Source organism: Hipposideros armiger, unplaced genomic scaffold, assembly GCF_001890085.2.
Source record: "Hipposideros armiger isolate ML-2016 unplaced genomic scaffold, ASM189008v1 scaffold_584, whole genome shotgun sequence".
Classification (NCBI taxonomy): Eukaryota; Metazoa; Chordata; class Mammalia; order Chiroptera; family Hipposideridae; genus Hipposideros; species Hipposideros armiger.
Genome location: NW_017731934.1, coordinates 714,324 through 782,785, shown reverse-complemented (window position 1 = coordinate 782,785; position 68,462 = coordinate 714,324). Strand labels below are relative to the sequence as shown.

At 40.2% G+C, this 68,462-nt stretch overlaps 1 protein-coding gene across 1 annotated transcript; it reads left to right on the top strand.

The window, feature by feature from the left end:
• Positions 1 to 30,436: 30,436 nt before the first annotated feature.
• On the top strand, positions 30,437 to 51,449 carry TMEM212 (transmembrane protein 212). Its single transcript, XM_019624323.1, has 5 exons — positions 30,437 to 30,613; positions 38,415 to 38,471; positions 39,701 to 39,760; positions 41,230 to 41,553; positions 51,347 to 51,449. Exons 1-5 carry the CDS (start codon positions 30,455 to 30,457, stop codon positions 51,362 to 51,364), a joined length of 618 nt encoding a protein of 205 aa, XP_019479868.1. The 5' UTR covers positions 30,437 to 30,454; the 3' UTR covers positions 51,365 to 51,449.
• The last annotated feature ends 17,013 nt before the right edge of the window (positions 51,450 to 68,462 follow it).

The window sequence follows — 68,462 nt, the reverse complement described above, 5'->3', positions numbered from 1 at the left end:
TAACAGTAGCAAAATTACAGTTATAGAGTAGCAATGAAAATAATTTTATGGTTGGGGGTCACCACAACATGAGGAACTATATTAAGGGGTCGAGGCATTAGGAAGGTTGAGAACCGCTGAGATGCATAGAAACAATGGGCAGGGCCTGCTTAAGGCGAAGATAAACCTTTCACTTAAGAAGTTATTTGCCTAGGGTGTGACTACTTGCCATGACCTTCCCAGTTAGGAATTTATAATCAGAATCCCCCGGTGAGGAGGTTACTTTCCATCACAGGACTTGTCAGTTTTATTACAGAACCCCCTTTTTTGTCCACGATGTCAAGAAATAATGACTAAGAAAGCCTGTTATATAACCATCTGGATACACATTCAACATTTGTATCAGACAAGTGGTATTCTAAATTCTCTTTAATTTTTATCTTTTCTTCTCAGAATAAAAGTAATATATGCTCATTTTTATGATTTTTACATTTGTATTTTACAAAAATACAAAGTTTTAGAGACCACAGAAAACAAATTTTTCTAAATTAAAATTAATCCCCCTCCACACACACACACACAACCCATTCTTAAGGTTTTGGTATATCTTCTTTTTGTTTGTTTTCTGTATGTCAATAAAGGTTTGTTACAAAATTACCATGCTGTACGTCTGACAATCTAGAATCCTATTTAACACACTGAATATTTATAAACTGAGTATTTTTTGCTGTCACTACATTTTTTTTAAATATAAGGGGTGAAGAATATTCCATTCATTTATTTATCTATTCATCTACTGATGGCTTTTAGGATGTTTCCAGACCTGTGCGTAGTTTATAAATCATCCTGGAATGAACACCATGGATCTCAACCTTTGCTGAGATCCTAAATTCTTAGGATAGAGTCCTAAAACTGGAACTACTGGATCAACATTTATAAATATTTTTGAAATGCTGCAAAATGCCTTCCAATGTAAAGTGTTATCTTGCTTATAATTTGAAAATGTGATGGATCAAAATCATATCTTGTTTTAATCAGCATTTCTTCAATAATCAATAATGATGAACACCATTTTTTAATATTTATTATTTGTATCATTTACTGGAATGATCTATTCATGTACATTGCATTTTTTTCAATGTGATATTATTGCTCTTGTTAATTTGTATTAATGCTTTTAATGGAACCATATTATTTATATGTACATATACATATTAGTCATGGAATAATTATAAAATATAATAAAAGTAATATACATTTTTTTTTTAGAATACTCTGTAAAATTTGCATACCAATGTGCGCTCCCCCAAATTTTCCCTCATGATATTTTTTGTATGCACACTGCTGTCCAAATCAGCTAGGTCATTTGGGGGATACCCAGGATCCATCTTTTTCTTTTTTTTTTTTTTTTGATAGTTTCATTCTTTTATAGAGAATTACCTCTCCCCAAATATGCAGCCTTGGTAAGAGAGCAATTTTGGGTAGCAATCTCCAAGGCAAAGGGCGGCTCCTTCTGCATTCCCACTACCGCTCCGTTTACCCCATAGGCTAGGTGCGCTGGTTCTCAGGGAATGAGGGATTTGGTGATGTTTGGGGTTGGGCTCCCTGAGCAGAGGCACTAGCAGCCCCAGCAGCAGCTCTGCCTTGACCAGTGTGACCCAGTCAGACAGTTTCCCACTTCCTGCTTTGTTTGGTTTTGAACTTCTGGTTCTTGTTAGGTATCTACTGTACCCAGCCTGGTCTCCCAGCCTTGCCTTGAATCTGTGGCCCCCTGAGGCCATCTGGATACCAGAGTCTGCATCCATGGCTTGTCCCCAATATCCCTCACTGACATAACCTGTGGGACTTCTGTGTCATTCAGTCCACCTGACAGCCCCTGATTAGCAACCATTTACATCATTTATTTGTTCAGAAACATTTCATTATTCATGTTAATTAACGAACCATGGCACTCATGCTACTCTGGAAACAGAATACAGGGCAAGACATTTTATCCTTGGTCACCTGCTGACATAAATCACTTCAGCCATCATAACAGTGACTGAATGAAAGATGAGAACAGTGTGGTTAACAAGGTTTAAGATAAAAAAATACATGACAGTAGCTAGGACTAAAAATCTCAAACGGGAATGTCCTGTGGACCATTCATATATTTCATAATTTCTCCTAATAATGGTCAGCTTGTGGGCTGTTTACCACGTGACTCTGTAAAAAGGGGCTGCCCTGACACCTAGAGCCCCAAATGAACACCAGAGATGAATCTTCTCAGTAACCCTCAGCCAGTTTCTTTGAAGCCTTTTCGTATCTAACAGGCCCAAAGGGGTCCAACTCCACCAACATTCATTAAACAAGTCTAAACACTTAGAATATCTCTAGAACATCTTAGTTAGAATATCTCTTTAGAACACATCTTGTTAGAACATTCCTTTTAAAATTGTATTCATTTTCATGGATTTGTACATATATACAAAGCAGCATGATTATTAAATAAGAAAGCATGCAAAAACACTTAAAAGAGTGAATATTTGTTTAGAATTGTATGTCAATTATGGTAAGACCGGAGATTGTAACGGTGGCAATGAATCTTCTATTTTGAGATTTGGACCTCTGGTATTATACAACTTAACAAGCGAATTTTGCTTGGGACTTTTTGAAAACTTCTCCTTCTTTCCACCAAACCTTAATGACTATTTACTATACACATTTACTATGTACACCAGTTTCAATGTTTCTATTTACTTCAGCCTTGCATGCCTCGCCAGGTGACTTGAGAGAGGTTTTTGTATCTGTATGGGATTCACTCCTGGCTCCAACTTAAATTTACATAACACATGCAAAGGTTGTGATAACCAGTTGAACCGCACCTTCCCCTACCCCACCAGACAAACCCAAACATAACAGAAGATTCCACTACAGGCAAGGCAATTCACATCCTGGTTAGAAAATAAAAAACTTCAGATGAAACAAAGACATGGGGCAGCCATCCCCAGCAGACTCTGCCCAGCCGACCCTCCTCTTATTTCAATAAATCTTCCTTCTGTATTTCGACCTGCGTCGTGAATGCTTTCACAACCTACGAGCGAGCAGCCACAACAAATTGCTTGCTATAATTATATTAAAGTAATTATAAAAGCAACTGTACTCGGTTTCCCAAAAAAATCCATAAATGACACAGCAAAAAATGATCTCAAAAATGTAATGGCTCTAGGATCACATAATAAAGAAAAACGAATGCTGTTTTCAAAGTTAAAGTATTTATTCAACCGCATTTATATATTATCGACTTTTAGACTTAACATCAAGCATAAGTATTCACTCACTCATTCATACATCATGGAAGCCCACTATATTGCAAGTGCTTTTCTAGTGGGTGCGGATACTGCACGAACAAAACAGATGAAGCCTCTGCTTTTCTGTAGGATGACAGACCTGAAATATTATGTCAGGAGATGATGGGTACTGTGAAGAAATACAAACCAGGATAAAGGAAAACACAAGGGCTCCTGGGGTAGAGTCAGGTGAGACTGGCAGAGAGGCTTCTATGAAAAGGTGACATTGGAGCAGAAGAAGAAGAGCAAGCCCTGATGATAGATGCCTGGGGAGAGAGCGTCAGGCAGAGGGACTAGAAAGTGCAGAGGCCGAGGTAGAAATGTGTTTGGTGTTTTCAAGGGAGAGTAAGGAGGCAATGGTGACTACAGTGCAGTGAGAAAGAAACAAAGTGATAGAAAAGGTGTCAGAGGGGTGGCAGGCAGCAAATTCCTAAGAAGAAGGAGTTTGAATTTAATGTGAATTAATATGGAAAGCTTTGGGCCAAAGAGTGACATAATCTGACTTTTGTTTTAGAAGGACCATGCTAACAGCTATATGGAGAATAATCTGTATGGGAGTGAGGGTAGATACATGAAGACAAAGCAACAAGGATGGACTGGAGTGACAGCCATACAAGTGTTGGAAGTGGTTGGGTTCTGTATCTTGGTATATAGATACAAAGAAACCAATATTCAGGAAACCCAAGAAAGGGGAACCAAATATTTGGGATGAGCCTCATTTGGCAAGGGCAACATAAAGTTCAGGGGGAGATGAATTAGTGAAGACATCAGTGAGGCCCAATTAGTTGCATCACTGTTGCATTATTTTTTTAATCTTCAGCTAGGCAAATATTCTATTTGTTGATGAAATGTAAGTTTGAGCTCTTGCGATTTTGCTCTGTAGAACTCTGTTCTACCACCTTTAGACCTATACCACATATATTCTCATTTCAAAATTAAAGACGAATTTCTTTCCCATCAAGTTTTTGACTCAATCTTCCCCTAAGTAAACAAAAAACCAATTTAGCATTTTAGTTCATAACTGTAGTGATGGGTGAAATCAGATATTGCACGTTAGTCTCAAAATCATCCAGCTTCGAACTCCATTCACACGTTAGCATTTTCTTTGTATTTTCCAAGTAAAATGTCTCTACAAATAGTTGTTTGGTTTTACACTTTCCTATTTCAGTTTAGATTTAGAAAGTTACATGTGTTACACCAGCAAATGTTTATACTTAGAATAAAAATAGAAGGACTTGTTATAAAAGGTTTCTTTAATGATAGTGAGAATGGCAAAACTTCCCAGGGTGAGAACCACTTGGATTTCTGCCCATATGTCTTCTAATCTTTTAGAACCTCCAGAGAATTATGGAAGTGTTTTCTTGGCAAACATTTGCTAACAGCTAAGGGGTTTAGAAAACATTTTCATCTCCCTGCATCATTATTCATTTTCCAGTAGAAATGTAACCCTATGGACACTGTTACTAAATCGTTGCTGGCATAGGTTTTCACACTTGTACAATCTGGCACATTAAAGGTGCACTTTCAAACTCATGCCTTAGCCTATTTGTAAGGCCAGTCGCGACATTACTACCCTCACACCTTAGACATAGGAAAAGCATCTCTCAGAAATCTCTCAGCTTTCAGCTTCAGTTGAGCTCAGTGTTCCCAAGAGTCAAAATCCCCTTAAAGACAAAGTAGAAAAAAGAAAAAAAATATATATGTATATATGTGTGTGTGTGTTTTATGTTATAAAATATAAATATTTTGTACAATATTTATATTATATATTATATTCAAATACTATCTGTGTTATATATTACTTATATATGTTTTATGAATGCATATATATATATATATATATATATATAATTTCTTTGGAACAATCTATTTGATGTCCATGCCAACTTTGAATTACAACTCCTTTGCCCAAAGATGTAATTTCACTATCCTTATAACAACAAAGGTTCAGGGAACAAATTTCAGAATTATAGAGCCTTAACATTAAAATACAATGAAAAAGACCTCTGCATATCAGCAAGAATTCTTTGCAATTCTTTACTTATCTCATACTCACTGCTTAGAAGCTGCGTGCGTCCATAAACTCCAAAATCCTTAGCACCAGATGAATTTAGGATATTCAGAATTCTATGAATTTTGGAAAATTCATATAGCTTATATTATAACACCCCCACGGAGGCCTGGGACAGCACCCCTTAATTAAACACCCTCATGTTTGTATAACAAAAGACGTGACTAGGCACAACGCATTGAAAAATAAAGACTATAAATAGCCTCAATTTAATTCAGGTCAGGTTTTGCTGCCAAGTGAGTTACTAACAAAACTTTTTGGTTTTCAGAGCTTTGGGGATTTTAGAATTGCGAATAGGGCATCATGAACCTGAATTAAAACAGAATTGAGTAGACCCTGCAGACAGAGAACACTTTAAAAGCCTTTTCCTACCCCTACTATTAATAATTCATTTAATATCTCAGAGAATAATATTTCTTGCCAACTAATCAAAAGTGCCGCATTTTTATATTCTTAACAATTATATTGAGGGCCGGCCGAGTGGCGCGTTGGTTAAGAGCTGAATTGGGATGCCAGCTCTGTGCAGCAGGGCCACGGTTGGGATTCCACATGAGGGCCAGTGACACTGCCCTCTACAGCTAAGATGGTGAACAACAGTTCAACCCGGAGCTGGGCTGCTGTGGGTCACCTGTGAGGGCGAAGGCTGCAGTGAGACTACAGTAGGCTGCCATAAGCCACCGTGAGTTGCTGGCAGCCAGCGTGAGTGGCCGGCAGCCAGTGTGAGCTGCCAAGAGCCGCTGTGAGCAACTGTCCAGAGGCCAGCGACCAATCTGCCTCATCCAGGAAGAGCACAATGATAATACCAACTTGGGCCAGTGAAGCGGTGTCCTCCACAACTAGACTGAAGAACAAAACGACAGCAACTTGTCTGTTCCCCTCCCCCAATTCCCAATTTAAAAAAAAAATCTTTAAAAAACAAAAATAAAAACAAAAAACAATTATATTGAACAAATAAATTCAAAACCCATTTGACAGTCACTTGGGGAAAGATTTTTTAAATGAATTAGAAATGTCTATTTCCAAGTCTTTTAAAGTGGGCAGATATGAGAATATTTATAGGTGACACGTGTTCTGAAGTCAATCAGCTAAGAAGGAAGCACTTCCAAAGGTCTACTTCACTATGTTTTTGTCATAACCCAAGTTTCCTTCATATGCAGAAATTCTCCCACTTGTTATTGTATTAAAGTGACACTTTTATATTAAAGAGACAGTATTATTTTAAAATTCTGATTTACTATCTCAGAATCAATAGGCACTTATTATGATAGAAAAGACAGAATGTGGACCAGTAGTGCTTTTAGAAAATAAGTATGCACAGTTCCTCTAAATTTGACAACTCTGAAAGGTACTCAGCCATGATGAAACCAGTGACCTTGTCCTTGATACCAAATGTTTTCATCATTACTCATCATCTCTACCAGAACAGTGAATATAGTTCACTGTAGTTTAAAGGTCTGGCTTTTATACTCTTGTCTTTATCAATGGCATCTTATAGGAATTGGTACACTTCTAGCTTCACCTTCTTTGCTGTAAAATCTTCTTGCCTCTGGATGATGCAGTGAATACATTTATTTTTTAATCTATCTCTGTATCTTAATCCCAGAATTCAAATTTTATTCCAGCCAAAGCAGCTCTTCCATCAGTGGTTACATTGGCACGATTTTTCCATAAACATTGTTTTTGTCATGAAATTCACATATGCTGGGAATATTTTTTTTTTCTTCAATACGTCTTTCCTTTATTCAGTAGCTCTTGGCCCTATCAGAGCAACACACACTTTTTATTGTAAACATAAAATAAACATCCCCTTTATTGTCTTGAATTGGAATTAATTCATAATTTCAAAAATTACATATAACATATTGACAATAAAAGAGAAATAAGAGAAAGTAAATTATAACAAAATATTGGGTTGTCGGAAAAGTCATGATGCATTTTTGCAACAGAAAAGATAGAAAAAATATACATTATGACTTTTCCAACAACCCAGTAGAATATCTCTCCATATGTAAAATTCTCAAACAAACCACACTAGAAGATATAAAGGAGTCAGATGTTGGTACTGCTTGTAATGAATACAGTTTTTTTAAGACAAATTTCCATCTAATTATTGTCTACACCATTGCTTCTCAAATTTGAAGTGCATACAAGTCACCTGCAGCTCTTGTTGAAATGTGAATTCTGATTTCACAGGTCTGGAGTGGGGCATTTCTAGCAAGCTTGTGATTCTGATGCTTATCTGTATGTATCTGACGTTAATTCTATTCTTTTGGTCGACGACTACGAAATAATTTCCATAGACATGAACTTTATGAAAATAAGTTGATTATAATATATACAAACCAAGGAATCTTTTCTCATAACTTCGTTTATAAATCCACAACTTGAAAGAATCTGTTCAGGCTAGCACTGCAGAGAGATTGACTTTTGTAGTATATATAGCCACAGGATATGGAGCACAGCATGGAATATAGCCAAGGGTGGTGAATAGCTCTGTGCGGTATCAGACGGGCAATAGGCTGTTTGGGGTTATCACGTTGTGAGGGGTGTAAATGTCTAATCATCATGTTGTTTTCAACACCCGAAACTAATAATAATAATAATAATAATAATAATAATAATAATAAAGAGAGAGAGAGTTTGACTTTTCTAATGAGTGTTGGTTGAAACACAATTTGGGTTCATTGGTTATAAATGAGGAATACACCAATTTATTTTCTTTTTTCCCTTTAAGTTTTGTTTTCAAGCAATTCAGCTAGCTGTACACCAGTTGAAGCATATGGAGAGTAAGCAATGTAAATTTGCAGTTTTATATAAATTACACACTCATATGTATCACCAAAATTTTGCATATAAATATGGAAGACAATGATGAAAGAGTTGAAGTCTGTCCAAAAAAATAAAGAGACTAGGAAGAGTAAATCTTGAACTCTCTAAATTAAGAAGCCCTATACTTGTATGGAGTACATGAGCCAAAGGGAGGGAGTGAGGGTAAAAGAAGAAAAAGATTTTTTAAAATGACCACCATTTTAGGAGTAAATTATAAAGTACTTGGCTAGCTAGAGACTCTGGATAATGTTTTCGTGTCACAGATGACCAAATTTTGGCCCACAAGACTGAATGACAACATTCCTGGCAATTCTCATTCTAGTAACAGTATTGTCACCATTCTATCTTGCGAGCTGTGGGCCACAGTTTGGTCATTTGTGACAGGAAAGAAATTGTTGATTTGCCTTCCTCATAATTTCTTTGCAATTAAAAATCTGTCATTCGGGGTTTACTTCTGACACATGAGAAGAACTGGTTGGTAAAACAGCAATGTGAAAAATCTTAGCAGAAAGTGTTTATTTTCTTTCTTTTTTTATTATAGTAAAATACACATAATACAAAATTTACCATTTAACTATCTTCATGTGCTATTAAATAGATTCACACTGTTGTGCAGCCATCACCACCATCCATCCCTATAACTCTTTTTATCTTGTGAAACTCTATACCTATTAAAAAATAATTCCCTTTTTTCTTCCCCCCCTACCCCCATCCCTTGGCAACCACCATTACACTTTCTGACTTTATGATTTTGACTATTCTAAGTAACTCATATAAGTAGAATCAAATAGTATTTGTCTTTTTGTGTCTGACTTACTTCACTTAACATAATGTCCTAAAGTTTCATTCATATTACAGCATATTGCAGAATTCCCTTCCTTTTTAACACTGAATAATATTCCATTGTATGTATATACCAGATTTTGCTTATTCATTCATCAGTGGGTGGACAGTGGTGTTGCTTCCACATTTTAACTATTATGAATAATGTTGCTGTGATCATGGTTGTACAAATACCTCTTTGAGACTATGCTTTTATTTTTTCTGGGTATATACTCAAAAGTGGAATTGCTGGAGCATATGGTAGTTTTATTTTTAATATTTTCAGGAACCACAATACTGTTTTTGACAGCAGCCATACAATTTTACATTCCCACCAACAGAGCACAAGGGTTCTAGTTTCTCCACACCTTAGCCAACACTTGTTATTTTCTGTTTGTTGGTTGGTTTGTAGCCATCCTAATGGGTGTGAGGTGGTAGCTCATTGTAGTTTTGATTGGCATTTCCCTAATGATTAGTGATGTTGTGCATCTTTTCATATGCTTATTCGCCATTGTATATCTTGGTCTGGCTTGGAACCCCACTTGGTCATAATCCTTTTAATACACTGCTGAATCCTGTTTGCTAATATTTCGTTGAAGATTTTTTTAACAATGCTCATAAGGGATATTGGTCCATAGCTTTCTTGTAGTGTCTTGTCTGGCATTGGTATCAGGGTTATGCTGGCCTCAAAGAATGAGTTAAACAGAATCCCCACCTCTTCAATTTTCTGGAAAAGTTCGAGAAAAATTGGTATTAATTCTTCTTTAAATGTTTGGTTGAATTCACCGGTGAAGCCAGCAGGTCCAGGACTTTTCTTTGGGAAAATTTTTTATTACTGATTCAATCTCCTTAGTAGTTATAGGTCTATTCAGATTTTCCATTTCTTTGTGATTTAGTCTTGATAGGTTTTGTGTTTCTAGCAATTTGTCCATTTCATCTAGGTTATCTAATATTTTTGGCATACAATTTTTTGTAATACTCTCTTAAAATTCTTTTTTTTCTTTAGAATCAATAACGTGCCCACTTTCATCTCCTATTTTAGTAATTTAGTCTTCTCTCTTTTTTAATTAGTCCATCTAGCTAAAAGTTTGTCAATTTTGTTGATGTTTTCAAAGAACAAACAGTTTCATTGAGTTTTCTCTGTTGGTTTCCTATTCTCTATTTCAGTTATCTATGCTCTAGTCTTTATTATTTTATTCCCTCTGCTAAATATGGGTTTAGTTTGTTCTTCTTTTTCTAGTTCCTTAAGTTGTAAAGTTAGGTTGTTGATTAGAGATCAAAAAGTGTCTATTTTTTCTTAAAATTTAAAACAGCCAAAAATGGGAACCCTGAGCTTACTCACACACAAACTCTAAACATTAGAAAAGCAGATGTCAAAAAACACTTAGGGAAGGGTCGGCCGAGTGGCTCAGTTGGTTAAGAGTTTGCTTAAGAGCACGAGCTCTGAGCAACAGGGTCACTGGTTCATTTCCCACATGGACCAGTGAGCTTTGCCCAAGCTGAGCTGCTGCTGAACTGCCAATGGGTGGCAGGATGGCTCAGCTGGTGAGAGCACATGCTCTAATGACAAGATTGCCTGTTCCATGGTGGGCTATGCCCACCCACAGCGGGGACTGAACTCTGCACCTCAAGCTGAGCTGCTGCCTGGATGGCTCAGTGGATAGAGTGTGCATTCTTAACAGCAAGGTTGCCGGTTCAACTCCTGCATAAAAAACAAAATAAAACAACAGCAATAAAAAATAGGGAAATTTACTTTGATTGCATAGCAAGAGACTTCAAGGAATGTTCTGGGGGTTTCCTGGTCCTCTGAAGTACAGATAGAAAAGACGGATAGAAGGACCCAAAATTCAAAAGAGTAAGAATTGGGCCGGTCAAGTGGCGCGTTGGTTAAGAGCTGGCTTGGGACGCTAGAGGACCCCGGTTTGGATCCCTCATATGAGGGCCAGTGAAACCGCCCTCTACAGTTAACATGCTGAACAACAACTCAACCTGGAGCTGGGCTGCCATGAGTCGCCAGCGACGGCGGAGGCTGCAGCCCCTGCTGCAGTGGGTTGCCATGGGCTACTGTATGTAGCCAGCAGCCAGCGTGAACGGCCAGCAGCCGCAGTGAGCAGACTTCCAAAAGCCGGCGACTGATCTGCCTCCCTCGCGAGAGAAGAGCGCAATGATGGTGACAAGTTGGGCCAGTGAAGCAACGTCCTCCACAACTAGACTGAAGAACAAAAGGACAGCAACTTGTCTGTTCCCCTTCCCCCAATTCCCCAATAAAAATCTTAAAACAAACAAACAAACAAACAAAAGAGTAAGAATTTTATTAGAAAGTCTCAGGCTCTTAATAAAGGGAGACTCATGACAAATACTAAATTCAAATTTAAAGCACTGTTTCATAAAGCAATAGTTGGAGCTAGAAATAGGAGAAAGAAGAGATGGAACCATTCCTGGGTCAGACAGAGCAAAGAGAAAGCAAAATTATTTAATTTCTGTTTTAGCCTTGTCTTTACAAAAGGGAATAAACTTTAAGCTAAAAAATGGAATGCTGGGCTGGCCGAGTGGCTCAGTTGGTTAAGAACTCGCTCAAGAGTGTGAGCTCTGAGCAACAGCGGTTCGAGTCCCAGCCCGAGCTGAGCTGCCACTGAGCTGCCAACAGGTGGCAGGATGGTTCAGCTAAAAAAAAAAATGGAATGTTACTCTGATATAAGAAAAGATGAAATAACTGCCATTTATGACAACATGGATGGATCTTGAGATTATTATACTAAGTGAAGTCAGACAGAAAAAGGCGACAACCATATGACTTCACTCATATGTTGAATATAAAATTGAAGGCAACAAAGGAATAAGACAAAGAAACAAAAAAATCATAGACATAGACAACAGTTTAGTGGTTACCAGAGAGTAAGAGGGGTGGGGGTATGGCAGGAGAGGGTAAAGGGGTCAAATATATGGTGATGGAAGGAGACTTGACTCTGGGGGGTGAACACATAATACGGTATATAAATGATGTATTATAGAATTATACACTTGAAACCTATGTAGTTTTCTTGACCATTGTAACCCCAATAAATTTTAATTAAAAAAAAAAATTTTTTTAACTGAAAACAGCCATAAGGGTTAAGGCTAAGATAACTAAAGAATCAGATAGAAAGAGAACTCTTAGCTCCTCAAAGTTCCAGTTTCTAAACCTACATGTTTGACATTCCAGGACACTAAAAACTTTTATGCACTTGCAAAATCTGTGCTTGGTAATATTTGAGGAGTCGTGGAGAAGGTGAAAATCACCAGAAGACTGGAAAACAAAAACTGATGTCCAACTGTTCAGCAAGGAAGAAAATGTGACTTTAGATAATATGTACTAATAAAAATTTTTAGCCATAATTTATTGAACACCTAACTTATGCCAAACACTGAGCATGGTTTTGGGATACAATGATAAGAAAATAGAATCCCTAACCTACAAGTAGCTTATATTGTAGTGGGGGACCCATATGAGAATATGAATAGATACCATACTGCATAGAGATTGGTTCTACAATAGTTATAGTGCAAGTGCAGAGAGGAACAACCTAACCCTAGTGGAAAAGGGCTTGGGTGAAGACAAAGAGATTGACCTTAACCAGTGGATGGAAGAATGCTAGAGAAGAAGAATGAGCAAAAAGCAGAGAGAAAAAGATTGGGAAGTAGCATGGTACATTCAGGGAACTTCAAATGAATCAAAATAACACTTGTAAAGGATGCGGGCAAAAGGAAGAAAGGCTAAGCAGAGCCATAACCTTGTATATAGGCTACTAATTGAACTTTACCCTTCAAGGCAGTATTTAATCTGAGGTCCATAAACTCCCTGAAGTTTCATTCACAATCTTGTGTGTGTAAATGCATTTACACCGATGTCCTGGAGTTCATCCTGAATCTATAAAATATGATCATACCTCATTTCTTAGTTAAGCTTCTATCTGTGTCCTTGCCTTTATCCTTAGGCCCCTAGATTTAAGGTTTTGCTTGTTTCTCAAGCTATGGCTTCTACCTTCTTTCACCAACTGTGACTGTCACTCTTTTCTTTAATGCCCCTTCACACTGCTTCAGATTTACAACTGGCTCAGTCCAGCTGTCCACAGATAAACCTGGGCTGTGAGAGTGGGTGGCTAGAGCCAACTAGGACTTGAGGCTGGTTAGAGCTGAACAGATCAAAGAACCATGAAGCTAGCGTGTTTGATGGGTCATCCACATGGATACTGCAAGCACTAAAGATAATGGTGTGAGCTGGCAACCTGAAATTTTCAGTCATGTTCTGAGGCCCATACTCAAAGTGAAATATTAATCTGGCAGTCAAAAATTGAAAATAAAAAGGGGCTAGATTGTGATATGGCCAGGTAGCAGGAGCAAGAACCTTAAAGGAGCAGGAGATTTTAAATAAGGTTAGAAGGGTAGCTAGTCATTGGGAAACAAAAGTATGAATCTAGGAGCATCCCCACACTACCTCCAGACCACTTAGTCTTTTCCAGAACCCTCTTGATTAAGCAGAGGCTCACAGTGGGGTCCAGGGAACTGGACTGGCCAAGGGCTGGGGTGGGACTGTTCCGACTACTGCTGAGCTTGGAAGCCCAATTTGATCTTTGAGATAGCATGGGGGAAGAAGTACAAGCACAAGGCTGACAGATAATCACACCAGAAAGCTCATTTAAAGGGACTAAGAGGAGGGACAAAATTCAGGAATTAGGATAGCAAGGGATATCAAGCTTGAAACAAAGGATAGCAGGCCAGAAGAGACATAAAGTGAGAAACGGGAGGATGAATGGTTGTGATGGGCCTAAATTTTGAAATCCTACTGAACTTTATTTATTGCTTCCTCTTTATTTTTTTATTTCTTTTTAAAGAGATTTTTATTAAAAATATAGTGAACATACAATATTATATGAGTTTCAGGGGTACACCATAGTTATTCAACATTTATATACCTAAAGAAGTGATCACTATGGTAAGTCCTGCAATCATCTGATATCATACTATGTGATCACAATACTATTGACTACATCCCCCATGCTATGCATTACATCCCCATGACTTGTTTTGTACCTGGAGATTTGAATCTCTTATTCCCCTTAACCTTACCCCCCTGTTTAAATTTACAATTATAGTGACATTCAGTATTACTTTATATAACTTTAGGTGTATAGCATAGTGGTTACACATTTATATATTTTAAGAAGTGATCCCCTTGCCTAGTCTAGTACCCACCTGGCACTGTACATAGTTATTACCATATCATTGACTATATTCCCTATGATTCACTTTACATCCCCATGGCTATTTTGTAACTACCAATTTTTACTCTTTAATCCCTTCAACTTTTCATCCTGCCCCCAACACCCTCCCATCTATCACCCCAACAACTCTAATACCTACCTGACACCATACATAGTTATTACAATATTATTGACTATATTCCTTACGCTATACCCTACGTCCCCATAACGACTTTGTAACAACCAATTTGTGCTTCTTAACCCCTTCCCTCCCTTTTTCACTCACACCTCCAAACTCCCTCCCATCTGGCAATCATCAAAATGTTTCCTGTATCTATGAGTTTGTTTCTGTTTTGTTTGTTAATTTTGTTCTTAGATTCCACATATAAGTGAAATCACATTGAATGTTTCTTTCTCTATCTGATATACTCCACTCAGCACAACACCTTCCAGGTCAATCCATGCTGCCGAGGATCGCAAAAACCCATTCAGTTCCATGGCCGAACAATATTCTATTGTATATATGTACCACCTCCTCTTTATCCATTCTTCCATCGACAGACAACCAGGTTGCTTTCATATCTTGGCTGTTGTAAATAATGCTGTAGTGAACGTATAGATGAGCACATCCCCTCGAAGTAGCATTTTGGGTTTGTTCAGATAAACACCCAGAAATGGGATTACTGGATCCTTCTTTGTCTCTTGTTATAGACTTTGTTTTAAAGTCTGTTTTGTCTGGTATAAGTATTGCTACTGCAGCTTTTCTGTTGTTGTTTCCATTTTCATAAAATATCTTTTCCCCCTCCTTCAGGGTGAGAAGTTGTTTAGAAAGCAACAGAGCACAGTAAGAAAGCTCCAGAGGTAGGTTAGTGCTGGGAGCTGATGAAGCAAAGGAGACAAAACACAGCGTGTGAGAGAGTGAATGATCTGGGCATTTGCAGTTGGAGAGCTGGCCAACATTAACAGCGATGATTGGTGAGGTTGGAGTAATTGGTTAGAGTGTTACTAGCTTGCTGGTGTAGAGTTGTTTCCATGAAGGAGTAAACTGTGGTTCCTGGTGGTATCAGAGACCTGTGGGCACTCGCAGGCTGTTGTGAGCTTTGTCAAATGTTCCAAATGTTCCAAGAACAAAATTGGTCAAGTTCTGACTACGCCTAGTCAACTTCCTTTCCCTTGTTTTTTGTGATGTGTAATCAGAAGACTGCATAGAAAGGAACTGGGCAGAAAAGCTAGATCTAAAAGGGGAGAGGACTCAGAGAGGCTAAGCTAATCTACATGATAAACATCTAGGAGAAGAGTGGGGAAGAGAGAAGGAGAAAATCTGTGTGGGGAACAGGGATGGTAAAGGGAAAGTGTTAGCGCATAGAGCCAAAAGGGTCTGGTTGTGGCTGCATGAAGGGGTTGAGACACGTGCTGCTGTGGGCATGCATCGGATCACGTTTTATGGTCTTGGTGATATATAAATATCGAAAATCTTGTAGAATGACTATTTGTGGTTGTCGAACTGTGATTCTTTCACCATGACTGTGAGAGCTGAGCCAAAAGAGCCCCAGGATTCATTAGTGTTTCTTAATTCTGGTGAAAAAGTTACTAAAGTGGGAATTCCATAGGTAGTCAAGGGCAAGGCCTAAGGTAGACCTATACATATATTTTTTATTCCACGTGGGAATTAGTAAGACTCTTCAATGACTTCAGGGCATCTGACCGCTAAAGAGCGTATTCCCCAACTAGTCGAGAAAAGGGTTTGCTCGTCATTTAGGGGTTCACAAAAGAAAACAAACAGAAAACTGAGCTACACGGTCAGTTTCCAAAAAAAATTAATGGCAAATAAATTAAAAAGCATTTTACCTCATTGGGAATTTAAAATATAAAAATAAAGCACAATAAGATATCGACATTTGTGTGCACCTGTGGAAGAAAAGCTGTATGAACAAAACAGCACTCTAACTCAAAAACACCGTTTGAACAGACATTGAGCTGCCGGGTACTGGGAGGGCTGTGGGCATCAAGACTCAGGGCAGTGGGAGAGATCGATCTTCAGAAGTAGAGCCTTGATAGGGTGGGTCAGACGGGCTTCAGTAGATTTCCAGCTGTGGGGATGGTGGCAGCACCTCATTTCAGCAGAGACCAGGCAGATGCATTGGCAAAACCTTGGTATATCTATAGCTATAGGTGTATATTTTGAAGGGGTTATGTTGGAAGGCAGATAGCAATGGTTTTACTTGGGCCTAAAATTCATTCAAAATAGGTAAGGCTTTAAGCTAATAGAAATTGAGTTCTCTATTCTTCTGATATTATTTGGAGCCATTGAAGAGAGGGCTGTGTCAAGTGGGGCAATGCCTTGGCCGTAGAAGGATATAACTTGCAAGACAATTGGCTGGCCACTATTGACTGGTGGCTTCCATTGGACATGAACAAGGACACCTGGGCACTGACTTGGCACCCATGTGGCTCCCTGGTGCAGATAACTGGCTGAGCTGTATTCTCTTGATCTTGTGCTGCTCCTGGCAGTGATAACTCCAAGTCTATACCTCAGCTTTCCTTGGTTTCCTCTGACCTGTTTCAAGAATAATCACTCTACAAATATGCGTGCAGACATTTCTATTTTACAGTTAGTCTTGCAGCTCTTGACCTTAAAGGTCAAAATTCTCTCACCTTTTTTTTATAGTTTTGTTGTGCCCATATTCTCTCAAAGTGCCAGGTGATCATTGTCCAATTATTTGAGCTGGGGGAAGAGAAGGCACAGAGTGAACAGTGGAGGGGATTGAATCAGGTGTGTACATGGGAGGAGATGGAGAGAGAGGAGTGGACGTAGAGAAGAAGCAAGATGAAAGGAAATTAACCAAAGTGTTTACAGTGGTAGATGGTGAGATTTTGTGTGGCTTTTGTTTTCCCCTTTACGCATTTATTTTGAGAACCTGTTTACAAAGAGCCACTTATTACTTTTACAAACAGAAAATGACTCATGGATATTTTTTTTTCAAATTAAGAAGAATGACCATGAACCAGCAAGAGTTCATGATAATTAATAATTAGTTATCATAAACAAGCCTGACATAATATTTGCATAGAGCTCCTGGGCTGGTAAGACAGAAGAATACATGTACTTGGTTTTCCTGATTATTTTATTGTATGGAACCAAAACTGATTGAATACTCATATCAAAAAAATGTTTATTACAATGTGTGATTACCAACCTGGAGCAATACTTTTAGTGAATTGCCATAGGAGTCCAGGTAGCTTCACCTATTTACTTAGCTATCAATAACAAATTTGTGTTTATTAAATTTGCAGATGGAAACTGAGGGAAAATATCAGAATCAAGATCCACAATTATTTCAATAGACTAGGAGTGTAAGTTTTACCTAAGAAGTTAAGCAGTGGTAAGAGTACAGTTCAACAAATCAACTCTACCAAGATGGATGGGAAATAATTGAAGAGCTGATGTAGTAGAGGACCTGAGAGCTTCAGCTGACTGCGAGCTCAGTGACATCTAACAGCATGGCTGGCCTGGCCCAAAGCTACTGTGATGTGAGGCAGCATTAATAAAAATGTCACACCTAGAGCAAGGTCAAGTATATTGCCCCATTCATTCTCTGATTAGATGACACCCTTTATTACATGTATATTTGTGCCCTTATTGGCTCAGTTGCATTAACTGGGGGAGGAAGGAAAGATGTTTTTCACTCCAGAGAATTTTCGAGAAATTCTTCAGCACCAGTAAAACAGTAGTATGGCTGCTGGTGTTCTCAAAATTCACACACTTCTTTGGACCCAATACTTACATTGGCTAAAGAGCAGATACCTTATGCAATTTCCCTAACTTGTAACTTCCTCCCCATGAGAGTATTTGTAAAAAAAATATATATATTGCATAAAGACTTTCAAAATCGGTAGAACTAAGTTTACTTCTCAAGTTAGGCGACAGTTGAATTTGAGACTGATGGATAGAAGGCGTGTTCTACTTTCACTTTCTAAAACCATGAATTTGGATTTGGTCCTAGGCAGAAAAGGTGTTTTTTGCAATGACATCTCCTACAAGAGGAGTTTGTTGGCTGGCTTGATTGATGTTGATTGACTGTTTGCCAGAAGTCTTTCAGCTGGCATCTCGATATGCTCTCTGATTTAGTCATCTCATAAAATTTGCAATGTATTTAGCTACGAGTAATTATAACCAAGTAGATAAAAGCTTCTCACAGGTAGGAAACATCCACCATTAGGAAATATCTACTGTTAGGAAACATCTACCATTTAGAAGCGTATTTCCTTTTCTCTAATCCTTTTAAAATTTCTTTCTTCCTTTTCTTCCTTCCCTCCTCCTCTCTCCTCCCCTCCCTTCCTCCTCCCCTTTCCTCTCTCTCATTCTTTCTTCTCCCTCCATCCCTCTCTCCCTCCCTCCCTCCCTGTCTTTCTTCCTAGCTTTCTACAGAGTCAAATAGAGTTAAGCACAAAATAGTTGGTGACTTGTCAGTGATAGCCCCAATCTTTATATAACTGAGGCCCCCAGGCCAGCCTAAACTGTTGCAAATTCAGCCAAGGGAGGTTCCAAGGCCAGCTGTATTTTATGAGGCAGGAGTCCCCTGGGGAAGAAAAGTCCCAAGGAAGGAGAGTCAAGGCCAGAGGCTTGGTCCAAAGATAATGTGCTCGACCAGACTGCGACCTCTGCCAAGGACACACAGCAGCAGGAGCATTACCTCAGCCGCTGGAGGAAGGCACAGGGCACAGGGCCACCTAGAGGCAGCTGGAGGAAACGAGGGTGGTAGCCTGAGCTGAGGCAATAGCTTGACTCCCAAAGGGACACAGGAGACCTTCTCCTGGATAATAGGGACAGAGTTCTGTAATTCTGCAGATGGGAGTAAAGTCAAAGGAAAATGGTGAGGCCTAGGGAATCAGTGTTTTGAACTATTATGAAAAATCTGAATAGAAAACTGATATACTTCAAAGAGCATATTTCCTTATCATTCATCATGAGGAAATGCTGCTAAAAGGCGACTCACCTGTGCTATACGAACACCCTGTTTACGAACACCACACTTAGATGAGAGAGAACCTACTGATTGCTTATTCTAAAGTTACTCTAATATGGGTATTCAAAACGAGGACTTTTGCTCACTGAAAGTGCACCAAAAAATTTGGCAAATCTCTCCTCTAAGGAAATAGAGCACAAGGTTTGCCTAACTGAAATAAGTATGGTTTTCAAACCATAATTAAATCTATGTTGTAAATACTTCCTGTGTTCAACAAAAAATTATAAGAAATGTCTTTCTTATAATTACTGTCTTCTCTAACCCAGAATTAACAAGAAAGAAAGTAAGCAGATCTGGGGGAAATGTTTATTGCCATTATTATTATTATTATTATTATTATTATTATTATTATTAACACATAAAATTCATCCTTCACAGTGTGTGTGGATTTAGCTGTCATAGGCAAACATTTCTAGTACTTTAATAATGCTAGACTTTAATAAGCTTTTTAGTAGCTCCTTGTAGTAATATGGTCTGCCCTCATCACTGCATTTTCAAAGTTGGGGATATAATGTGTACATCAGTGAGCACAGGCCCTCTCTCACCCTGCTGTGGGCATTAAAAACCCATAGTTTGTCATTGACCCCCAGAATGCGTATCACTGGGGGTTCTATAATGTTTTTCAGGTGTTTTTTTTTCTTTTTCCTATATTAAGAAACGAGAAAAAAATGTAAATTGTACAGGGCATGAAATGAATGTCTTCTGAGGATCGCGACTTCCATTAAATGTGCATAGCTTTGTCTCTGGTACTCAGAACATGTGACTATTTCAATATTTACAAAATGTATTATTAGGAAACATAGAATAATAAGACATGAAATGAGGCAAGAGGGTGGGAATTTGGTTTTTATTTTGCCTTTGGTAGAGTGACTTTGTCTCAATTCTGGAATGAACTTGAAAAACAGAGGTGGTTAAGCTAGGCTAGAAACAATTTTTAAGCAAGAGCAGGACCCATTTCTAACTTTTTGGAACTATGCAAATGAAACCTGCTTGGAGGAAAGAAAAGATTAGTAGGTGTCATTAGGAGAGCCCATTCAAAAGCATTTTGCTTTTAAAAAACTGTGGTCAAGTTAGCATTAAGAAAAACAAAGAGTAAGCATCTCATGATTTGTGTACACGTCTTTGTGTGTGTGTGTGTGTGTGTGTGTGTGTGTGTGTGTGTGTGTGTGTGTGTAATGGTAAGTCTATTTCCAAAACTCTTCCTCTGTTTTACCCCCTACACACACACCCATAAACTTACCTACAAATGGTCCACATAGAAGTAGGGCTGACTAAAGATGGCAGAAACTTCCTCAGGGCTACCACACTTTTCCTCTCCTTCCTGACCTTCCAGAAACATTGATTTCCAAAATGGAGTCTTTCAAAAATTCTTCCCCTTCTCCTTTATAGAAATGGACAATTCTCTTAACACCTAAACACCTTATCCCAAGTTTACAAGAACACAGATCAGGAGTTTGACCTATCACTTTTGAAAAGTTGCCCATCTTGAATACGGAGCTTAACAAAAAAAGTGCCAAAATAATAGTGGATATCACTTCATATGATCATTGAGTCTATAAGGGGAGGGGAGAGGAGAACCTCTGTGAAGAGAGACTTGAGAGAAAAAGTAGAGTTCACTCTGTTTTTAAATATCCTAAGTGAATATGGTATAAAAACCACAAAGCATAGTTTTATCCTCAGAGGATGTAAGGGAAATAGAATCTTCAGAAAAGAAGGGCTGTGTTTGTGCTGGGGAGAGAGCTGAAAAGAACATTTTGTAAGAAAGTCAAACTTCAGCCAAGTACTTAGCTTTTTCAGCCTAAGGCAAAAACTATAAAAATTAGAAGAAAACTTCTCTTTAGGGCCAGATTGAAGGGTTCATATTATGGATCCTAGCAGCTAACTTTGAGTGAACCCTTTCTCTCCCTTCACTCTAAGCTCTGCAATGTGATTACCATGCTCACATTCTTGGTTTCAGTCTTCCACTTTCCTTTCTGCTAAAAGCCTAGGACTCTAATTAGCCTCATTGCCTGATTATTGGTATTACAAATAGTCATTGGTAAATAACCCAAACTGAAAAAAATAGCATGTTTTGCAATACTGTACTAGATATTGCTTTGTTACATCTATCCGGAAGATTTTAAATACAGCAATAGAGGATTATAACATGTGACTTGTGGAACTTAAACATTTATGCTGAGCTTATACCAAATTTTATCCAAGTTTAAAGAGCCGAGTAATGATGTTAAAGATTTACTTGGTAGCTGAGTTTTATACCCTATAAAGTTAAGGATGAATTGAAAATTTGCCCTATTTCTAAAATATAAACTATGTGAATCATGACCTGTTTCTATGGTATTATCATTCAAATTGTGAACAACTAAATCAATCTAAGTAATGACTCATCTGTCACTAGAGGGGGTTAAAGTATTAACATCCTCTGTTGCCATGGGGAAAGAAAGGTTCTAGAAAGGTGTCCTTTCTCCCACTTGGTCTGTGTGGGAGTATTAAAACCCTAATAGAACAGCGCTAAACTTTTTTTTTCTTCATATTTTGTTTTTCTATAAACAAACTTTATCTGTGGCCTTGTAGCAGACAGTCAGTTCCAGGAAACACACAGCTAACAATGTCATTCCCCTTGTATTGCACATAATATAAAAACAGAGTTTAAGTAAATATTTAAATTAGGACAATTTGAAAATTTTAACTTTGGAGTAGCCTTTCCCTGGTCATGTATTGATCACTTCTTCCCAGAGTGGCTGTTTCAGTGGGTTCAGTATGCCATCCATGCCTGCACCATCTAAACGAAGCTAGTTCAATGTAACATATAATATACTAGCTGAATATAATCTTAAAAAGTCAGCGCTTGCCGAATTCAGAGGTTCAGCTCCTGTTGCATATAAAAGAAAAGCTGGCCTATGAATAGCAGCACAGCAGCGCCTAGTGCTACATGCAGATATAGCAGAAAGATCATCTGTCACAACTGGCTGATTAAATTTCAGGTTAATGTTACAATGAAGTGGCTTTATTTCCCTCAGTATTTTAACCTTGGAACTATTCTGTGAGATGACAGGCATGGACTGGCTGATCTCTAAGGTCCTCTTCGACTCTGTTTGTCTGTAATTCTTCAATTGGGTTATTGCTATGTACTTTTCATTCTCATTGTCCCACATTCTTTTTAGAGAACTTGTCCGTTAGGTAAAGGAAACTTAGCTTGTGAGGAAGAAATACAAAGGCTTCTGTCCTGGGACAATGTGATGGGAAGTCCCAAGAAAATCCCTTTTCTCCTATGGTGCCTCTTTTAAAAAATGAGTAAATAAAAACTGGGGCAGGATATCTGCCTTGTTGAAAAGGGACAGTGTGGGCTTTAGTATACAACATTATACCATTGATCTGCTAAGGTCATGTTTGTACTATGCTACCCAAATCCTTATGTCATAAGGATACACTTAGTTTATCAGTTGCCCTGTCTCAGAAAAGGTCACAATATCTGTATGGAAACACAATAGGATCACATTGTCAAATTCTTTCCGTGAAAATTTTAATATCTTTATTATTTCATTTTTCTACAGATTAGGGGAAAATACTATCCATGGAAAGTGGTCAGATAAAGAAGTAGGTAAAACCTTTGGATATGCAGAGATTCATTTAAAAAAAAACTATTAAATTAAATAGCTCACCATGAACATGAACTGCTTTGAAAGTTGGCATCACCAGTGGATTAAAACGGTGCACATTTGAGTTTTCTTCCAGAGGCGGAAGTTCTTGCAGGACTGTGACCTAATGCCTTCCTCTATTTAACAGAGCCACATGGCAGTGTGTCACATGCTGGTGTAGCAAGGCCAAAATAATCACAGAATGGGTGATTTCAGTGTACCTCTCCCATGTACCTACATACAATGCACATGCATTTACAGTGCAACCTCATTGGGTAAACTAACCTGGGAAAATCTTCCTGGTGTTTCTGTGTGGATTTTCATGGAGCAGAGATGAGAGACTTAGGCACCAATATATGCAATGTTTGTAAGTGAAGGCCTGAGGACCTAGCTTTCACAGGGAAATGGCCTGGATAAGCTAGAGATTATGATAAGCAGGGACCTCAGAAATTCATTAATTTATTCATTCGTTCATCAATACTTCTAAGCATCTACCATGGGCCAGGCATTGTCCTTGGCTCTGGGAGGTTGCTGTAAACAAAACAAAGCCCTTGCCTTCATAGAGCTTTCGTTCTAGTTGGGAAGACACGTAGTAAACAAATAAGCCAAGAACTATGAAGAGCCAAGTCAGGAATAAATTCAATGAAGAGATGGAGAAAGGGCCTGATGAGGGAAGGTTCGTGATGAAGGGCCCCTTTGAGCAGAGACCTGGATGAAGTGAGGGAGTGAATCAATTGTTTGTACCATTCTAAGCCCACCTCGCTGTCCTATATTTTAAAATATAGAGAAAATTGAGGCTCTTGATAGTTTAACCGTTGCTTGGAATACACAGAGTAAGGACTTTGTTTCCTGACCAATCAGAAACTGGTTTAGAGAGGTTCAACCTGCCTACTCACTCCTGACCAGTGGATGGGGCTTACTTGCCTGTGAGTCCTCTGCTGAATTCTCATCTCTCTGTTCAGCTACACCAGGAGCCTGCAAATGTTAACCAGTTTCCTCCCAGGCTTTCATCCCTTTTCAAGAAGCTGGGAAAGAAGAGTGATTCATTTTTATGTTCCTTCAAAATTTGCCCTCCTTGGCCTCTGCTGTGTTTGTTGACAAGTTTTAATGATTTTATGACACAGTCACCAGAGCTGGACTGAGATCACCAATTTGTTATTCAGAGGCTGTTAATTATCCAGCTGGTGGATGCTGGCTCCCAGTTACTGCCTAGTTGTGTGAAACTGGGGTCAAAATGAGGCCTTCTTAGAGGAACTCTAGGTGAAATCTCTCCAGCGAGAACCCAACTGGCCAATGCACAGTGTGCAGTGCTCATTATGTGCCTATTGTTTATACCAGATAGAGGGGGTTCTAGTTGGCGGTTCCCAGCCTTCAAAGAGATAGCATTCTTACTGATAAAGTCTTCTTAGGAGCAGGCATTTTGGCTACATAGGCACTTTTGCTCTTTGGGGATTTATTTTAAGTCATGGAATCGTAGATATGGAAGGAGTCTTAGAAATTATCGAGTCTAACCTCCACGTGTAGCTGAGAAGAACAACAAGATTATAAGAGGTTTTGATTTACTCAAAGTCACACAGCCCTGGTCTTTTTCTACTGCCCCAGGCTGCTCCTCATCTTATTCATTTTGTTTTAGCCCACACCCCCTGAAGCAACTATTCAGCCTATGACCACCCTCCATCCCAGTCCATCTCCACGTTAAAGGCAAGAGCCCACAGATGAAGCACTGAAAAATGGAAAACTAGCCACTGCTATGGTCTATCTAAATGGGAATTCTGGGATTTTTACATCAATACACAGAAATGAAACTTTGGTTTTAGTTCTTCCCTCAGTTCTAATTTTAAAAAAGAAATAGGAAGAAATCGCTGTTCAGCTTTTTTCTTTTCTCTTCTTTTCTTTTCTTTTTTTTTTTTTTGTAACTGGACGTAGAATAAGCAGTTCTAATAATGTCTTCTTTGTGCATATGCAGTATCATCTCCATTCCTGTGCTGTCCTTGGTTTGAGTACAGCCCTTTATGCTTTGGTATATTTCATGGTTCAATTTTCAGATTACATGTTTAAGAAGACATAGCACACCTGTATACTGATCTAGTAGAGAAAAACAAAAATTACAAACTTTAGAGTCAAGCATTCCCAGGTTCAAAACCAGGATTTGATGCTAACTAGTTGCGTTACTTTGTTATTTAACTTATCTTAAAACTTCAATTTTGTCATCTGTAAAATGGAAGTAATAATGACATCTATGGAGGGCTTTAGTGAACGTATCCCCACCATCCTTCCCTCCCTGTGCCTTTTAACAATTGGATCAAAGGTGTGTTTAGTTTCTCACTGAACATGGCAGCCTCCATTGTTCTCAATAATTCTCAAGGGTAATTGAGTCAGCATGGCTGTATGTCTGAGTAAGTTAGGCTTTTCACTTTATGCAGTTAATAAAGCTAAATCTTTTTTTTCCCCTTTTGTTCTCTCACCTTTTAATTTGAAATTTTCAAACCTACAAAAAAGTGGAAAGAAAGCAACTTTTGGTTCTTTTCTTTTTCAAAAATGCCCAGAAAAGGAACTAAATAAAGATACATTTCCTGTGTAAGAGGACTTAAATCTGTGTCCTTAAAAGCGACAATCTGAGAACATTTCAGGATACTCAGAGCTTCTTCTTTCTCATTCTCCTTTACCGCGCCCCCCCCCCTTTCCCTTTATTTATTTCCCTTTTGTCCTCCCTCCAAATTTTTTTTTGCAAAATGTACATGAACACCCCATAGCTTCCATAGCTTTTCTGTCCTGGAATCAACTCTGTCCAGACCCCAGCTTTGGATCTGTGAGTGACGCAAGAAGCTGTTTTTGGCTTCAGAAATGTTTTCCTCTATGCTCTGACTCGTCTCTTGTTGTTCTTCTTTTCTCTCCATCTTTTCTCCACTTCTCTTCCCCAGACACCCCCACTGTTTCTCTCTTCCTGTTTTCTTAGTTTCTTCCCTTCTCCTTGGTGGCCAAAGCACCCATCAATCACAGCCACTGTCACAATCACAGCTCTGTCTGTAGCTCCTCTATCTCCATGATAAAACAAGATAGGAGTAAGCAGTCCTTCCAAAAGACAGACAGTCTCCACAGTAGCCTGTGGGAGGCTCCCTGGTGCAGTCAGCTCTGCCAATAAGAGCTTTTCCTTGCAGCTGCAGCCTTGGGAGACTGAACCAACAGCTAGCTGCACAAGTTTGCCGGTGACACACTTAAGTTGTTTTGCTTTACAAAAACATGGGAAAATTCTGATAAACTCCAGATGATTTCAAAACACATTTGAGGGTCAGATGTACAAAAGGCAGATAAAATCTGAATTAGGTAAGTCCAAGCTGATGCACAAATCTCTACTTAGGCCCAAACATCTTGCAAGATTGGAAGACTTTAAATTTGACAATTCCCAGTTAGGGATGATAAAAATTGAACTTTGCTCTCCTTAAACCCCAAGCCATTATGAGAAGAGAGGGTTCACTCAAAGTTAAAGTTGAATGACTAGTAAAGAGCTCAGGGAAGCTTTTTAATGAATAGCATTGGAAAGGTTTTTCATCCATTTAAGAAACTGGAATATTTGGAAAGGCAGAACCATATCTTTGTGTCTGCATAAGTGGTATATCTGCACAGTATAACCTAACACACCTGTTCCGTCATTCCTCCCGTAGGAAGATCATTTCTGTCCGATGCTGAAGAAGGGCAGAGCAGCTTTTGCCTTACACTGTGACCTACATTCATCAGTACTCTCAAGGATTATTGAGCCAGCATGGCTGTATGTCTGAGTAAAAGTTAGACCATTCATTTTATGCAGTTAATAAAGCTAACTCTTTTTCCCCCCCCTTTTGTTCTCCCCCCTTTAATTTGAAGTTTTTAACCCTAAAGAAAAGCTGAAAGAAAGCATAGAGAACACTAACTTATCTTGTTTTGCGAATAGGACTTTCTCTTATGGAACTCTAATGCCATTCATATTCCCAAGATACTTAACATCGATACACTAGTGTTACCTAAGATAAACGCCATATATGAATTTCCAGTTGTCCCCGTAATCTTTTTATTATCTTTCATGACATGGACAGTTTTGAGGAGTCCAATTTAGTGCTTTGTAAAATGTCCCTGTGATCTGAATTTGCCTGCTTGCTTGTGATTGGATTCAGGATAAACATTTTGGCCAAAAACACCACACAGGTGATGGTGTGTACTTCCATTACTTCATATACCAGGATAAACTGACATCATGAGTGGTGATGTCAGTTTGTCCTAGTATTGGTGATATAAAGTTTCATCACTTGGTTCAGGTGGGAATTGCCATATTTTCTATTGTAAAGGCATCCTTTTCCACCGTGCTTGAATCAGTTACTGCACTGGGGTTAGCAGAGTGTTAATTTTCTAATTTTTTCATTCTTTTTGTATGTATCATATAGAACCTTCAGTATCAAACCCAGGTCTTTCTGATGCCAAAGCTCATGCTCTTTCTGCAACAGGCGTAGCTACCTCTCTGATGTGTAAACAAGTAAAGCTAGCCACCTGAAGCTTCTGGGAAAATAAAGCATCTTAATTTTATCCCTTGTTTAGAGCTTTATTTTCTTTTATTGTGGCAAAAAAAAATGGACTTTTTGTGTAGTTTTGAAATCTACTTTTTAAAAGTACCCACACAGAGCTGTTGCGGGGCTCACATGCGAAGGAATGTGCCTCAAGAGGCAGAGAATGTCCAAATCAGCTTCTCTCCCCCAGCGTCACTGACGTTATCCCACCTCTTTGGGGGTCCAGGTTACATTTTTTAGAGGGGGTAGAGGGGTGAGTGAGTGCTAGAATCAAAATGTCAGTTGGTTTGAGGGTTTTTGTTTTGTTTTGTTTTGGCAAAGCTAGATTAAAGACTTTGGTGGAACTTCTACCGTTCTCCCCTGAGCTGAGATTGTGGGATCTCCCTGGAGAAGGAAGAAGGTAGGGTCTGCAAAGTAGTCTGCAAAGACCTTGACTCCCCTGGGATTACAGACCAGCCGTCCAGGAAATTAGTGCCAAATGGGAGGGAAGGGCCCTGAAAGGCACCGGGTGTTGGGGGGAAGAGGGCTGTGAACCTTGCTCGCTGCTGGACGCTGGGAACAGAGAGGTGTGAGAGGAAGCCCCGGCCAGGAGAAGAATTTTCTCTTCTTTCCCAGTGGCTGCCTTCCCTGAAACTTTCCTTCCTTTAAGGAAATTTGTATGAAAAGATTCCTGCAGAAAGGTGCAGCTGGGAAGACACACAGAAAGCAATCTCTAGTTCTACCTGTCCCTTCTCTTTGTCATATTAAGTGGCAACAGCTCTTCTAATCACTAATGAATTCAGGTTACAAGTCATACTGGCAGTGTCAGGGTTAGCCTGCCAGTGTTAAAAACACTAAAACGCACCCCCAAATTAAAATAAAAAATATTCTCTTTGTTTGCCATCTCTGTACTGTTTAACATGAGTATTTCAACAGGCTTTATTTTCCAAACATGCAAACAGAGAGTGATCTGACCCACAGTATATTGACATACCATGTAGCTATAACCTTGAGATAAAAGTAAAGGAAAAGTCAAAACAGCTCAAACCAAACACTAACACAAATTAGCCTTTCTTCAGTCTGGACCCCGTCCCTCTGTAACAAGGGGACACACTAGCATTAACTCACACTGGCAATGGTGGACACACAAAGATAGATCCATACTTGGCAGACCCCGGGGCTCAAAATATATAGCTGGAAAGCCTTATGCCTTAAGTAACTAATTCAACAAATGTATACTACTCTGGGCTAGACACCCAATTCTAGGTGTTGGAAATGTCTTATACGTGTAGGGGATGGACGTATAAGGCTTGGAAGGCCTCTGCCCTTGTGGAACTTACCTAGTGGCATTAGGAAAAATATCAGACAATACCTCCCCACGGTGTTGAGAGAAGATGAAAAATAACAGCTATAGCAGAAAACCTGAGCTGGTTTCTTAGATTCTGTATATCCAGGAATGCAACTGCTTCAAAATCTGGGTCACACTGTAGGATGGCTATGAAAGACACAAGGACAAAGAGAAACAAGCAGAGAATCAGAAAGAAGCTTCTCTCCTCATCACACATGGAAGGATCCTTTGGGAGCTTTTGTCAAATTGATCAGGAAGAGTCAAACCTAATGTTCATAAGATGATGGGATAAAAGCAACAATAACGACTGTGCCCCTGTGTCACGCTGAAACAACGCCAAAGATGAAATGTCCCAATATAAGAACAGGTAACTAACTAACTAGCATCTTTGCTAGGTGGAGCTCAATGCTGAGGAATTTACTTGTATTGTCTCATGTAATCCTCTCAGTCACAACCTGGTAAGAAACACTCTATAATTTTATTCCCATTTCCCATGTGAAGAAACAAACCTAGAAAGTGAAATAACTTGATTTGGTCCAAGGACACATATATGATAGATAGTGAAACAAGAACAGGTTTCCAGCTGTGTTTGATACCAAAATCTGTGTTCTAAACATAGATTTCCATCCATAAAATTATTTTTCATCATTTTATATATGGAAAAAGATATTAACATTGAATAGGAAAATTATTTGGATAGCTTCAGAAAGTAGTCTGTGTATTCAAGATATTATCTTGGAAGAGACAGTCAACCATGTCCTATCAGTCAAAAGCAAATATGCACCACTTTCTCAAATGCATGAGAGATTTAGAGATGATTTTGCAATTGCTTAAATGTACTTAAGACCTCTAAAATTTGAATCAAAATTCAAGAATAAATGGAGATCAGTATTTTATTCAACTAATAAATTATCCCTCCAAGTTTGTTTAACAACTGCACACATTTCTATCTTTGCACTTTAATTGATAATTGAATTATGAATAAAATAACTAAGGTGAAGCTGATTTAGTGAAAATAAGGCAAAACTCCATAATAAAGCTTATGCTTATTTGGGGATAAGTTTATATCAAAAATCTTTATTAAAAAGTCAAAATTAATTGTAGTAGAATTAAGCTTTGAAGGTCTTACTTTTTGCTTTAAATCATTTAAATTAAATGTAATGAAAAGTGATTAGAGTGCTTATTTTTCTTTGTTTTGTGGGAAATTGTGCTGGGAATGTGGATCTATTGTGCACAAAGGATGTTGGCTTGATGCTGGAACCACCAAGCAGGTTGAGGAGAGAAACAATTAGCTCAGTCAGCAAGCCTTTGAATCTGATTAAGCCAGGAAGTGGTCACTCCCCACAACAGGGCAGAATGAAGGGAATGAAAGCTGTAATCCAAAACGAGGCATGATTTCTCTCTCTCTCTCTCTCTCTCTCTCTCTCTCTCTCTCTCTTTCTCGAATTTATTTTGTCAAATCTATGTCAAGGATTATTGCATTACACATTATTTTCGTAGGTCAAACAAATTAGAATCTTGTTTCCAAGTAGATCAACAGTCCACATGTGTCATGGCTACTGTCTCTAAGAAACTTCTGTTTGTTGAGGCCTGACATACCCTCATGTTTTGGTAACAGAACATCTTTGAGACCAAGGAAGGACCCAAGCCCCAGAGGAAAATGCAGGGCCTGTACCAGGCTGCTGGCTGGGTTCTCATTACGCTGGGGGCTCTCAGTGTTTTCTCTGGAGTGATTGCTTTCTTCCCAGTCTTTTCTTACAAGCTTTGGTTCACGGGATGGAGTGTCTGGATTGCTTGTCCCATCTGGAATGGAGCTTTGGTAGGAAAATATTTTATTACATTTGTTGAGAGAATACAGAAAAGAGGGTGAGAAAGTAAAACAGAATAACATAGCCTTTTGAAGTTTTCCAACAATATGAGAAAGTCAAAATTCTACAGAAAATCATGATTTACCTAGTACATTGGTTTCTATTAGTTGTGGTTTAAATATAGGATTTTTCTTAAAATCGTTTTATCACATGTACTATATGTTATGTATGTTATAAGGAAATGCTATTCAAGAAATTCTTTAAAAGTTACTTTATTTCAATCTTGTCATCTGGATATTCTGAGAAATTAGAATCTCTTGAAATTTGAATTTAGAAAAAAATATCAACCATCAAAAATAATTTAAAAATGGAAGACAAAGTAAAATAACTTTCAGGCTAACGCTTTCACTGGAAATGCTGACGTGTTCTACACGACCCAGATTTGCAAGCTCCAAATCATAGTTCTCCCTCTTTTTTCTTTACACGCAACTGTTTGACCTGAAAATAATTCAAGAAGCTGGGTGATAGACTTCACTAACTTCCCAGTTCCTTAGGAAAGTGTTCATGTGCCAAATACAAGTCAGCATCAAGTACTGTGTCTCCCCAAAAATAAGACCTAGCCAGAGAAGAAGCCCTAGCATGATTCCTCTGGAATATGGAGGGCATGCACCCCTCACATGAGAGTTTTATGACCTGTTTCAGGAAGAAGGGTGCCTTTTCCACAAACTCCTTCAGCTTAAAATATTCAGTATGCCAAGGTGCTATATTTTGGCACTTAAAATAATGTGAGGGCTTATTTTCCGGCTAGGTCTTATTTGGGGGGAAACAGGGTAGGTGCTTGATGTCTACTCATTGACCCATTGCACAGGTGAAGGTTCCGACTGGTACCTCAGCTCCATGGATCAAGAAAGTGAGCACATCTAGCCCTATGACTAAGTGACTTCGGGGTGGTATGACTTAAGAGGAGTTACAGAGGCCCACAGACGCAATAAATCTTTCTGCCACTGTTTCCCGTTACCTGACATTCACCACCGAAGACTAGAGAATTCAATTTTGAAGACTTTTGATCTTAAGGAGTTTCCTATTAAAATATAACCACTCTTGGGAGGGGCAATACTTTAAGCCTTTTAAAAGATCAGATTTTAACTGGGATATTACCTAAGAGTGAGACCCAGAGAAACATAATTTTAACCTATTTATTTAATACATATATATTGATTGCCTACTACATGCTTGAGTTACAATGGAGAATAAAGCAAGTTCTCAATGTTAATAGACTTCATTCAGTTCAATGGGGTCTAAATGATGGTGTGCAGATTGGAGCAAGTTGGATGGTGGGATTGTAGATCTGAACGAGAGATGATTAGATGGTGTTTTTCTTTCTTCTTGTCTTTTTAAATACATTCTTTTATCTCTACCATCCAGTCTTGGCCATTTGCTCTTTTCCCCAACACCTATTCTAGACCATATATTTGTTCATTCGGAGAAAATTAACATCTACCAGAATGCAAAGAAGGCAGTTACATTTAGTCAAGCAGCTTCCAAACCTGTTGGTGACCCAGAGTAAGAAACATTTTACATCTGGAATGTATATAATTACATCCGTATATTTTTCTCTAGGTAAATAGATAGATATTGATATATACAAATAACTAGATGTGTATAACAAAAGTTTCACAAAACCACACCTTTCTGCATGAAATGAACACTAATATTTTCTATTCTATTTAATTTTTTAAAAATTCTGACTTCAAAATTGATCCAAAGTTTAACAAAACCATGATTATCACCCAACCCTGTGTCCCTTTATTATAATTTTTTTGCCTGTCCCCGCAAAGTTTATCATAAAGGTCAACAAATATTGGTAATTGGATTAGCTTCACAAATTATCGAATATATGCTTGTAACAGGACAAACATCTCTTTTCCAATTAGATCCAGAGAATTAATATGATACGTCCACAGCATGTAGCCAGTTGGTGGCTATTTTATTTTGAGAGTGACAATGTAGGGAAGTGGAGTCAGAGAGGTAGGACTTTGGGAGGTGGGGCCTCTGTTTAGATCCTGACTTTGATGTTCTTGGTATGTTGTCAGGAGCCGGACCCCCATTTAGCCAGCTCCCCATTGCTTTGCCTGTAAAATGGGGGATTTTACAGGTAAAGAGAGCCCATGTGAAGCTGTCTAACCCTAAGATGCTCAGAGAGAATGAAAACTATTTGAACAAAGATTGTGTAATAAAGAGCTTTGCTGATTTTAAAGCCCTATACAAAGGCTGGCCAAGTGGCACGTTGGTTAAGAGCTGGCTTGGGATGCCAGCTCTGAGCAGCAGGGCCCCGGTTCAGATCCCACATGAGGGCGTGACACTGTGCCCTCTACAGCTAAGATGGTGAACAACAGTCGACCTGGAGTTGGGCTGCTGTGAGTCGCCAGCAATGGTGTAGGCTGCAGCCCCTGCTGCAGTGGGCTGCCGTGAGCTACCGTGAGCGGCCGTCCAATGGCCAGAGAGTGACTGCCTCGCCCGGAAAGAGTGCAATGATAATACCAACATGGGCCAGTGAAGTGATGTCCTCCACAACTAGACTGAAGAATGAAAGGACAGCAACTTGTCTTCCCCAACTCCCCAACTTCCCCGACTCCCCAATGCTGTTCCTTTCCCCCAATTCCCCAATAAAATCTAAAAAAAGAAAAAAGCCCTATACAAAGCCCTAGTTAATACCAAGCCTTTCATTGACACCTCTGTCTGTCCAAACCCCTTGTTCCTAATCCCTTCACACCTGACTCACTCTCCCATTCCATTCCCTAATGTCTTGCTGAGTTCCCCATCCCATTACCTCCTGGATTTCATCTCCTACAACTCTTCCTTAATTCATTTCTTTCCCATCACACTGGCTCCTTGTTATTTTCAAATATGCCAAGATGTGTTTCTGCCTCAGGGCTTTTGCACTGTCTGTTCTCTGCCTGAAGCCTCTTCACATACACACAACACATACACAGACACACACACACACGTGCACGCACTCATTCTCTAACCTCTTTAATCCTTTGAACAAATGTCATTTTCTCACTGATGCCTTCCCTTGTTATCTTATTTAAAATTGCAAACCTCCCCTACAATTGTCATTCCCAATCTCTCATACCCTGCTCTGCTTTTTTCCCATAGCACTTATCACCATCCAATATACTATGTAATTTACTTATTTATTGTTTGTTTGTTTTCCCCTCCAATGTATATTGTACAAGGGCAGGGATTGTTCCTATTTTGTTTACTGCTATATTTCCAGCACTTTGGAACAGAGTGTCTCTCATACTAGGTGTTCAATGACTATCATGCGATAAACATCATTGAATAAGCGAATAAAGCTCACGCCTCCCATGCTGGTGGCACAGAATTCCTTATGTAGTTGAACTCTGATTAGGTTGCCAAGACTAAAGGTCAAGCTGGTATTTATACTAAAACAGGAAAAAAATCCTCATGAGAAGGAAAGCAATAAGAACGTTCGCTCTTTCAGTAACATTTAAATTTGAAATGCGGTTTTTGGGTTTTTTTTCTAGTGAGTTTCCTAGTGAACCACAGCCCTGTCTGATCAGGGTCAACTTCAAAAGGCCTCTGACTCATTTCACAACCTTCCTTGCCAGTCATTTCTCAACTTGCCTGCAAAGTGTATCTTCCTCTAGTGGAAAGATAATTTGTAGACTTCAATCATATTGACATTGCCTTGTGCAAATGACTCCATATCTCTTTGGAGACTTGTAAGATATAGATTTTCACAAGTGGCACAGTGCTGTGTATTTGCTCAGTGCCTTTTCATTCAAGGCTTTCTAAATTCTTCACAAATATTGATCCTCCTAGTTTTGTTCTGCCAACCACATGATAAGCACTTTTCCTAGAATTTCTGAACTAGTTATTTAAAGGCATCAGCTGCTAGAAAGTATGCAGCAGAGAGATTATAGCGCCTTAAGGACTGAGCTCTACTTTAATCCTGGAAAACTTGACTTGTAGATCAAGCTCTGATGAAGTACAGTGAATTTCACAAGATCTGCAGTCTGGAGGGGCCAGCAACTTGACCAATGGTGAGCAAAAGTGCTGCGCCTAGAGCCTTGCTTAGAGGAGGGAAGTTGGCTGAAAGGTAGGGCTAGACCTACCCATGCAGCCTCAGGTTTCTCCTCTGTTAGAGAAGGGACTTGATTTCACCATTGCTTAAGCCTCTTACAGCTTCAACAGTCCTATGATTTCCAACCACCTGATGTTTGATTTTCTACTTAGATATCCTAAGATTCTATAAGCTCAGCTTGTCAAAAAACTCATCATCATCATCATCATCATCATCATCATCATCATCTTACCACCAAAAGCAACAATGTATTCTCCTGACTTCCTTGTCTTTGAACCCAATTTCAAACCTTAGGGTGATGTTTGACTTTAATCCTTTTGTTTTAGCTAGTGCTCCTCAAACTGTAATGTGCATATGAATCACCTGGGGATCTTGTTAAAATGAAGACTCTCAGTTCAGCAAATCTGGGTTGCTGCATGCCTGACAAGTTCCCAGCGGCGCCAGTGCTGCTGGTCCTAGGATTGTACTTTGAGCTGCACGGCCCTAAACCAGCCCGCCCTCAGCACCACTCCCACCCCACCACAGCCAACTGTTACCGAAGCCCAACAATTAAGTTCTTTCTGCCTGAGCGCTCTGGCCAAAAAAAAATGCATGTGCAGGGGTTTGCAGTAAAGAAGGGAATTAATTTATTAGACTTGGCCACTCCAGAGATGGGTGAGCTTGCATCCTGAAAGACCCAACTCTCTGATGGAATGTAGGTTCCAAATATATAGAGCAAAATCACAAGATACCATGGGGTAGGAGTTCAGGGTTGTGTTAGGAGCTGGTGGGTCAGAGGTGATACAAGGGCAATAAATCATTTCTTCAGGTCTCTTTTTTTCTATTACAGTTGACATTCAATATTACTTTATATTAGCTTCAGGTGTACAATATAGTGGTTAGATATTTATATAATTTACAAAGTGATCCCCGATTAATCTAGTACCCACCTGGCATCATACATAGTTATTACAATATCATCAGCTATATTCACTATGCTGTACTTTACATCCCCATGACTATTATGTAACTACCAATTTGTACTTCTTCACCCTTTCACATTTTTCACCGAGCCCCTCAAACCGCCTCCCCTCTGGCAACCATCAGTTTGTTCTCTGTATCTGAGTCTATTTCTGTTTTGTTTGTTCATTTATATTGTTTCAATTCCACATCATTTCTTCAGGTCTTGAGGTCAGCTCTGGAGTCCAGAACTGGTTTCAAGAAGAGCTAGACAAAGGGTCCCATTTTAAGGCCCAGGAGCTGAAAGACAACTTAGATTAAGATGTTATCTTTAGGCGCCCAGGGGCTTAAGCCTTGTGACCTTTAGTCAGAACCAGGCTATTGTCTTCTGCCACCTCAGGGGTCAATGATCATCAGGGTAACAGACTAAAATTAGGTCAGCATGCTGAGAGAAGGAGGGGGGGAAAATGATTGTTTTAAAACTACAGTTTAAATCAAATCAGAATTATGAGGACCCTTGGTTTCACAATCAGTTGCCAAGCAAATTTTATTTTTCCTACGAGGCATATCCCTATGCTTTCCCTTCTCTTGTTCTCATTGTGCACACCCCCCTCCCCCCAACTCCTTACCTCTTCCCATCCCTGCCCAGGTTTTAGGCCTAGATAGCTTTCATAGACCAACTGTGGGAATCTCTCCATTAGTGGGTCATAAAATCAATCTATTGGGTAGCTAGCAGCATTTATACAACATGAATCATATCAGAATAGAATAGAATAGAATAGAATAGAATAGAAGAGATTAGAGTGTCTCATACATAATAAGGGTAATATTATTATTTTGTTTAGATATAAAAATATTTATAACTTGATCATGATACAAACTATATTTCTTATTGTGGGTAGAGGTTAAAAAAAGTGTCTGAAGACCAAGATCCCACAGAGACCTCTAGGCCTCACTGCATTCCAGTCCAGCACGAATGCAACAACGGGCTCATCTTTCTAAAGCTCTGCCATGTCAGTCTAACCACAAAAACCTTCAGTGTTGCTTCATTGTCCGAAGTCCAGATATGTTAGCTTGGATTTTGAGGCCCTCTTCAACCTGGTCTCACATGGCTTTCAAGCCTGATTTCCTCCTCTTCTTCTCCAAGAACCTACCCTGGGCTGGTCTCTCCCTGTTTCCCAAGCATGACTGCCATTTTCCTGCCTTTGCACATGCTGCTCTGCTGCCCGGACTGCCTTTCCCTCAGCCATCTCCCACTGAAGCCACATCTATGCTTCAAACCCGCTTCAGGTCCGCTTTCCTCCGTGGTGCCGTCATCAGTGATTGTTCCCCCTGGAAATGACACCTTGTCCCTGAGCTCTTCTCATACAGAAAGCACTCACTGTTCTTGCCTAATGCTAGGGACATTCTTATATATGCATGACTTTCTCATCTGGACTGTAAATTCCATTGAGAGTTGGAACGGTTACTTGTATAATTATTATTTGGTGAGCTTGGTCATCTTATTTAGCCTCGCTGTGCCTCATTTTTAAAAGCAGAAGATCTACATCTTAGGGTCCTAATGAGTGAACATGGGTAAAGTGTTCAGGATAGTGCCTGGCATAGAGGAAGCGCTCAATAAAGGTTAATTGTTATTGTCATTATTCTATCCGCACAATGCCTATCACATCCCTTGTTCATAGTAGGGCCATGCGAGATGTTTGTAAGTGAATAAATTAGCCCATATTAAAATGATTCCTCTAAACGTTTCTATTTCTGTTGTGACTACTCCCTGCTTCCTTCAATTCATCTGCTTCTGGGAACTGCATCCTTTACTTGAGCAATTTAAAGATTTAGGGGGAGGGCTCACAATTATCATGCAATCAGAGAGTTTGCAGCAACTGTTGCAAAAGCCAAGTACTGTCCCCGGAGCTGCCCATAGAGCCAGTCAACAGCAAGAGCTGAGGAAGGGGAGCGCAGAACTGGGCCTCCGGTCTCCACACTCACACCCTCCCCAGGCACACACCCCTCTCTGTTCTTCTTCCCAGCCTGACTGCCCTGCTCTGCCCAACTTTGTACCTCTCAGTCACTCCGTCCCTCTATTTCCTTTTCCCGCTTGACCTTTTTCTTCCCTGCCCTCAAATCTCTTCCTTTTTTATTCTTTCCCCCTCTCTATCTAAAAACAAAATTTTAACACAGAAGAAAAAGGCTGTGACTCCTGGGGGAACACCTCCCACTTTATGTCCCAGGCACAGCAAGGGGGCACCAGTAAAGATGGCCGTGCTGGACTCCTTAGCCACCTTCCTGCAGGGTGGATTTAACAAGTTACTGGCATTCATATGCCCGCCTGCTCCATGAAAGATCTTTTTCAAAGTTTTGTGTAAACAAAGCAAAATTCAAGCTGGCAGCTTCAACAGAAATAACAGGCAACCGCAATTCTGCAGCATTTTTCAACGTTTGAAAGGAAAGAAACAGTTCATGCCAAAGTAGTTACTGCGACCTGGAATCTAAGCATCTGATAATGTCCACTTAGATATCTCCTTGGAGTTACACCAGCAGAGGGGCATCTCCTGTGCCTTTATCTCCTTTGCTTCTCCTTTGCTTCAGTGTTTCTCTCTCCTACAGGAGTGACGTGTCATTTGAGCGCATTGCCTCTGAAAGCATAGGCTGGCCTCAGGCTTAGTCAGCAGTGTTACAGTTACTGTTAATAATTCTCCTGTTTTGTTGTACTATTTATGCTGGCTCGACCTCCATAGGGTCCCTTGGAAACTTTTCTCTTGCAGAATCAAGCCAACCTCTTGACTACAGATGGTTCTGTTTTTATCCATGGGAGTTTTATGGTATGGCGATGCCAAGTCTGGAATTTCAGGCTTAGCTACATGAAAAGTTTTGTAGGAGAGTGTGTGTGTGTGTGTGTGTGTGTGTGTGTGTGTGTGTGTGTGTGTCTGCGCACGCGTGCGTGCTTTTTCCTCTCTCTCACAAATTCTCTAAATCCAACATTCAAAATAAAATGTGCTAGAAAAATGAAAATCTAGGTCTCCAAACAATAAATATGCCAGACCCAAAGCTACAAAAGCAGCATATCACCAAGCCACATTGGTAAAAGCTCTGATTTTTCCCCCCTTAAGTTTGTTGATTCCACACATACAATAAATGTTTATTTCTCTGTCAGAAACCTAAACGGTACTACTATCTTTAGTCCTGCCCTCATTCTATATCTTATTTCAGGCACGTCTTTTACTGGTTTTCTCTCTCAATCTCAAAACATTTCTTGACTATGAACAAATGACTTATGGGTTGAGAATAAGTGATTCCCAGGCTCAATAACCACACTCCTTTATCAGACCTGGTTCTGAATCAAAGATGAGCCCAGAATTTTTTTTTTTCATTATCTATTGCTTAATTCTGGTGACACCATTTCCTCCTTTGTTCAACTATTTTTATTCTACACTTTGGGCCTTTTTCCTTCAATGGAGACTCTAAAGAACTCTGTTTTCAAAAGCTGGACACCACTGCACCCAGAACAATAAACTCCCCATGATGCATTCATTCTAATGATAATCTTTGTTACTTGAGAAACAGGGATCACTTATTTGTATCCCACCAGCAGGCTTTTCAAGAGAAAGCAAATAGTAAAAGATAGTGCTGCTGCTGGGAGGGTTTTCAGGGTTCTGTGACACATTTCCACTCCAGTTCCTCCCATTTGCAATTTCAGCAATTTGTAAGAAAGATGAACAATAGACACTTAATCAAAATAAAACATATGGCAAGGGTTATAAAGCCAAGCCTTTACCACAGTGACACCTTACTGTAGCGAAGGTTACAATTGTGATGACAAAGACAACACTAAAATAAAAAAAGAAGGTTGTATACATCATGTTTTTATGACACCGATGGCTTCTTTTCCTCATTGTCATCATGGATGAGGAGGAGATCAGAGCCATAAATCTATTTAGTCATTTGCTGTTCCCTCTAGTTCATGATAAAGTTGTCAAACTGTGAGACAGATTGAACTCTTTCCAGAGCTCTATTCTATCTTGGATGTTATTTTTCCATTTTCCTTTCACAGGCCATCACAGCTGGTGTACTCCTGCTGGTGGCTCACAAAGACTGGAACCAGAGATACTTGGTAAATATGTAGACGTTGTCCACGAAAGAAGCATCCAAACCTATAAAGAATTTTGATAAGATTTTGTGTGAGCCAAAACTGATGACAATTGCTGAGAAACAAGATCTCAAATGCTGCAGAGCAACAGTTTTGCAGCTTCTGTAGTGCATTTGAAATTAAGGCGGGAACATAAGGAAGATTATGTGAAGGTGGGAGAAAGCAAGGCAGAGGTTGGATTACAGGATAGTTAAGATTATTTGTTCTCTTGGGGATGGTTACCATTTAGAAGGAGGGGTCTGAAAAGAGGCATTTCAAAGGTGTGTTAACCTAGATGCATAAGAACAATGGATGGGGCTTGCTTAAGGCAAAGATAAGCCTTTTTCTAAAGAAGTTAGATGCTTGGGTGGGACTACTAGCCTGCCCAGTTAGGAATTTATGATCAGATCACCCTGGGAGGATTATTCTCCATCACTGGACTTGTCACTTTTATTAGATAACTTCCCCTCCCATTTTTTTTTTGGTTGTTGTTCACAACAAAGAGGGGAATGGTAGAGTGGGTTTGCAGATCAAATCTCTACTAGCTCAGAATGGAACATAGAGAATGCGATTTCCAATTATAATTGGATTCTGTCTAATTGATATCTTACTATGATAGATTTCAGTAATAAACTGTTTTCAATGAAAATATTTTATTTGATTCCTGTTGCAAACATTTTCTACAAGTTCCTGTAATTATTGTAAGTCATTTGTGTGTGGGGGGGGGAGAGGAAGGAACAGAGCCAGTGTTAGTGTGCCTGGATTTCATCTTGAAAAAATGGATCTATAGGCTCCTCTGCTTTTAATAACGCACCTTCAGTCTCAGTTTCCTCAATTTGGAATCTCCTTCCAATGTTAGCTCTTCCCTTAAAAAATGAAAAGTTATGATGTCTTGAATATCAATGGTACAGAGCTAAATAACCCCACAATATAGAAAGACTACCTTGATTTGATCATAGATCTTTCTCCCATGGCTATAGCAGGGCTTCTCAAACTCTAAAGTAGGAGCGAATTGCCTGGGGATCTGGTTAAAATGCAGATTCTGATTCAGTAGATCTGGAGGAGGCCTGAGTTTCTACATTTCTAACAATGTCCCAGGGATGTCAGTGGACCATAGACTCTACCCTGATGAGCAAGGTCCTAGGATAAGGCTGGGATTCTGTCTACTCACCTGTTTTCCCATCCCAGGCTGCTCCCAACACATGATAGGAGATGAATAAATATTTGTTGAATGGAATTGATTTCATTTTTGCCCCAATTGGCTGATGTTGTTCTCCCACAGTGTAGATTGGAGAGGAGGACACAGGCATCTATGGGAAAAATTGTAACCCATTTTCCCTTCATTCCCCAGTCGGAGAGATTAATACCTGGCATCTCTTTCCTTCTTCATAGTGCTAGAAGCTTTTGAAAAATGTAGGTCCCAAAGTAACCATGTGTTTCTGCTTTATTTGCAGTGGGAAGCTAGTTTCACCTTTGTGATTCTGAACCTTATGGGAAGCCCACTTCATTTTGCGGTAGCCTTGGAATCGGCTCTCCTCGGCCCATATTGCTTCTATTCATTTTCAGGGGTGGCAGGCACCAGTTACCTTGGTTATGCAGTTGCCTTTCCTTTTCCATATGCAAAATTCCCATCAGTTTGTGTGGACCCACCACACTATGAAGAGTACCACCTGACACTTCAAGCCTTTGATCTGGGCTTGAGCTTTGCTATGCTCTGTGCATCCCTGACAGTGTTCCTCAAGCTTTGTATAAGGCTTGTCTGCAATGGACACATAAATGTAAGTTTCAAGAAAGGGGTAACCAGCTCTTGTTCCATCCTGAATTCTAAAATGAAAAGTCTGCTGTATTAATATTTAATCAGGCTCTCTTATCTACCACTGTAGCCTATATAACCATGCTAGTCAGTGCCTGGCACATAATAGGTGTTCAATCATTGTTTTTGTATGAATGAATGAAAAGATGTTGATGTGATAACTGAACGTATAGCAGCAGGTAGCACTAGCTAACTTTGATCTTAACCAACAATTTAAAAAATGACTAATAGAGACAAATACAAAGAGCTTTTTGTGGGAATTGAAAGCATCACCCTTAGTATTTTTAATATTAGTCAAATGCAGATGCCTTAATTTAGCTTCTATCTGATTCAGAAAGGTACACATGCTCCTTGGCTAAAAAAGACATACATAAAATTCTCCCATTCTGCCTTTATTCCAGCAGAGAGGCTGAGGTAGGCTAACATTAAAATTTAGTTTCCTAACTTTTTCCAGGAGAGTTAATAATATTAATGATATGATAATAATAGAAATACAAACTGAATGTTCACTATGTGTCAGTGTACTTATCATTTTACAGACAGTAAACTAAGGCTAAAGAGTTTATATAACTTGCCCAAGATTACACCGCTAATGAGTAGTAGGTCCGGATTCAGAGCCGGGGCCATTCCTTTTAACCAGACCAGATTTATTCTGGGTCTCCTTATCACTCACCTTGCAACCTCTCCTCCTTGACTAGACCATTACTATGCATGGCTCTGGCCTCCAGGAGGATTAGAGCTGGGTCACTGGGAAAAGAGCACTAGTGGTTTCTTATTCTAAATCCTACAAGTATTATGTCTGGGTCACTGCGTTGTGGGTTGAACAGCTTCCCTCTGGAAAGAGATATTTCCCTCTGCAAACTCTCATGCTGGCTTTATGATTCAAGTCAGTGTTATATTAGGGTCATGTTAGCCAATTTTTGTGGTGATGTTAGCCAATTTTTTTCCAGTTTGATCCTATCAACACCAACCAGCAAAGCTGGAAGACAAGAATGGCACTTTCAATGCCTTCTGTGGTCCAGCTTGTGCTCTTGAACTTCTACATAAGTCTGCACAGGAAATCCTGGACATAACTAGGAACAGAGTTTATTTTCCAAGGAGAGTCACCAAGAGTTGAGCTGAGCAGACCAAAATTACCTCCTCCATTGTATTGCCAGGGCATCTAAGAGTTTAGTATTTGAGATTTCTCCCTTGTGGTGAACATCCCAAATTTCTAGAGCCCTTTGTTAAAAGGAACATATGCCCAGGGGAACCATACATTACACTTTTGGCAGCCATAACCCCTCTTGCATGGGTTATCAGACACCTGGCTGTCATCTTAGGCATGACACTCATAACATCTAGGTTTAACATAGGATAGAAGGCAGGGAGAAAAAAATATTAAAATATATGCAAAACTTAGTAAGCTAGCCTCATGGAGAGCTAAGAGTAAGGCCACCTAAAGTACCTGTGGACAGAGAAAATTAATTGAAAACAGAGCAAAGTTCTTCAACTTCAGAGTTTTGCCTCTGCTCATCTTGCTCAGAATACGGCTTTTGTTGTGTGATTTCTAAGCAAGGTACAGGATCCAACACAACTACAACATGTTTCTCAAAGTGGACCAAAGACATCAGAATCACCGAGGATTCTCATTAAACCGGATCCAGTCCAAGACCATTCCTACTATGTCAGAAACCCTGGGGTTGGAGGCAGGGAATGTGCTGGGGGAGACCAGCTCCCACAGGTCCAGGGGTTCCCTCAGGTGGAGGCGGAGTCAGGTGAAGAAAAAAGGAAAAACCGCTTGGAGACACAGGAGCGCTGTTTCAAGAAGAATTGTCACACTATATTTTACAACATGCCCCTTTTTTATACCTGACAGTTTAACCATTGTTCCATTAGTATCAGGGTTTTACTTCCTCATAATTCCTATGCTCCAGGGTACAGCTATACCTTTTCTATGCTAAAGACTAACTTATCTTAACTGAGTCCAAATCCCTCCACCTACAATGCCTAGGACCAAGGCCTGAGCCTCTACATAATCGCCTATAGGATGGTTACCATGACCACCCAACATTTATTCTAAAAATTATTGTCTAAGCAGGATCTTAAGATTTACAGGGTGTGTACTTTGACCTTTACTAAGAGACTAGTAGTGTGACTAAAATCGCCTTTAGTGTATAAAATAGAATTATGGTGATATATCTATCAAAAGGGGAATTTAAATTCTTTAAGATATAAAACAGTATGTTTCTCAGTCAGAGCTTCAGAATTTGTCACAATTGCACTGTGCTTGGCCATGTCAGACACTGAGGCGCAGCCGGCTCCCGGCAATGTGCATTGTTAATACAGGACTCAAGAGATTCTGATGAAAATTCTCTTCCTAGTGCAAGATGATCTTAGTGTCACTTCCGGACAGAATTTCAGTTTTCCCATTTGCATAGAAGGCAGCATTAGTATGGGTGAGAGTTCCAGGTAAATTTTATAAGCAGCATGTCTTTGGTGAGTGTTTTTGGATGACTTGACACTACTTAGTCCATAATGGTGACAGACTGTGTTTCATTACGGAGGATGAGTGGCTGACATAATGGGATATGATGTTCTGTATTAATAAATACACGGCTGCCCCACGCTCACAAGGAGCAAATGCAGCCTGAGCAAACCGTTGATACCATGGAGAAATCTCAGCTACACTAGGCACACTTTCCAGCAGTGAAGTAAGTGTATTATTTATTAAAATTCTAGAAAACACACATCTTTCTTAGAAAGAAAGGTGGATCATTTGTGGGGATACAGAATTCTACATGGCGATTCTACATTTAATGAATCTTCATGTAGTTACACTGTTAGATTCCCTGCATGCTAAAAGGGATAAGTAATATTTTAAATTTTTATTAAAAACTATAATAAATATTGTAAAATATGCTGCCGGTTCACACTTTTTAAATATAGAAATAGAACACTAAAAATGCTTTTAAAAGCTGCACTTTAAAGTATCTGCCTGAAAATTAAAATTCTCTCATGTAAATATAGTACATATCAGAAAATTCAAGAGCTATGACAATTTGTAAAATGAAAAAAGTGATGGTTTGAAGGAAAGTTTGGGAAAAATTGTAGTTGTACTTTATTTTATTGTAGAACAAGATTCTTTGGAGATCCATATGTAAGTCAATATTATGATGGAAAATATTTGCTTCTAAATTCTTTAAGTTCAAAAACATGTTTTCAGAAACAAATCAAGCACCCCCTTAGGAATCGTCACATTCATGATTTCTTTCTCATCCCTGTGCCTTTTGGTTTAATAGAATTGAAGTCACCTTGTGTCCTAGTCAGCTTGGGCCACTATAAAAAATATATCTTAAATGGCATGGCTTAACCAACACACATTTATCCTTACAGTTCTGAAGGCTGGAAGTCCAAGATCAAGGTGGTAGCATGGTTGATTTTGGGTGAGGCCTCTCTTCCTGGCTTGAGGATGGCTGCCTTCTCACTGTGTGCTCACATGGCCTTTCCTGTACCTGTTCTTGGAGAGAGGAAGTGCTCTCCTTGTAAGGGCACAAATCCCACCATGGGGGCTCCATCCTCATGACCTCATTCAAACTTTATTACCTGTCAAATGATTCACCTCCAAATATCATCACAGTGGGGATGATGGCTTCAACATATAGATTTAGGAGGGGGGATACAGTTGATAGCATCTTGTTGAAGGTCACACAGTGATGGTGTGTAAGCATGTAGCCTACTGGAACTCAACCAAAACCACCGTGTGAAATGCTTCAAAGAGTCACTAAGATGATTTTGGATGATTTTGATAAACACAAAGGCATTGTGTGAGTGCTACAAAGTAAATGTCTGTGTCCCCCCTCCCCCTCCCCTCCCTCTTCCCCTCCCCCTGAATCTTGTGGGAGCCCTAACCCCCACTGTGATGGTATTAGGAGGTAGGCCCTTTGGGAGTTAATGAGGTTTAGACGAGGTCATGAGGGTAGAGCCCCCGTGATGGGATTAGTGTCCTTATAAGACGATGAAGAGACCAGAGATCTCCCTTTGTCCACACATGAGGATACCACAAGAAGGTAGTCATTTGCAAATTAGGAAGAAGGCTCTCACCAGACACTGAATCTGCTGGCACCTTGATCTTGGGCTTCAAGCCTCCAGAACTGTGAGAAATGTGTGTTGTTTAAGCCACCTAGTCCATGGTAGTCTGTTATAGCAGCCAGAGCTGACTAAGACAGTGAGCCCTTCCAAATTTCAAGGGCCTCAAGGGAAGGGGTGGAGCTGGGAAAGGAATGAGCCCCTGCTTCAGTGGCTCCATGCACACAGGCTAAAGTTACCCTGTTGGATAAGGACACAGTGCAGCAGGCAAATGAGCACATCACAGAATTTAAGTCAAGCAACTAAAATGCAAAACAACCATAGCCAGAATTGTCTACATTCTTGGTTCAGTAAATAATAAAGTGATGGGAAATAAAAGAAGTGGGACACCAGACGCACTGCAGCTGTCCCCTGCAGCTACTCTGTCCCTCCTCCATGGAATGGAATGACTCCACTTGTTTTCCTTTCATTATTCATTATTATGTTTGGTTTGAGGGGTTTTCTTTAAATGAAAGGGGGAAAGAAAATATTTTCCCCCTTATCATGTGATACAGTGTTTTTATTTTTTTTCAACAAATTGAGAAATATTTACTTCCCATAAAAGATGTATTGGGTTGTCGGAAAAGTCATGATGCATTTTTGCAAAGAAAAACATAGAAAAAATACGTCATGACTTTTCCGACAACCCAACAGATAAACGCTTTAAATGCAGGTAAAAAAGATATGGGACAAAATATTTATCAATGGAGGACCCACTTCCTCGAAACTGAAGACAAATTAGAAAGCGGCAATACACTGACTCCAAATCTTCCAGGGGACCTATACTGTATCATTACCAATATAAATATGATTTGAAACAAATTTACCTGTGACTCTCATCCTCAAGGTCTGAGGCCTCATGTTGGGCTATTATAATATCTTTCTGGTGCTTCCCCTAGGTTTAAACTCAAGTAAAACTCAAGTAGGACCACGGAACAGTAAGAATCCATTGTATTTCTTCCTTATAAATTCCATTATGTGGTCTCTTCAAATTGGTCAGTAGAAAATTCAGAATCTAGAAACATAATCACAATTCAGGGCAGTATCATTCCTATTGTCTCATTATTTTCTCTGGAGTAATAATAGCAATGACATAAAACTGGATCACAGAAGAAGTTGTAGTGGCTATTTATTGGGCAGCTGCTATTTCTCAGGTGCTTTATCCCCTTTATTCCTAACAACACTCTGAATCTCATTATCCCCATTTCACAGTCGAGGACATTGAGATGACCATGTGGAGCCAGAATCCCATCCCAGGTCTCCTGGGGCCTGGAGCCCAGGCTCCTCATGGCTAGGCCACACCCTTTGGGTGGTATATCTGCAGTCTTATCTATTCCAAATGACTTTACATAGTCATGCTTTCAAATGGACAACCTTTCTAATGTTTCTCACAGACAAAAATTAACTCATATTTTAGAAATGGAAGCTATTTTCATTTTATTTAATCAGTGGGACCATGTCAAGGGTGATAGCAATTTAGTAAGAGAGGAGATGAGGTTAAAGTGTCTATTATAACGTATTAAAATAAGCTTGATATTTTGTAAAATAGGGGGCAATAAGTGGGAAGAAGTTAGAAACCTGAGAATGGCTTTTTGTCAATTTTTACTTTATAAATTATTGTCAACATATTTTCCTTTTGACAATGCAGTCAATTTAGTCTTTCTTTAATTTTTAAAAAAGATTTTATTGGGGAATTGTGGGATCCGAACCGGGGCCCTCTGCTCAGAGCTGGTGTACCAAGCCAACTCCTAACCAACGTCGGCCAGCCCTCAATTTAGTCTTTTAATATAAAATATCATAGTGGAGTTTTTTCCCCCTTGCTTCTTACTCTTAATCTAAAATGTTATCATTATTAATTTATTTTAAAACATATTTTAAATGTTATATTTAAAACAAATAACAAATATATTTAAAACAAGAATTTTTTATTTTATAAAAAGGAGGAAATTGGAGTAGAAATCAGAAGCCTCCTCTCTCTATAATCATATAACTGAGTTTATACTAGTGACTATTTCAGAGTGATTATAATGGTGCTAATATGTGAATACAAAACCATTCAGACATGTAACAATGTTGGCTGGTTACTTTAAATTTTATAATTAAAGAGGAGAATATTTGATGGCTAGTATTGGATGCCTGAATTCAGTCCCCATTGGAAAGAAGGGAGAGAAACAGAGGAAGTAATTAGGGTGAAAAACAATGGGGGTTGTGTGGAGTGGCGAATGAAACAAGGACACTTCCCCTCCCAGTCTGGCCCTGGGAGCCGGTGGGGACTGTGAGCAGGCAGCAGTTCACCTCTGCACATATCAGTACTCGTGGACTTGAGCCTCTGTATCTCTAGGGCCACAGGGCTTGGCCACCCAACCTTCTAAGACCTTTCCAGATCTCTCTGTCTGTGATTTTGAAATAAAACTTTATTTCATTTGAGAAGATTAGCATTCAGGCTGGCTCTTTACCTGTCCTATGACACACTGATGTGCTGCTGGGTACACAATGTGGCTTTACGATGCTAGCTCAAGAACTCATACATGCCAGCAGTATTTCCCATGACAGATGGTATGAGTTGTCACAGATTCACAGGTCACTTTAACCACTTTCGAAAAACACCTTTCTTTGCTCAATATTCAATCTGTCCTGTCAAACTAACCATAATTATCCTGTATTTTAAAAAACTCACCATTATATTAATAAATAAAATAAGAAACTTATAACTCCAGTTTATGTGTAAAAAGAGTATTTTAAAATGCTTTTCATCTCTTACATCACATAACTAACCCAGTGTCGTGGAGGAAAAGGAAAGCTGCTCATTAAAGCAGTAGAATTACTAGATGTTGGAAGTCAAATACCTATTTGACAAGAGAAGTATCTTCTGTTTACTAGTACTGTATATGACTTTTCTCTTGTGTGTAAAGGAATATGAACCCAAAGTCCTAAATACAATATTCATTCTTTAGGCTTCCTCCTCAACTTGTATGGAGCACATATTATGTGCCAAATATGCCAAAGGCTAAAGGGTAGAGACAGAAAGATGGACAAGACACATTTTGGTCCTCCATTGACTTACAGGGACAGAGGGGAAATGAGAGTTGAGCCAGGAGGATCAACAGCCCAGATAAAGAACAACAGAATCTGAATCAGGGAGTGATGGTGGGCATGGAGAAGAGGTGATACATGTGAGAGGTATTTAGGAGGTACAGACAACAGGACTTAAATAACATGTGTAACAAGGGAGAAGCCCAGGAAGATGCAAAGGGGTTTCTTGACCATGAGAGACAAGACAGTGACTGGGTTAAATGTGTGAGTTCTAATCTTGTCACTTAGGGTAAATATTCAATTTCACATTACGTCAATAATAAAAAACCATTGTAAGAACTTAGAAGAAATCAGAGGGCTTCTGTTTGAGATTCTAGCTAATGAGCTACTGGAGCTTGTTATTGGACACTCCATGGCTACACTAGTCAAAAATCAATACAAATGATGCCATGCTCTGAGTTCATAATACATCTAGTGCTAAAGGGCATGGGCTATAAGACAGTTTCAATCTAGGCCATATTTATGTAACAACTTTTCTTCTACTGAATCTCCCTTAGCATGTTACCCACAAATGACCTGTAGATAGCCAAGCCCAATGGACTCCTTTTCAATCCGCATCTCCTTTGACCTCTCCACAGGCTATGAAACTCTAGACCACTTTCTCCATGAAAACCTCTCCCCTTTGACTTCCATGCACCTTTCGCCTTGGTTCTCTTCCTTCTCCATGATTGTTTCTCCTCAGTTTCCTCTGCAGGCTCTTTTGCTCTGCTCACCCCTTAAAGGCTGTTGGTCTCAGTTACCACTTTGGGCTGATGCCTCACACATCCATATCTGCAGTCCAGTTTCCTCACCTGCTCTCATGAGCTCTACATCTGACTGTTTTTGGACACTCTCCTGGGTGTCCCTCAGACACATCAAACTCAAGATGTTCACAATGGAGTTGATCATCTTGTCCCCAACACCTGCTCTTCTTCCTGAATCTCCTGCTCAGTTCCCAGCACTCGGGACACTCAAGTCAAACCTAAGACCTGGAGTCATCCTTGACTCCTCACAGCTGAATCGATCACCATATCCTGACAACTGCACCTCTTAAATATTTCTCCATTGTGTCCCCCTTTCTCTGTGCTGACCGTGATGGCCCTGGTTCAGCACTCCAACTTCTCTCACTCATACTTTTTTGCTTCCAGTCTTGTATTTCTTAAGAAGTATCTTCCAGGGCTGGCTGAGTGGCTCAGTTGGTTAAGAGCTTGTTCAAGAGTGCGAGTTCTGAGCAACAGCAGTTCAATTCCCGGCCCGAGCTGAGCTGCCGCTGAGCTGCCAACAGGTAGCAGGATGGCTCAGCTAAAATATATATATATATATATATATATATATATATATATATATATATATATATATATATATATATATATATATACATCCTCCACACAAACTCTAAAATGAACTCTCTCAAGTTTATATCTGCTTTTATTATTCCCCTGTTTTACTTCCTTCTGTGGCTCCCCTTCCCACTCACAGCCAGCCTATTTCATGTGACATCCACGTGTATTCAGCTCTTTTCCAAGAATATGAGTTACTTGAGGATAGGGACTCTCTAAGGTAAGCAGGAAAGGTGGGGCTGGGAGTGTCAGAGTCAAGAGTAGCAGATTGCAATACTAAATATCATTTTTTTTTTTGGTCTTTCTAGCCATAGCTAAAATCTTACCTAAACCTACAGCCTACAGCAAGAGAATTTCACATTTAAAAACAATTCACATGCCATGAGGGAATTTACTATGGTCATGGAATCCAAGAAGAATCTCCAGGAAGGAATAGAGAGAAAAAGTAGATTTGAATTTCCATACCAAGGAGCAGTGGTTTATTGAAGAAGAATTACTTTCAGCATTATTTATGATACATGGGAAACTTGATAGGCCATGGTACTTTTGAAGTCAGACAAGTTGAGGTGTACTTGTTTTCTCTATCACCTATTATCTGAGTAGCCTTGAGCAAATCAATATTGATCTTCTCCAAGCCTACAGTTCCTCATTTGCAAAATGGAGATAACACCTACATCACATGTTGCAAAATGAAATGATGTAATTACTACTAAGAGCCTTAAGCTGGGCATGGCACTTGATAAGTGCTCAAGAAATGTTTGCTATCTTCCCCTTCTTTCTAATCAAATTTGAGTTCTTGGCTGTCACTCAAAGATTTCAGCAAATGCTCTTTACCCTTCTGTTAATTTTTGAAAAGCCTCAAACCAATCCAAACCAGACAAAACAAACAGCAACTGAACAAAAAAGGTATTCAACAGAGAGACCCCTCACTTTTTTAGCCCCAGCCCACAAAAGTAATGGTTCTCCCTGACTATTTTATCCGTATGTCAGATATTTTATTACATATATATTTCTTTTTTATATCTTTCTGCCATTTCCCCTTCACCAGTATCACCAATTTTGTTCTCTCTGGTGATTCCTCTTAAATCCTTAAGTGGTACCATGATGCTGTTACTTGAGTCATCCTTCATTGGGTTCCTGTGACATAAAAAAGGCTAAATTAAATGTCAGAAGTGACTCTCTACTTTCTTTGATAAATTGTAGAAATAAACACTGCTTTATTTTTCCTTTTCTTCCTAGGGTCAAAAGAATGGATAATAAATTTGAAGCAATGTTCCTTTTAAACTTGTTGTATTTGTGGCCATTATTTTGAAATATTTGCCAAATAATTTTGATCTTTAAATGTTTCCCTCTGTGTTCTTATAAAATAAAAATTGAAATAATTGTACTTTTAGCCATTTTTGATTGTTAATCTTGTTTTTCTCTGATTTACATGTTATGATACAAAAATTGAGATTCTATCATTGTTGCCATAGAAATCTTAAAATTTGAAATACAGATTTTCAGTGAATGAATGTTTTCTTTAAATTCCTCTTGTTCCCTGGGTGATGTTTCATAAGTACTGTAATTTCATAGGTACTGTAATTCCATAGTACCTAAATTAAGAAAACATTTTTCTCAGCATTTTTTCATTGCCTTTAGCAAAGTGACTCTAGATATTCAAACACAATTAAAACATTGAATAGTGGCCATAATGAAAAGGGTCCCCTGAAGGGAGACTAGGACCCTCTCTCCGGGCCTCTCTGTACCTTATCTTTGGCACTCACGACAAACAGTTTAATAGTTGAAAGGGACCTTAGAGGTCCCTTAGGCCAACTTCTCATCAAATGTGCCAAGATCTATATGCCCATGACAGCTCAACCATTCCCAAGTAGCAACTCCATCCAGCTGTTGAGTGGCTGTAAATGTAAAAGGTCTTTCTTAATTTGGCCAGATATCTGCTTCTTATCTTCTCTGTCTTGGTTCCACCTGTAGCTCTTAATAGCTCAGTGGAATGATTTTCAAATGTGATCCCCAGACCAGCAGCATCAACATCACCTGGGAACTTGTAATAGCTGGAAACTCTGGAGCTGGGTCTCAATAATCTGTTTTTGGAAGCCCTCCTCCAGGTGATTCTGATGCATGCTAAAATTTGAGAAGCACTGGTGTAGTGTAGCAGAAAGTGGTTGGGACTTTGGATTGAGGAGACCCTGGATTAAGATCCTGGCCTTCTGTCATTTTAGGCAATAGCCTGTTTCTCCCTGGTCCAATGGAGCTGATGGAGTTAACTTATTCCCAGACTTGTTGAGAGAATTCAGTGATAATACACAGGTAAAGTATATACCAGACAATCTAACACAACTTAAGCACTCAAAAATAGTGTCTAATATTATGGATTCATTCAACACACTTACTAGATGCCTCTGAATGTCAGTCTGTATAGAATCCATTCATGAGAATGGACAAGTACAGAATAAAAATTTTAGACATACCATGAAAAATATGATATTCAGAGAGGCTAAGTTCAAGGACACACACCACAACTCTCGGTGTTTGGATGCCTTATAGGTGCCTCCCAGTCCTGAACTCTTCTCATTTATCTGTCATTTAATGCAGCAATAAGATATCTAGTCCTGGGCCTCATGATTACACAAGTAGAAACTTCAAATTTATTAGCATACTGTCTGAATTAATTTTAATATTATTTGAGCATTGCCACCTGGTATTGGACACCCTGGCTATCTATCATTTACTTACATTTTACCTTGTTATTTATCTTTAACTCTGAAAGGATATAAGGTGACTGTTCAACATTTTATGAAGAGTTGGAGTTCCAGCTGCTATGGCACCAACTGTAGGGCCAGTGAAGTCCAGTAGTTGCTTCCCAGCAAAATGTGCAAAATTCTAAACACCTCAGATGGGTACTAAGTGAAGTAGTCCAATACCGAATGCTTTAGGTTAACTGGAATCCCGTGTGTAAGATGTTCAAAATTATATTCAGATATCAAGAAGCATGATTATTTCTTGCCCTTGCATTCACAAAGGAATGAGCTGACATTTTGCTATGCCCTTGCCTGGGAGAACTAAATGGTTAACGCTCACCATCACGTGCCCAAGTCTGCTTTACAGACCGGAAGGAATAAGGTACCCTTACTTTAAACAGCCTGTTTCCAGTTTTGTGTAGCTGTTGATATTACTGAACTAGTGACAGAGGCCAAGGCAGGAAAATAGGCTGGATTACTTATAATTCTTTGAATGTGGACACATCAGCTTGTGGAAAGGAAACTATTTAAAATGGGGCTTAGGGAAAGGAAAAAAAAAATCCCCTTTCCCCATATGAGATTCTTCCATGGTGTTGTCATGCAATTTTGAAAACCTCCATAGAGCACTCTCATTGGATATATGCAAATTTCCTGAGACCCAGTGGTTTCCTGCCAGGGAAAAACTTATAAAAACAGAGCAAGAATGCAATCTGAGCCCTTGCTCTCTGAAATCCCTAAAAGAACAGAGTCGTTCTTGACAGGGCAATTTCAGCCCTTGACATTCCAGGAAATAGCTTAATAATGTCATTTAGGCTGGGGTTATAACCAATCCTAAAACAGAGAGTCACAAATGTAATATGTAAGATTTAAAATACCAGTTTGGAGACTATTACTTATTTTCACAGAGAATCTAACAACAAAAACTAAGCAAGGCATCCTAATTAAGCTGAACGTTGTCTCCACTAATTAAACCCCATATAGGAAAAGGCAGGGTTTCTGCCAAGAAATTACAGACACATCCTAAAAACTATTTCCTTTCCCTTTACTTTTCTAGGTACTGGGTCTATGCCATATCCAGGATGTGACACCCAAACAAAACTGTATTTTGATCATTAATATATACGCAGAAGTTAACCCCACACTGAGGCCTCGAAGGCCTTTATGAGACATGCTGGCCTTTACATTTCAATGTGTTTCATTTTCTCCGGGTGCTGTACAGCTGAAAAAGGTTACAAGACTCAGGTTAAAAGTCAGGAAATGGATCAGGGCCCCACACTATGACATCATTTTCTTGCAATGCAATGAAGCAATGACATTTCCTGTAGGAAAAATGATTAGAGCAGACAGGCAGCCTCAGTTAGCTGCTGAGAAAGGTGGCAGGCCTGTCTCACTCCAGCTCCTGCCTCCACCCTCCTGCTCCTTGGCTGAGACTTCTCAGAGGTCACAGAGAGGCACCCAGGCCACTTTTATTTTATGACTGTCCTGATATATTTAAAATGAAGGTATGATAAAACTTAGTTCCAAAAAATGTGGAATTTTTAAATTTTAAGGCAATTAACCCTTTAAGGTAAAATTATGTAATTTTGCTGCTTACAAAATAGTTTTCAGAGTTATTTTTATTTTTAATTTTTTTAACTTAAGTACAGCTGGTATACAACATAATATTAGTTATGTTCGTTTCTGGTGTACAATATAGTGTGATACAAAATTTTTATACCTTACCATGTGATCACCCCACTAATTCTAGTAATCATCCGTCTCTGTGCAAACTTATCACAATATTATTGACTATATTCGCCAGATGTATATTTATAAGTGACGTTTGGCAGAGCCAACAGGGGTGATTGTACAGGCCAGTGAAAGAGCGGAGATTCAAGTCTGGCTCACCTTCCAACTGCCAAACCATACTTGGGGGTTCAGGGCCATAGCTGCCTTTTTCAGATTCATGTGAATGTCTCACGACAAAAGCTGGGTGGTCTTGTAAGGTCATGTGGTTTAAGTAAAATGATGAGCCAGTCTTCGGTTTTCAATCTTAGGTGTCTCGATAACTATAGGTATACCATCTTTTGAAGTTATCTCCAGAAGTGTAATTTGAGGCCCTGCCTGATTGTGAGTTGTAGGCCAAATGAGCTTCCTGGCATGGTCACCCCAGCACCAGAGAGCCTTTTTAGGATTTACAAACACGTGCTGCCAATGAGCCAACATGTGGCTTGGTGTAAGAGCTCTGGGCTGGGTTTCAAACTGGTCAGGTGATTTTGTGCATAAATTGCATAACTTCTAATGACATTACTGGTCCCCCACATGGTAGGATCCTGCTCTGGATTCTGCATGCAGACAGACCTGCTCCAGACCGATCGAGAGGCCTAAATCAAGGCAAGAAGTACTTAGGGGCTTGGGCCGACACACTGCAACTCCACATCAAATAGCCCTTGCTTCTCCATCTGTGGCCTTGTGACTCGGTTCGGATAACTGGGTTTCTGTCTCATAAGTGGGTTCCAGTGGCTGGGTGCCAGGTGAGTGCTGTCTGGGATGACGTTTTCATTCTCTTGAGTTACTGTTACCGTGTCCCATCTAGAGACCGAACGTCTGCCTCATAAACAACGGGATGGGGGGGGGGGTCCAGCCTTAAAATCTTCTGTCAGTTTTCTTCTTGTCTCCCTGCTTGTATTCTCCTGAGAGTGAGCAGAATCTGCCAAGCAATGACTGTGACTACAGATGGGACAGAAGAAAACAGCTTCCGGGTGCTTCTTTTGTTCATTTCAAAACAAAATGAATACTAAGTCACTCTTCTGTCAGTGGAGGGGAGAGAGTAAAGGTGAGAAGTTTCTGCTACAAAAATAATCCAACAGCAATGACTTCAGAGAGGTAAAATCCTAGTATCCATGATGGATTTATATAATAGAAGCAATGTTTCCAGATATGGTGCTAGGTTTACCAAACAACAAACCTTGCTCTCTTTGGCAGCTTGAGAGGGTGGGTGCCAAGGATGCTCCCAGCCACTGTTTACACAGCGCTCACAAATCAGGAGTGTTTCTACAAATCATTACACAGTAACTGGATGGACCTTGCAGTGACAAATATGCTCTCCCTGGAAACATTAGCTGATATCTGGAGGGCTTAATATTTCCCTGGGATGAGTCAAAACACAAGCATCATTCTCACACCTTTCCTTCATTATCCTGTAGGTGTTCTCTTAACTATGTGGGTCATTCATCAATGTGTCACTGTTTCCCAAGTTGGTCAAAAGTATCAGTGATCACAACTCTAGGAAGCATAACAAGCCTAGAAAGCAAGATCAAACTTTAAATTGTGAGCAAGATTGCTGTCCAAAATTACTGAGATTTTATTACTCTGTCAAATTTGCATCCTTACACTCTCTAATCACTCCCTTTTAAGGACTCATTATTTCCTATAGTTAAACCTATTTTAAACAGGAATTTATTTTACAGTTGGTATATTTGTATAGTCACAGGATCTGGAGCCTGTGTTTTTCGCCATTTGAGTCACCCCTCCGCTTGCCCATACATGTTGAAAGCGTCATTTAACTTAAATACACAGATCAGACTTGTTTAAGACTCTACCCTTTCACCTTGCTGGAGGCAAGGAAAAAGATCAAAGCTTCCTGTTTTTTTTTTAGGGATGACCCCTTCTTTGTTCTGAACACTTCTCACATCTCCTGTTTGTAGAAGCTTCTGCAAAGACTGAATTGTTTTTCTATCCTATAAATCTACTTCTTATACACAAGACCCTCATTTGCCCATTTGGCATCCAGGAGAGGGAATTTACCTATGTGGATAGATTTTTTTTACGTCATGATGGTTTTCAAAATTCATAGTATTAAAACAGATATTTTTTAGCAGAAAGAACTGTCAGAAGTAGATTTTTTAAAAAGCTATTTGTAACGTATGCTACGAATGACAAGACTGATATAGAACAATGAAAATACTCATCTGTTATCAATTCTGCTATAAAATAACATGACTGAAAGGTTTTATGTATTTTATTTTTACTTCAGAGTGACCCTAATTTATTTATTTTTTTATTAATTCTTTAGTAGGATATAAAATAAATGGTGATGATATTATTTTACTTAGTTCATTACTTTATTATCAATAAAAAATATGTCAAGTGCCTGCCGGGGGGACAAGGTACACTGTATTAGGAAATGAAATCTTCTAGTTCACAAAACAGAGATGATACAAAAATAAACACCACGAAAAGGTTTGAATGGATTCAATGTTTACCACACTAAGGACTGCAAAGCAAATCATTTCACCTTTTGGGGTTTTAGTTTACTCACCCATAAAATGAAGGAGCCAAAATTAATAATAAGATCCCTTTAGCTCTAAATTTCTGTGACTAAAAGAAATACATGCCAGTGTTAAAAGCGAATTTAAAGTGCACAACCCCTCACAAGCTTTGTTTGGCAAATATCATGAGGAAGATAAGCTAGAATTTGAATTATGGCCACAAATAGGGAGATGGATGCTGTTATAGACAAGCAAACAACAGGAGGAAAACTATGGAGCTTGCTGTAAATAAGAGAAAATATCTAAATGGGTTGGACAGACGGGCAGGAGGGAGCCAGAGGAGAGAGCTACAGTGCACTGCAAGTCTCAGATCAATCAATCACCAAGGATTTCATTCTACTCAGGTTACTTTATTTGTTAAGGGATTCTTAAGGGGGTGCCTGAGATAACATGGCCAAGGATTCTAAGCCATGCTAAGTATAGCAGACTGCGAAAATATCCTAGCATCTAGCTCTATAAGACTAGTGGAGGAAGGGCATCTGTAAGTAGAAAATATTTTAAGAATGCTCTGAGGTTCAGCTTCAAACAGTGGGCCCTGGCTGAGGACTGTGAAGAAAAAGCAGTTACAGGCAACCAGTGGGTGGTAACCAAAATGCAGCTCTTCTCTTGAAGCAGAGGCTACAGACAACCACCATTTGGGAGGGGTATTACCAATCCGTAGCACACAACCACTTTGGATGTAAAGCAAGGAAGAATCTTCATACAGCCTCAAGACATAAATGATTCTTCGTTGTAGTAGAAAGATTTCCCACACAATTCATATCTCTCGGAAACAGGAGAACATGCGATGCCTTGGAATGTTGTGTTCTCTTCCACAATGAGAACTAGGTAAAGCCCACTACATTGCCCTTTTTGCCTTGCTTGCCAGGAAGCTGGAAAGAGACTTTAGATTCCATTTAAGGACTTACTTTTAAACATCTAACCCCCTGATTTAAAAATTTTTTTAAATTTTATTTTAATTTGGGGGGATGGGAACAGTGCTGGGGAATTGGGGGAAGGGGAACAGACAACTTGCTGTCGTTTTGTTCTTCAGTCTAGTTGTGGAGGACGTTGCTTCACTGGCCCAAGTTGGCACCATCATTGCGCTCTTCCCAGGCGAGGCAGATCAGTCACCGGCTTCTGGATGGCGGCTCACTGCAGCTGCTGGCCACTCACGCTGGCTGCTGGCTACATACGGTAGCCCATGGCAACCCACTGCCACAGGGGCTGCAGCCTACGCCGTCGCCGGTGACTCACGGCAGCCCAGCTCCAGGTTGAGCTGTTGTTCAGCATCTTAGCTGTGGAGGGCAGTGTCACTGGCCCTCATATGTGGGGTCCAAACCGCGGCCCTCTGGCGTCCCAAGCCAGCTCTTAACCATCGCGCCACTCAGCCGGCCCCTGATTTTAAATTTTTAACTTCTTACTTGATCTTTTGCTCTCAATGATTTTGTTATATTTATCTTTCATTACATGCAACCTCACTCATTCACTTATTTCACAGATTATTTATTAAGCACTTACCATGTACCAGGCATATCAAGTCCCTTCGGAGGGCAGGTGGAAGGTGGCCTGGCCTGGCAGGCAGAAGACTTGGACTCTGCCTTGTGCTGTGTTACAGTCGTAGAGCTTGATGTTTATATTTGGGATACAGTTCAAGCATTTTCCAGATGAACAGGGTTCTGGGGCATTAGCTGGTCTGCCTAATAACTCACCCCATCTTCATCTCAGTTAGGAGTAGATTTTTCCCCTGAGGGTCTTTGATCCTACAGCTGCAGACATTCTGGCACCAGGGAGCCTTACAGGTCAAGGCTCCAGGACACAGAGAGGTCAATAAAATCAGAGCACTTCTAAGCAACCGCTGAGAACCGGTGGGGGTGAGCACTACGGCTTCCAAGGTGGGTGGATGATGTCGTCTGTGGTATAAATAAGTGCACTTACTGAGCTCTGACTGGGGTATAATACAGTGGGCTCCAGACAGTGCTGGTTGGAAGAGACCCTCTGAGGAAAAACAGTCAATAAACGATGTGCTTCCTTTAATCTGTGAAGTCTCCTTTTTTTTTTTTTTTTAATCTGAGCCATCCTGCCACCTGTTGGCAGCTCAGTGGCAGCTCAGCTTGGGTCCATGTGGGACTCGAACCTGTCACCCTGTTGCTCAGAGCTCGCTCCAACAGCCCAGAAGTCTCCTTTTTTATGTCAGTCTCCCCACTCATTATGGGGTACAAAGGCAAGAATGTGAACCTGAGCCTCAGTTTCCCCATCTGTAAAATAAAGGAGCTGGCCTCACTGGTCCTCTAGCCTCTTCTAGCTCTAATTGTTTATCATTTTATGACTATCAATTTTACTTCTAGCCTTTTGGCTCCACCACGCCACACAAAGAGTCATCATTATTATTCTCTACAAAAATCAATATGCAAACAAGTACAATGGAAACGCTTGTATAACGGCAATACTGAAGGACAAGATTGAGGCCTACTGAAGGGTTATTGAGTTATAGCAAAGATTTGCTAGATGTGGTTACTTTTCAGGCTAGATCACTTCCTTTATAGCATATCCAAGCCCATGGCAAACAGAGTTTTAATACATATGTATATGTGCACCCATATTTACATATTGCTTAGCACAGTGATATGTGTATAATAAACGTGAAAAGAATCTGAACCTCTTTTGTACTTAGGAAATAGTTTATAAACATTTTCATTTTCTATCAGTGATTTATACATAAAACAAATATGTGGGAGTATAAAATACACAAATATAAGGAAGACATAGTTCCTGCCCCGTAGAATTTATAATTTAGTGGCAGTGTTTAAAAAGGTAACCAACACTGTGCACAAAACATTTCAATAGATTCAGTGGTATTTAAAATATGTACATATAAAAGTGACAAGCTTTTGTATAGTGAAGCATCAATATTAGGTATTACTCACTATGCTAAATGCACAGTATACAAAAAGGTGGCAAAAGTCCCTGCACTTTATAGCCCTATAATATGGTCAAAATGTTACATTTACTTAGTCATTCATTACACAAACAATTATTGAATGCTCACTATGGGGAAAGTACTGAGATTGGTTTTTTTTTTTTTTTTAAGCTGAGCCATCCTGCCGCCTGTTGGCAGCTCAGCGGCTGCTCAGCTCGGGCTGGACTCGAACCGCTGTTGCTCAGAGCTCACACTCTTGAGCGAGCTCTTAACCAACTGAGCCACTTAGCCAGCCCTGAGATAGGGATTTTTAAGAACAGAGGCCTGGTTCCTGCCTTCAAGGATCTTAAAATTTAGTAGGAGTAAGTAAACGTCTAGCAAAGCACAATGGAAAGGAAGTATCTGTAAAGGGCTATGGGAACATTTAAAGGATGGGGTAATTATGCCCAGGGATTAGGAAAGGCTTCAAAGTGGAGGTGGCTGATGACAATGGCCTAGAAAAATGAAATGCATTTTAAGGGGGCAGGGGAGGGGGGGGGAAGCAGGGGGAGACAAAGGGGGAGGTCATCTCAGAAAGAGAAATCAGTGAGAACAAAAGATCAGAGGCCTGAAAATCAGTGCACGCCCTGGGAATATCAAGTAGACTGGTGTGCTTGGAGCATGGGATCCAAAAGGGGTAACGGGAGATGAGGCCAAGGAGTTAGGATGGGGCCAGCGCACAGAGGACCTCCAATGCCATATTAAATCTACCAATTCTATTTAGCTAACAGTGGGGAGCCAGCAGAGGTTCGTGACAGCAAGAACAAATTGCAGGCTGAGTACATATTCAACATTGAACATGTAACCTGTACATTATGAGAATAAGGGGCTGTGGGGCAACCAGAGGAAGTCTTGAGTAGGGATGTATTGATATCTTTCACCCAGCCAACTCCAACCCATTCTTTAGATTACAAAGTACACATTTCTTCCTCGGGGAAGCCTCCCTGCACCTTGAATTTTTTCTTTTTTTTTGGGTGGGGGTGAGGGGGGTGGATAAATTTTTTTAAAGAGTTTTATTAAAATATAGACAACATACAATATGATATTAGCTTCAGGGGTACACCATAGTTATTCAACATTTATATCCCTAAAGAAATGATCACCATAAGTCCAGCAACCATCTGACACTGTACCATGCTATCACAATATTATTGATTATATTCCCTACGCTGTATATTACATCAGGGGTACAGAATAGTGGCTAGGCATTTATATAATTTAAGAAGTGATCCCTCTGACTACTCTAGTACCCAACTGGCACTATACATAGTTATTATCAAATTACTGATTTTATTCTCTAAGCTTTACTTTGCATCCCATTGACTATTTTGTAACTTCCAATTTGTAATTTTTAATCCCTTCATCTTTTTCACCCTGCCCCCAACCCCCCTCCCATCTATCACCCTGATAGATCTAGTACTCATCTGAGACCGCACATAGTTATTACAATATTATTAACTATATTACTTATGCTACACCCTACATCCCCATGACTACTGTGTACCAATTTATACTTCATAATCCCTACTCCTTTTTTACCTACTCCTAAACCCCTCCCATCTAGCAACCATCAAAATGTTCTCTGTATCTATGAGTTTGTCTCTGTTTCATTTGTTTGTTTATTTTGCTCTTTAGATTCAACTTATAAGTGAAATCATATAACATTTGTCTATCGCTGTCTTACTACACTCCGCATAATACCCTCTAGGTCCATCCATGTTGTTGCAGATGCAAGCTTTCATTCTTTCTAATGGCTAATATTCCATTAAATTTGTGTACCACCTCTTCTTTATTCATTCATCCATTCAGGGACAGACACCCAGGTTGCCTTCATATCTTGGCTATTGAAAATAATACTGTAGTGAACATATAGATGAACTCATCTCCTCAAAGTAGCATTTTGGGTTTCTTCAGATAAACACCTAGAAGTGGGATTACTGGATCCTTCTTCGACTCTCGTTATAGCCTTTATGTTAAAGTCTATTTTGTCTGGTATAAGTATTGTTACCCCACCTTTTTTTCTTTTCTTTTTTTTCTATTTTCATAAGATAACTTTTTTATCTTTTTACTTTCAGTCTGTGTGTGTCTTTGATCTGAAGTGAGTCTCTTATAGGCGCCGTACAAGGGTCTTGTTTTCTTATCCATTCAGCCACCCTATGTCTTTTTTCTTCCTTTTTTTTCTTTTTAAAAGATTTTTATTGGGAAATTGGGGAAGGGGAACAGCCAAGTTGTTGTTCTTCAGTCTTAGTTGTGGAGGGTGCAGCTAGCTCAGTTCCAAGTCCAGTCACCATCCTGCCACCCATTGGCAGCTCGCGGTCGCTCATCTCAAGGTGCCGTGTCCAATCTTAGCTGCAGGTAAGTGTAGCCCACCATCCCATGCGGGAGTCGAACCAGCAACCTTGTTGTTAGGAGCACACGCTCTCACCAGCTGAGCCATCCTGCCACCTGTTGGCAGTTCAGCAACAGCTCAGCTCGGGCACAGCTCACTGGTCCATGTGGGAATCGAACTGGTGACTCTGGTGCTCAGAGCTTGTGCTCTTAACCAACTGAGCCACTTGCCCAGCCCCCACCCTATATCTTTTGATTGGAGCATTTAATCCATTTACATTTAAAGTAATTATTGATAGATATGTAGTTATTGCCATTTTATTATTCATATTTTTTTATCCTTTTTTTTTCTTCTTCTTAAAGAAGTCCCTCCAACATATCTTGTAATAATGTTTTGGTAGTGATGAACTCCTTTAGTTTTTTCTTGTCTGGAAAGCTCTTCATTTGTTCTTCAATTCTAAATGATAGCTTTGCAAGGTAGAGTAATCCTGGTCCTTGCTTTTTATCACTTTGAATATTTTCTGCCATTCCCTTCTGGCCTGCAAAGTTTCTGTTGAGAAATCAGTTTGCAGTCTTATGGGAACTCCCCTGTAGTTAACTAGCTACTTTTCTCTTGAAGCTTTTGAGATTCTTTGTCTTTAACCTTTGGCATTTTAATTATGATTTGTCTTGGTGCGGGCCTCTTTGCGTTCATCTTCTTTGGAACTCTCTGCACTTCCTGGGCTTCAATGTCCATTTTCTTTACCAGGTTAGGGAAGTTTTCCATCATTTCTTCAAATAGTTTCAATTTCTTGCTCTCTCTCTTCTCCTTCTGGTCCCCCTCTGATGCAAATGTTGGCATGCTTGGTATTATCCCAGAAGCTCCTTAAATTGTCTTCATATTTTTGGATTATTTATTTTTTGCTGTTCTGTTTGGGCATTTTCTGCTACTTTATCTTCTAATTCACTGATTTGATCCTCTGCTCTATTTAATCTACTGTTCATTCCCTATAATGTAGTCTTCATTTTAGTTATTATATATTTTATTTTCTGACTGGTTATTTTTTGTTTTCTACCTCCATTTTTATGTTTTCTATCTCTTTGTTGAAGTTCTCCCTGAGATCATTGAGCATCCTTATAACCACTATTTTGAACTCTGCATCTGATAAATTGCTTGTCTCCATTTTGTTTAGTTCTTTTTCTGCAACTTTGTTCTATTCTTTTTTGGGGGGCATGTTTCTTTGTCTCTCCGTTTTGGCTACCACCCTGTGTTTGTTTCTATGTATTAGGTAAGGGGCTGCTGTGTCTCCTGGGCTTAGCAGAGTGGCCTTATGTAGTAGGTGTCCTGTGTAGCCCAAGTAGCCCAGTTTCTCTGGTCACCAGAGCCAGGTGCTCCAGGTGTGTCCCTTGCATGGGTTGTGTGTGTCCTCCTGTTGTAGTCATGCCTTGGTTGGTGTTTGCACATCATTGGAAGGGATTGACCCTCGGGCTCATTGGTTGTGAGCACTGGCTGTTACTACAGTGAAGGAGCTGTTGTGGAGGGGCTGACCCTATGAAGCAGGATTTGTGTTAGTTAGCAGGGCCCTGGTGCCTGCCCATTCTGCCCTTTGGGTGTGCCATCCTTTGGAGATGACCAGGTGATGTTCCAGCTTGGTTTGAAGCTGCCCACTGCGTGTGTCAGCACCAGGGCCATCTGGGAGGGGACCCGCTGCAGGCCAAGTTCAGTCACAGCCTGTGCCCTATCCAGGGCCACCTGGCATGAGCCACAAAGCAATCTAGAGATGGCTGCTGCCTGTGCTGTGCTTGGAGGTGCCTTGAGAGGTCAAACCATAAACCAAGGCTGGCTGCCACTAGTGCTGGGCTTAGGCCTGCTCAAACCCTTCCTGAATATCTAACCCATAAAATCTATTTGCACAATAAAATGATTGTTTTATGCCAGTAAATTTGGAATGATTTGTTACATAGCAATAATAATGGACATTAACAAAAGTCTCAATACAATCTTGTGCAATAACAGCTGAGGAAACTGAGACCCAGAGAGATTAGCTAATTTATCCATGGCTCTAAATTGGTAGCAGTAAAGCAAGACTTAGGACCAGTCTTCTAACCCCCAGGCCATTGCCTTTTCCTTTCTAAGTTATGATAATGCACTAAGAAAATTTCTGTATAATTATACGCAGTATCCAAAGAATAGCTTTTTGTCATGCCACAATTTTATCCCCACTGGAGCTTTATTCCCATTGATAATTAAATGGATTAGTCAAACTCCTTGACATATAAAGAAGTGAACTGTGGCCTTACATGTGTGGAGCTTACAAATGTTGTCGATGATTTGAACATTTGAATGCAACTACCTCCCAATTAGAGGATGAAGCATGCTCGAGTATGTAAAACACTAAAACATTTCTTAAGTTTGTGGCATTAAAATTCTTAGTGGACTAGGGTTTCAAGGCTGTCAATTCCAAATTCACTGAAAGATTTTTCCTGCTGAAAGAAAAATGCCACCTCTATAATATCAGCCTTTTCCTCCTCAGAACACTTGCTTGCTGGTGATTTATTATGGACAAGCTGCTTCCTGCCCCTTTTGAAAACTTGATTTTTTTTTTTAATTCTGCGATTGTCCCCAGGGCAAATTAAGGCTAATCTCCAGGAGAGAGTTGAATATTTACAACTCACAAATTGATGCTGCCTGATACCACACAAAAGAGAAAATGGTCGTACTGCTGTGTCTGATGTTGATTGGGAACTAATCCAAAAACAAATAAGAAGACCAGCTCATGCAGCATGTGTGGGAAGAGACTCTTTTAGATTTGGGGACTTTGCAATTCTATCTAAATAGATAAAGATCTATTTAAGATCTCCCTTAAAAAGATCGAAGATATTAATTATCCTTTTGTTAATACCAATGTCATTTTTTAAAAGGCTCCATTTGAGGAAAACTGTGGTAGTGGGCCCTAGACAAAGGCCTTCCCAGACCATGTGGTCACTAAGGATTTTGTGCAGGCTTCAGACAAAGACATTCCTGGACTGTATGGTCAGCAAGATTTCTGTGTTTAACATTTCCGAATTCCTACCTCACCTGGGAGCCAGTCAGGAACTGGCACAAGGCTGCATGTCCCAATAAGGAACCTGAGCCGCTAACCCAGAAACCTCAGGGTATATAGCCCCGAGTCCCGCCCGGGTCGGGGCTCAGCCTCTGGATGTGAATCCGTGGAGCCAGTGCCGGCATTAATAAAAGTTGCTTCCCACGCCTTGGTGTCCTGTCTTTGTCTGGGTTCCCTGCAACATAATTGGGGGCTCGTCCAGGATACAGAGACGGCGATATTTTCACCTCCCTTGTCCCCGGAGCCCGGCTCCCCTGGACGAGAGGGGACACGCACTCTACTCGGCGCCAGTGGACTCTTGTCCGTCAGTGGGGACGTCTCCCCTGCCAGCCACGGGGGACTGACCCAGGAGCACAAAGGAACCCTGAGGGCTACGGGAACCAACTTCAGAGCACTGCCCGACCAGGCAGGTAAGGACCTGGGTCACTTGGTAGCCTGTCCATCAGCGGACAGAAGGGGAGACTGATCATCTCCTGGAGTCACCCGAGTATCTCAGTTTCTGAGAGAAACCGTGATTCCTAGGAACAGGGCGGCGGGCGGAGAATGAAAATGTTTGAGTCTGTATGAATGAGACCCAGCCTGCCTGCGAAGCGAGTGTGGAGTCCCAATCCGCGGGTCCGTGGTGCACCTCATATGGCTTAGGGTGGCATCGCTAAATTGTCTCATATGGTTTGGTGATCCAAGTTGAGGATTTGTATCGACCCACCAATGCTAAGAGGCATCTGAAAATCTCTGCAAAGGGAGCGGCTGGAGACGGACGAAGAGAATCTCTTGAGTGTGTGTTGCACCAATTTTGGGTGGTTGCCATTGGTGGGCAACCAATGTTAAAAAATTTTAAGAAGGGATTTTCGGGGGATTATGGCACTGAGATGACCCCCCAAAAGCTCCGTACCTTCTGTGAGATTGATTGGCCATCATTCGGTGTCGAATGGCCAGCAGAGGGAAGCTTAGACAGAGACCTCATTAGGAAAGTTTACCTCGTTGTTACCGGCAGCCCCGGTCACCCCGATAAGTTCCCTTACATTGACTCATGGGAGGCTATTGCACGTACCCGACCCCCTTGGTTGAAGTCCTGTTTGGAAAACCAGAGCAGAATTCTTTTGGCCCGAGCTATAATCCCTTCACGGAAGCCGCTTAAGGAAAAAACAGAAGGACAAAAGCCCGTCCTGTCTTCAGACCTGGAGGAAGTCCCACCTCCTTATTCACCAATTTACCCATGCCTTCCCCAAGGGGAGCCTCTAACCCAGCCTTCAGTACCGCCCTCGCCAGCTCCACCTCCTCCGCCCACCACACCAGCCTTGACTCCAATACCGCCCTCGCTGTCTCCACTTCCTCCACCCATTATGCCCTTCCCGGAGTTTTTTGCCACGCCTCCACTGCCAGTCCTGACCCCCTACAGGCCCACAGATAAGCGGCTGCAGACCAAAGGCCCTGAGACTGGCGCTCTCCAGTTTCCCCTACGGGAAACCAGAGGCCCCGTCTACTGTGATCAGGACAGCCAGATACAGGGAGGCCACTGCATTTTTGTATACTAGCCCTTCTCAACCACTGATCTCTTAAATTGGAAAAATCATACCCCATCATTTACAGAGAAACCACAGGCTTTGACTGACCTCCTTCAGTCAATCATTCAAAAGCATCGACCCACCTGAGCTGATTATCACCAGCTCTTCCTAACTCTCTTCAACACTGAGGAACGCAGGCAAGTCACCCAGGGAGCTATAAAATAGCTAGAGGAACATGCCCCACCAGGGACCTTAAACATTCAAGTGTATGCCCAGAATCATTTCCCTGAGGAGGACCCATAGTGGGACCCCAATAATGACCAGGACTTTCAGATGCTGGAATGGTATCAAGAAGCCCTTATAGGAGGCTTGAAGGATGGTAGCAAAAAAAAGCATCAATATGAATAAGTTCTCTGAAGTCCTCCAGGGGCCCGAGAAGAGCCCAAGCCAATTTTATGAAAGACTCTGTGAGACATTTCGTCTCTACACTCCCTTTGACCCTGAGACTGTCGAGAATCAGTGGATGGTCAATGCTGATTTCGTTGGGCAGTCCCAGGGCGACATCCGGCGGAAACTTCAGAAACTGGATGGATTTGCTGGCATGAATATTAGCCAGCTCCTCAAAGTGGAGACAAAAGTCTATGTCAATCATGACCAGGAGGCTCGTCAGGAGGCGGATCGGAAGATGAAGAAAAAGGTGGACTTGCTGGCTGCTGCGCTTGTTGAAAGGGCTGTGACCCCAGGACAAAACGCCATCCCAAACCTGGGACTACCCCAGTGAGGACGATGTCAAGGGGGGCCACACTCTAGGAGGCCAAGGCTGGGACACGACCAATGTGCTTACTGCCACCAACGTGGCCACTGGAAAAATCAATATCCTCAGTTGTTGGAGAGGATGCCCACATGTCCAAGTCCCCAAAGGCAGGGTCAAGTCACTCACGGCCATTACCAGCCGCCCCAACAGATGCCAGGCCCTTCTGGAGATGACTTCATCGGACTCGCTGGGATGGAAGAATATGGGGAAGAGTAGGCCAGACCGGGCTCCATCCAGCTAGGCCCCCAGGAGCCTATGGCCCGAATGTTAATTGGGGGCCAACCCATTAACTTTATGGTTGACACAGGTTCTGAACATTCTGTTGTAATACGGCCCATAGACCCTTTCTCCCAAAAGCAGGTCACCATCACGGGTGCCATGGGAGGACGAGTCTGTTGGCCCTTTTTACAACCTCAACAATGTACCCTGGGAGGCCGAGAAATTACTCATCAGTTCCTCTACCTGCCTGACTGCCCTGTAGCATTATTGGGGAGAGATCTACTAGAAAAGCTCCAGGCTCAAATCACCTTTAACCACAGTGGCAATGCTGAGCTAACATTGGGAAAATCAGGAGCTATGATTATGTCCCTCACCATACCTCGGGAAGAAGAATGGCGACTATTTGGCCTTGTAGAA

Excerpts from the sequence above, each read along its gene's own strand:
- TMEM212 (XM_019624323.1), top strand. The coding sequence starts at position 30,455 with ATGCAGGGCCTGTACCAGGCTGCTGGCTGGGTTCTCATTACGCTGGGG. Across the intron at positions 30,614-38,414 it reads CCATCTGGAATGGAGCTTTG|AATCAAGCCAACCTCTTGAC; the intron begins GTAGGAAAATAT and ends TTTCTCTTGCAG. Across the intron at positions 39,761-41,229 it reads ACTGGAACCAGAGATACTTG|TGGGAAGCTAGTTTCACCTT; the intron begins GTAAATATGTAG and ends CTTTATTTGCAG.